The sequence below is a fragment of the Schistocerca serialis genome, unplaced genomic scaffold (assembly GCF_023864345.2).
Source record: "Schistocerca serialis cubense isolate TAMUIC-IGC-003099 unplaced genomic scaffold, iqSchSeri2.2 HiC_scaffold_1351, whole genome shotgun sequence".
Lineage (NCBI taxonomy): Eukaryota > Metazoa > Arthropoda > Insecta > Orthoptera > Acrididae > Schistocerca > Schistocerca serialis.
Genome location: NW_026047571.1, coordinates 1,447,012 through 1,519,100, shown reverse-complemented (window position 1 = coordinate 1,519,100; position 72,089 = coordinate 1,447,012).

Below are 72,089 nucleotides of genomic sequence, written 5' to 3'. Positions count from 1 at the left end.
CCGAACTCTGGGAGCCACATTACACGAGAAAAAGCGAGAACTGGTAATTCGTAGTAAAAACAGCAGAAAACATAACGTTTTCTACATTGTTTTCGTATCGACGTAACTGAAAATCTTCACATTGGACGCATTACTCTCAGAAACGTTTACATTTATCGTCTGGCAACTAATGCAGCGTGATGACGTTTGCGGTCGCACCACTCTGTACGAAGGAGAAGCTTCTAGGTTGTTGCAGTCACCAAGAAAGAGGCACAGAAATTCAAGTTTTAGTTTTTGAAAATTCAGTTTTTGGCTGCTTTTGCTGCCTTGTAGTTGACCTAGGACCTTAGGATTTTGCGTGAACAGAACTCTGGCAGCCACATTACACGAGAAAAAGCGAGAAGTGGTAATTCGTAGTAAAAACAGCAGAAAACATAACGTTTTCTACATTGTTTTCGTATCGACGTAACTGAAAATCTTCACATTGGACGCATTACTCTCAGAAACGTTTACATTTATCGTCTGGCAACTAATGCCGCGTGATGACGTTTGCGGTCGCACCACTCTGTACGAAGTAGAAGCTTCTAAGTTGTTGCGGTCACCAAGAAAGAGGCACAGAAATTCAAGTTTTAGTTTTTGAAAATTCAGTTTTTGGCTGCTTTTGCTGCCTTGTAGTTGACCTAGGACCTTAAGATTTTGCATGAACCGAACTCTGGCAGCCACATTACACGAGAAAAAGCGAGAAGTGGTAAATCGTAGTAAAAACCGCAGAAAACATAACGTTTTCAACATTTGTTTTCGAAATGACGTAACTGAAAATCTTCACATTGGACGCATTACTCTCAGAAACGTTTACGTTTATCGTCTGGCAACTAATGCAGCGTTATGACGTTTGCGGTCGCACCACTCTGTACGAAGTAGAAGCTTCTAAGTTGTTGCAGTCACCAAGAAAGAGGCACAGAAATTCAAGTTTTAGTTTTTGAATATTCAGTTTTTGGCTGCTTTTGCTGCCTTGTAGTTGACCTAGGACCTTAAGATTTTGCATGAACCGAACTCTGGCAGCCACATTACACGAGAAAAAGCGAGAAGTGGTAATTCGTAGTAAAAACCGCAGAAAACATAACGTTTTCTACATTGTTTTCGTATCGACGTAACTGAAAATCTTCACATTGGACGCATTACTCTCAGAAACGTTTACATTTATCGTCTGGCAACTAATGCAGCGTGATGTCGTTTGCGGTCGCACCACTCTGTACGAAGTAGAAGCTTCTAAGTTGTTGCCGTCACCAAGAAAGAGGCACAGAAATTCAAGTTTTAGTTTTTGAAAATTCAGTTTTTGGCTGCTTTTGCTGCCTTGTAGTTGACCTAGGACCTTTAGATTTTGCATGAACCGAACTCTGGCAGCCACATTACACGAGAAAAAGCGAGAAGTGGTAATTCGTAGTAAAAACCGCAGAAAACATAACGTTTTCAACATTTGTTTTCGTATCTACGTAACTGAAAATCTTCACATTGGACGCATTACTCTCAGAAACGTTTACATTTATCGTCTGGCAACTAATGCAGCGTGATGACGTTTGCGGTCGCACCACTCTGTACGAAGTAGAAGCTTCTAAGTTGTTGCAGTCACTAAGAAAGAGGCACAGAAATTCAAGTTTTAGTTTTTGAAAATTCAGTTTTTGGCTGCTTTTGCTGCCTTGTAGTTGACCTAGGATCTTAAGATTTTGCATGAACCGAACTCTGGCAGCCACATTACACGAGAAAAAGCGAGAAGTGGTAATTCGTAGTAAAAACCGCAGAAAACGTAACGTTTTCAACATTTGTTTTCGTATCGACGTAACTGAAAATCTTCACATTGGACGCATTACTCTCAGAAACGTTTCCTTTTTTCGTCTGGCAACTAATGCCGCGTGATGAGGTTTGCGGTCGCACCACTCTGTACGAAGTAGAAGCTTCTAAGTTGTTGCAGTCGCCAAGAAAGAGGCACAGAAATTCAAGTTTTAGTTTTTGAAAATTCAGTTTTTGGCTGCTTTTACTGCCTTGTAGTTGACCTAGGACCTTAAGATTTTGCATGAACCGAACTCTGGCAGCCACATTACACGAGAAAAAGCGAGAAGTGGTAATTCGTAGTAAAAACCGCAGAAAACATAACGTTTTCTACATTTGTTTTCGAAATGACGTAACTGAAAATCTTCACATTGGACGCATTACTCACAGAAACGTTTACATTTATCGACTGGCAACTAATGCAGCGTGATGACGTTTGCGGTCGCACCACTCTGTACGAAGTAGAAGCTTCTAAGTTGTTGCAGTCACCAAGAAAGAGGCACAGAAATTCAAGTTTTAGTTTATGAAAATTCAGTTTTTGGCTGCTTTAGCTGCCTTGTAGTTGACCTAGGACCTTAAGACTTTGCATGAACCGAACTCTGGCAGCCACATTACACGAGAAAAAGCGAGAAGTGGTAATTCCTAGTAAAAACCGCAGAAAACATAACGTTTTCAACATTTGTTTACGAAATGACGTAACTGAAAATCTTCACATTGGACGCATTACTCTCAGAAACGTTTACATTTATCGTCTGGCAACTAATGCCGCGTGATGACGTTTGCGGTCGCACCACTCTGTACGAAGTAGAAGCTTCTAAGTTGTTGCCGTCACCAAGAAAGAGGCACAGAAATTCAAGTTTTAGTTTTTGAAAATTCAGTTTTTGGCTGCTTTTGCTGCCTTGTAGTTGACCTAGGACCTTAAGATTTTGCATGAACCGAACTCTGGCAGCCACATTACACGAGAAAAATCGAGAAGTGGTAATTCGTAGTAAAAACCGCAGAAAACATAACGTTTTCTACGTTGTTTTCGTATCGACGTAACTGAAAATCTTCACATTGGACGCATTACTCTCAGAAACGTTTCCTTTTTTCGTCTGGCAACTAATGCCGCGTGATGACGTTTGCGGTCGCACCACTCTGTACGAAGTAGAAGCTTCTAAGTTGTTGCAGTCGCCAAGAAAGAGGCACAGAAATTCAAGTTTTAGTTTTTGAAAATTCAGTTTTTGGCTGCTTTTACTGCCTTGTAGTTGACCTAGGACCTTAAGATTTTGCATGAACCGAACTCTGGCAGCCACATTACACGAGAAAAAGCGAGAAGTGGTAATTCGTAGTAAAAACCGCAGAAAACATAACGTTTTCTACATTTGTTTTCGAAATGACGTAACTGAAAATCTTCACATTGGACGCATTACTCACAGAAACGTTTACATTTATCGACTGGCAACTAATGCAGCGTGATGACGTTTGCGGTCGCACCACTCTGTACGAAGTAGAAGCTTCTAAGTTGTTGCAGTCACCAAGAAAGAGGCACAGAAATTCAAGTTTTAGTTTTTGAAAATTCAGTTTTTGGCTGCTTTAGCTGCCTTGTAGTTGACCTAGGACCTTAAGACTTTGCATGAACCGAACTCTGGCAGCCACATTACACGAGAAAAAGCGAGAAGTGGTAATTCCTAGTAAAAACCGCAGAAAACATAACGTTTTCAACATTTGTTTTCGAAATGACGTAACTGAAAATCTTCACATTGGACGCATTACTCTCAGAAACGTTTACATTTACCGTCTGGCAACGAATTCAGCGTGATGACGTTTGCGGTCGCACCACTCTGTACGAAGTAGAAGCTTCTATGTTGTTGCGGTCACCAAGAAAGAGGCACATAAATTCAAGTTTTAGTTTTTGAAAATTCAGTTTTTGGCTGCTTTTGCTGCCTTGTAGTTGACCTAGGACCTTTGATTTTGCATGAACCGAACTCTGGCAGCCACATTACACGAGAAAAAGCGAGAAGTGGTAATTCGTAGTAAGAACCGCAGAGAACGTAACGTTTTCTACATTGTTTTCGAAATGACGTAACTGAAAATCTTCACATTGGACGCATTACTCTCAGAAACGTTTACATTTATCGTCTGGCAACTAATGCCGCGTGATGACGTTTGCGGTCGCACCACTCTGTACGAAGTAGAAGCTTCTAAGTTGTTGCCGTCACCAAGAAAGAGGCACAGAAATTCAAGTTTTAGTTTTTGAAAATTCAGTTTTTGGCTGCTTTTGCTGCCTTGTAGTTGACCTAGGACCTTAAGATTTTGCATGAACCGAACTCTGGCAGCCACATTACACGAGAAAAATCGAGAAGTGGTAATTCGTAGTAAAAACCGCAGAAAACATAACGTTTTCTACGTTGTTTTCGTATCGACGTAACTGAAAATCTTCACATTGGACGCATTACTCTCAGAAACGATTACATTTATCGTCTGGCAAATAATGCAGCGTGATGGCGTTTGCGGTCGCACCACTCTGTACGAAGTAGAAGCTTCTAAGTTGTTGCAGTCACCAAGAAAGAGGCACAGAAATTCAAGTTTTAGTTTTTGAAAATTCAGTTTTTGGCTGCTTTTGCTGCCTTGTAGTTGACCTAGGACCGTAAGATTTTGCATGAACCGAACTCTGGGAGCCACATTACACGAGAAAAAGCGAGAAGTGGTAATTCGTAGTAAAAACAGCAGAAAACATAACGTTTTCTACATTGTTTTCGTATCGACGTAACTGAAAATCTTCACATTGGACGCATTACTCTCAGAAACGTTTACATTTATCGTCTGGCAACTAATGCAGCGTGATGACGTTTGCGGTCGCACCACTCTGTACGAAGGAGAAGCTTCTAGGTTGTTGCAGTCACCAAGAAAGAGGCACAGAAATTCAAGTTTTAGTTTTTGAAAATTCAGTTTTTGGCTGCTTTTGCTGCCTTGTAGTTGACCTAGGACCTTAGGATTTTGCGTGAACAGAACTCTGGCAGCCACATTACACGAGAAAAAGCGAGAAGTGGTAATTCGTAGTAAAAACAGCAGAAAACATAACGTTTTCTACATTGTTTTCGTATCGACGTAACTGAAAATCTTCACATTGGACGCATTACTCTCAGAAACGTTTACATTTATCGTCTGGCAACTAATGCCGCGTTATGACGTTTGCGGTCGCACCACTCTGTACGAAGTAGAAGCTTCTAAGTTGTTGCGGTCACCAAGAAAGAGGCACAGAAATTCAAGTTTTAGTTTTTGAAAATTCAGTTTTTGGCTGCTTTTGCTGCCTTGTAGTTGACCTAGGACCTTAAGATTTTGCATGAACCGAACTCTGGCAGCCACATTACACGAGAAAAAGCGAGAAGTGGTAATTCGTAGTAAAAACCGCAGAAAACATAACGTTTTCAACATTTGTTTTCGAAATGACGTAACTGAAAATCTTCACATTGGACGCATTACTCTCAGAAACGTTTACGTTTATCTTCTGGCAACTAATGCAGCGTTATGACGTTTGCGGTCGCACCACTCTGTACGAAGTAGAAGCTTCTAAGTTGTTGCAGTCACCAAGAAAGAGGCACAGAAATTCAAGTTTTAGTTTTTGAATATTCAGTTTTTGGCTGCTTTTGCTGCCTTGTAGTTGACCTAGGACCTTAAGATTTTGCATGAACCGAACTCTGGCAGCCACATTACACGAGAAAAAGCGAGAAGTGGTAATTCGTAGTAAAAACCGCAGAAAACATAACGTTTTCTACATTGTTTTCGTATCGACGTAACTGAAAATCTTCACATTGGACGCATTACTCTCAGAAACGTTTACATTTATCGTCTGGCAACTAATGCAGCGTGATGTCGTTTGCGGTCGCACCACTCTGTACGAAGTAGAAGCTTCTAAGTTGTTGCCGTCACCAAGAAAGAGGCACAGAAATTCAAGTTTTAGTTTTTGAAAATTCAGTTTTTGGCTGCTTTTGCTGCCTTGTAGTTGACCTAGGACCTTTAGATTTTGCATGAACCGAACTCTGGCAGCCACATTACACGAGAAAAAGCGAGAAGTGGTAATTCGTAGTAAAAACCGCAGAAAACATAACGTTTTCAACATTTGTTTTCGTATCTACGTAACTGAAAATCTTCACATTGGACGCATTACTCTCAGAAACGTTTACAATTATCGTCTGGCAACTAATGCAGCGTGATGACGTTTGCGGTCGCACCACTCTGTACGAAGTAGAAGCTTCTAAGTTGTTGCAGTCACTAAGAAAGAGGCACAGAAATTCAAGTTTTAGTTTTTGAAAATTCAGTTTTTGGCTGCTTTTGCTGCCTTGTAGTTGACCTAGGTTCTTACGATTTTGCATGAACCGAACTCTGGCAGCCACATTACACGAGAAAAAGCGAGAAGTGGTAATTCGTAGTAAAAACCGCAGAAAACGTAACGTTTTCAACATTTGTTTTCGTATCGACGTAACTGAAAATCTTCACATTGGACGCATTACTCTCAGAAACGTTTCCTTTTTTCGTCTGGCAACTAATGCCGCGTGATGACGTTTGCGGTCGCACCACTCTGTACGAAGTAGAAGCTTCTAAGTTGTTGCAGTCGCCAAGAAAGAGGCACAGAAATTCAAGTTTTAGTTTTTGAAAATTCAGTTTTTGGCTGCTTTTACTGCCCTGTAGTTGACCTAGGACCTTAAGATTTTGCATGAACCGAACTCTGGCAGCCACATTACACGAGAAAAAGCGAGAAGTGGTAATTCGTAGTAAAAACCGCAGAAAACATAACGTTTTCTACATTTGTTTTCGAAATGACGTAACTGAAAATCTTCACATTGGACGCATTACTCACAGAAACGTTTACATTTATCGACTGGCAACTAATGCAGCGTGATGACGTTTGCGGTCGCACCACTCTGTACGAAGTAGAAGCTTCTAAGTTGTTGCAGTCACCAAGAAAGAGGCACAGAAATTCAAGTTTTAGTTTTTGAAAATTCAGTTTTTGGCTGCTTTAGCTGCCTTGTAGTTGACCTAGGACCTTAAGACTTTGCATGAACCGAACTCTGGCAGCCACATTACACGAGAAAAAGCGAGAAGTGGTAATTCCTAGTAAAAACCGCAGAAAACATAACGTTTTCAACATTTGTTTTCGAAATGACGTAACTGAAAATCTTCACATTGGACGCATTACTCTCAGAAACGTTTACATTTACCGTCTGGCAACGAATGCAGCGTGATGACGTTTGCGGTCGCACCACTCTGTACGAAGTAGAAGCTTCTATGTTGTTGCAGTCACCAAGAAAGAGGCACATAAATTCAAGTTATAGTTTTTGAAAATTCAGTTTTTGGCTGCTTTTGCTGCCTTGTAGTTGACCTAGGACCTTTGATTTTGCATGAACCGAACTCTGGCAGCCACATTACACGAGAAAAAGCGAGAAGTGGTAATTCGTAGTAAGAACCGCAGAGAACGTAACGTTTTCTACATTGTTTTCGAAATGACGTAACTGAAAATCTTCACATTGGACGCATTACTCTCAGAAACGTTTACATTTATCGTCTGGCAACTAATGCCGCGTGATGACGTTTGCGGTCGCACCACTCTGTACGAAGTAGAAGCTTCTAAGTTGTTGCCGTCACCAAGAAAGAGGCACAGAAATTCAAGTTTTAGTTTTTGAAAATTCAGTTTTTGGCTGCTTTTGCTGCCTTGTAGTTGACCTAGGACCTTAAGATTTTGCATGAACCGAACTCTGGCAGCCACATTACACGAGAAAAATCGAGAAGTGGTAATTCGTAGTAAAAACCGCAGAAAACATAACGTTTTCTACGTTGTTTTCGTATCGACGTAACTGAAAATCTTCACATTGGACGCATTACTCTCAGAAACGATTACATTTATCGTCTGGCAAATAATGCAGCGTGATGGCGTTTGCGGTCGCACCACTCTGTACGAAGTAGAAGCTTCTAAGTTGTTGCAGTCACCAAGAAAGAGGCACAGAAATTCAAGTTTTAGTTTTTGAAAATTCAGTTTTTGGCTGCTATTGCTGCCTTGTAGTTGACCTAGAACCTTACGATTTTGCATGAACCGAACTCTGGCAGCCACATTACACGAGAAAAAGCGAGAAGTTGTAATTCGTAGTAAAAACAGCAGAAAACATAACGTTTTCTACATTGTTTTCGAAATGACGTAACAGAAAATCTTCTCATTGGACGCATTACTCTCAGAAACGTTTACATTTATCGTCTGGCAACTAATGCAGCGTGATGACGTTTCCGGTCGCAACACTCTGTACGAAGTAGAAGCTTCTAAGTTGTTGCAGTCACCAAGAAAGAGGCACAGAAATTCAAGTTTTAGTTTTTGATAATTCAGTTTTTGGCTGCTTTTGCTGCCTTGTAGTTGACCTACGAGCTTAAGATTTTGCATGAACCGAACTTTGGCAGCCACATTACACGAGAAAAAGCGAGAAGTGGTAATTCGTAGTAAAAACAGCAGAAAACATAACGTTTTCTACATTGTTTTCGTATCGACGTAACTGAAAATCTTCACATTGGACGCATTACTCTCAGAAACGTTTCCTTTTTTCGTCTGGCAACTAATGCCGCGTGATGACGTTTGCGGTCGCACCACTCTGTACGAAGTAGAAGCTTCTAAGTTGTTGCAGTTACCAAGAAAGAGGCACAGAAATTCAAGTTTTAGTTTTTGAAAATTCAGTTTTTGGCTGCTTTTGCTGCCTTGTAGTTGACCTAGGACCTTAAGATTTTGCATGAACCGAACTCTGGCAGCCACATTACACGAGAAAAAGCGAGAAGTGGTAATTCGTAGTAAAAACCGCAGAAAACATAACGTTTTCTACATTTGTTTTCGAAATGACGTAACTGAAAATCTTCACATTGGACGCATTACTCACAGAAACGTTTACATTTATCGACTGGCAACTAATGCAGCGTGATGACGTTTGCGGTCGCACCCCTCTGTACGAAGTGAAGCTTCTAAGTTGTTGCAGTCACCAAGAAAGAGGCACAGAAATTCAAGTTTTAGTTTTTGAAAAGTCAGTTTTTGGCTGCTTTAGCTGCCTTGTAGTTGACCTAGGACCTTAAGACTTTGCATGAACCGAACTCTGGAAGCCACATTACACGAGAAAAAGCGAGAAGTGGTAATTCCTAGTAAAAACCGCAGAAAACATAACGTTTTCAACATTTGTTTTCGAAATGACGTAACTGAAAATCTTCACATTGGACGCATTACTCTCAGAAACGTTTACATTTACCGTCTGGCAACTAATGCAGCGTGATGACGTTTGCGGTCGCACCACTCTGTACGAAGTAGAAGCTTCTATGTTGTTGCAGTCACCAAGAAAGAGGCACAGAAATTCAAGTTATAGTTTTTGAAAATCCAGTTTTTGGCTGCTTTTGCTGCCTTGTAGTTGACCTAGGACCTTTGATTTTGCATGAACCGAACTCTGGCAGCCACATTACACGAGAAAAAGCGAGAAGTGGTAATTCGTAGTAAGAACCGCAGAGAACGTAACGTTTTCTACATTGTTTTCGAAATGACGTAACTGAAAATCTTCACATTGGACGCATTACTCTCAGAAACGTTTACATTTATCGTCTGGCAACTAATGCCGCGTGATGACGTTTGCGGTCGCACCACTCTGTACGAAGTAGAAGCTTCTAAGTTGTTGCCGTCACCAAGAAAGAGGCACAGAAATTCAAGTTTTAGTTTTTGAAAATTCAGTTTTTGGCTGCTTTTGCTGCCTTGTAGTTGACCTAGGACCTTAAGATTTCGCATGAACCGAACTCTGGCAGCCACATTACACGAGAAAAATCGAGAAGTGGTAATTCGTAGTAAAAACCGCAGAAAACATAACGTTTTCTACGTTGTTTTCGTATCGACGTAACTGAAAATCTTCACATTGGACGCATTACTCTCAGAAACGATTACATTTATCGTCTGGCAAATAATGCAGCGTGATGGCGTTTGCGGTCGCACCACTCTGTACGAAGTAGAAGCTTCTAAGTTGTTGCAGTCACCAAGAAAGAGGCACAGAAATTCAAGTTTTAGTTTTTGAAAATTCAGTTTTTGGCTGCTATTGCTGCCTTGTAGTTGACCTAGAACCTTACGATTTTGCATGAACCGAACTCTGGCAGCCACATTACACGAGAAAAAGCGAGAAGTTGTAATTCGTAGTAAAAACAGCAGAAAACATAACGTTTTCTACATTGTTTTCGAAATGACGTAACAGAAAATCTTCTCATTGGACGCATTACTCTCAGAAACGTTTACATTTATCGTCTGGCAACTAATGCAGCGTGATGACGTTTCCGGTCGCAACACTCTGTACGAAGTAGAAGCTTCTAAGTTGTTGCAGTCACCAAGAAAGAGGCACAGAAATTCAAGTTTTAGTTTTTGATAATTCAGTTTTTGGCTGCTTTTGCTGCCTTGTAGTTGACCTACGAGCTTAAGATTTTGCATGAACCGAACTTTGGCAGCCACATTACACGAGAAAAAGCGAGAAGTGGTAATTCGTAGTAAAAACAGCAGAAAACATAACATTTTCTACATTGTTTTCGTATCGACGTAACTGAAAATCTTCACATTGGACGCATTACTCTCAGAAACGTTTCCTTTTTTCGTCTGGCAACTAATGCCGCGTGATGACGTGTGCGGTCGCACCACTCTGTACGAAGTAGAAGCTTCTAAGTTGTTGCAGTTACCAAGAAAGAGGCACAGAAATTCAAGTTTTAGTTTTTGAAAATTCAGTTTTTGGCTGCTTTTGCTGCCTTGTAGTTGACCTAGGACCTTAAGATTTTGCATGAACCGAACTCTGGCAGCCACATTACACGAGATAAAGCGAGAAGTGGTAATTCGTAGTAAAAACAGCAGAAAAAATAACGTTTTCTACATTGTTTTCGTATCGACGTAACTGAATATCTTCACATTGGACGCATTACTCTCAGAAACGTTTACATTTATCGTCTGGCAAGTAATGCCGCGTGATGACGTTTGCGGTCGCACCACTCTGTACGAAGTAGAAGCTTCTAAGTTGTTGCAGTCACCAAGAAAGAGGCACAGAAATTCAAGTTTTAGTTTTTGAAAATCCAGTTTTTGGCTGCTTTTGCTGCCTTGTAGTTGACCTAGGACCTTAAGATTTTGCATGAACCGAACTCTGGCAGCCACATTACTCGAGAAAAAGCGAGAAGTGGTAATTCGTAGTAAAAACCGCAGAAAACATAACGTTTTCAACATTTGTTTTCGAAATGACGTAACTGAAAATCTTCACATTGGACGCATTACTCTCAGAAACGTTTACATTTATCGTCTGGCAACTAATGCAGCGTTATGACGTTTGCGGTCGCACCACTCTGTACGAAGTAGAAGCTTCTAAGTTGTTGCAGTCACCAAGAAAGAGGCACAGAAATTCAAGTTTCAGTTTTTGAACATTCAGTTTTTGGCTGCTTTTGCTGCCTTGTAGTTGACCTAGGACCTTAAGATTTTGCATGAACCGAACTCTGGCAGCCACATTACACGAGAAAAAGCGAGAAGTGGTAATTCGTAGTAAGAACCGCAGAAAACATAACGTTTTCTACATTGTTTTCGTATCGACGTAACTGAAAATCTTCACATTGGACGCATTACTCTCAGAAACGTTTACATTTATCGTCTGGCAACTAATGCAGCGTGATGACGTTTGCGGTCGCACCACTCTGTACGAAGTAGATGCTTCTAAGTTGTTGCAGTCACCAAGAGAGAGGCACAGAAATTCAAGTTTTAGTTTTTGAAAATTCAGTTTTTGGCTGCTTTTGCTGCCTTGTAGTTGACCTAGGATCTTAAGATTTTGCATGAACCGAACTCTGGCAGCCACATTACACGAGAAAAAGCGAGAAGTGGTAATTCGTAGTAAAAACCGCAGAAAACATAACGTTTTCAACATTTGTTTTCGTATCGACGTAACTGAAAATCTTCACATTTTACGCATTACTCTCAGAAACGTTTACATTTTTCGTCTGGCAACTAATGCAGCGTGATGACGTTTGCGGTCGCACCACTCTGTACGAAGTAGAAGCTTCTAAGTTGTTGCAGTCACCAAGAAAGAGGCACAGAAATTCAAGTTTTAGTTTTTGAAAATTCAGTTTTGGCTGCTTTTGCTGCCTTGTAGTTGACCTAGGACTTTAAGATTTTGCATGAACCGAACTCTGGCAACCACATTACACGAGAAAAAGCGAGAAGTGGTAATTCGTAGTAAAAACCGCAGAAAACATAACGTTTTCTACATTGTTTTCGAAATGACGTAACAGAAAATCTTCTCATTGGACGCATTACTCTCAGAAACGTTTACATTTATCGTCTGGCAACTAATGCAGCGTGACGACGTTTCCGGTCGCAACACTCTGTACGAAGTAGAAGCTTCTAAGTTGTTGCAGTCACCAAGAAAGAGGCACAGAAATTCAAGTTTTAGTTTTTGAAAATTCAGTTTTTGGCTGCTTTTGCTGCCTTGTAGTTGACCTACGAGCTTAAGATTTTGCATGAACCGAACTCTGGCAGCCACATTACACGAGATAAAGCGAGAAGTGGTAATTCGTAGTAAAAACAGCAGAAAACATAACGTTTTCTACATTGTTTTCGTATCGACGTAACTGAAAATCTTCACATTGGACGCATTACTCTCAGAAACGTTTCCTTTTTTCGTCTGGCAACTAATGCCGCGTGATGACGTTTGCGGTCGCACCACTCTGTACGAAGTAGAAGCTTCTAAGTTGTTGCAGTCACCAAGAAAGAGGCACAGAAATTCAAGTTTTAGTTTTTGAAAATTCAGTTTTTGGCTGCTTTTGCTGCCTTGTAGTTGACCTAGGACCTTAAGATTTTGCATGAACCGAACTCTGGCAGCCACATTACACGAGAAAAAGCGAGAAGTGGTAATTCGTAGTAAAAACCGCAGAAAACATAACGTTTTCTACATTGTTTTCGTATCGACGTAACTGAAAATCTTCACATTGGACGCATTACTCTCAGAAACGTTTACATTTATCGTCTGGCAACTAATGCAGCGTGATGACGTTTGCGGTCGCACCACTCTGTACGAAGTAGAAGCTTCTAAGTTGTTGCAGTCACCAAGAAAGAGGCACAGAAATTCAAGTTTTAGTTTTTGAAAATTCAGTTTTTGGCTGCTTTTGCTGCATTGTAGTTGACCTAGGACCTTAGGATTTTGCATGAACAGAACTCTGGCAGCCACATTACACGAGAAAAAGCGAGAAGTGGTAATTCGTAGTAAAAACAGCAGAAAACATAACGTTTTCTACATTGTTTTCGTATCGACGTAACTGAAAATCTTCACATTGGACGCATTACTCTCAGAAACGTTTACATTTATCGTCTGGCAACTAATGCCGCGTGATGACGTTTGCGGTCGCACCACTCTGTACGAAGTAGAAGCTTCTAAGTTGTTGCAGTCACCAAGAAAGAGGCACAGAAGTTCAAGTTTTAGTTTTTGAAAATTCAGTTTTGGGCTGCTTTTGCTGCCTTGTAGTTGACCTAGGACCTTAAGATTTTGCATGAACCGAACTCTGGCAGCCACATTACACGAGAAAAAGCGAGAAGTGGTAATTCGTAGTAAAAACCGCAGAAAACATAACGTTTTCAACACTTGTTTTCGAAATGACGTAACTGAAAATCTTCACATTGGACGCATTACTCTCAGAAACGTTAACATTTATCGTCTGGCAACTAATGCAGCGTGATGACGTTTGCGGTCGCACCACTCTGTACGAAGTAGAAGCTTCTAAGTTGTTGCAGTCACCAAGAAAGAGGCACAGAAATTCAAGTTTTAGTTTTTGAAAATTCAGTTTTTGGCTGCTATTGCTGCCTTGTAGTTGACCTAGAGCCTTAAGATTTTGCATGAACCGAACTCTGGCAGCCACATTACACGAGAAAAAGCGAGAAGTGGTAATTCGTAGTAAAAACAGCAGAAAACATAACGTTTTCTACATTGTTTTCGTATCGATGTAACTGAAAATCTTCACATTGGACGCATTACTCTCAGAAACGTTTCCTTTTTTCGTCTGGCAACTAATGCCGCGTGATGACGTTTGCGGTCGCACCACTCTGTACGAAGTAGAAGCTTCTAAGTTGTTGCAGTCACCAAGAAAGAGGCACAGAAATTCAAGTGTTAGTTTTTGAAAATTCAGTTTTTGGCTGCTTTTGCTGCCTTGTAGTTGACCTAGGACCTTAAGATTTTGCATGAACCGAACTCTGGCAGCCACATTACACGAGAAAAAGCGAGATGTGGTAATTCGTAGTAAAAACCGCAGAAAACATAACGTTTTCTACATTGTTTTCGTATCGACGTAACTGAAAATCTTCACATTGGACGCATTACTCTCAGAAACGTTTACATTTATCGTCTGGCAACTAATGCAGCGTGATGACGTTTGCGGTCGCACCACTCTGTACGAGGTAGAAACTTCTAAGTTGTTGCAGTCACCAAGAAAGAGGCACAGAAATTCAAGTTTTAGTTTTTGAAAATTCAGTTTTTGGCTGCTTTTGCTGCCTTGTAGTTGACCTAGGACCTTAGGATTTTGCATGAACAGAACTCTGGCAGCCACATTACACGAGAAAAAGCGAGAAGTGGTAATTCGTAGTAAAAACAGCAGAAAACATAACGTTTTCTACATTGTTTTCGTATCGACGTAACTGAAAATCTTCACATTGGACGCATTACTCTCAGAAACGTTTACATTTATCGTCTGGCAACTAATGCCGCGTGATGACGTTTGCGGTCGCACCACTCTGTACGAAGCAGAAGCTTCTAAGTTGTTGCAGTCACCAAGAAAGAGGCACAGAAATTCAAGTTTTAGTTTTTGAAAATTCAGTTTTTGGCTGCTTTTGCTGCCTTGTAGTTGACCTAGGACCTTAAGATTTTGCATGAACCGAACTCTGGCAGCCACATTACACGAGAAAAAGCGAGAAGTGGTATTTCGTAGTAAAAACCGCAGAAAACATAACTTTTTCAACATTTGTTTTCGAAATGACGTAACTGAAAATCTTCACATTGGACGCATTACTCTCAGAAACGTTAACATTTATCGTCTGGCAACTAATGCAGCGTGATGACGTTTGCGGTCGCACCACTCTGTACGAAGTAGAAGCTTCTAAGTTGTTGCAGTCACCAAGAAAGAGGCACAGAAATTCAAGTTTTAGTTTTTGAAAATTCAGTTTTTGGCTGCTTTTGCTGCCTTGTAGTTGACCTAGGACCTTAAGATTTTGCATCAACCGAACTCTTGCAGCCACATTACACGAGAAAAAGCGAGAAGTGGTAATTCGTAGTAAAAACCGCAGAAAACATAACGTTTTCAACATTTGCTTACGAAATGACGTAACTGAAAATCTTCACATTGGACGCATTACTCTCAGAAACGTTTACATTTATCGTCTGGCAACTAATGCAGCGTGATGACGTTTGCGGTCGCAGCACTCTGTACGAAGTAGAAGCTTCTAAGTTGTTGCAGTCACCAAGAAAGAGGCACAGAAATTCAAGTTTTAGTTTTTGAAAATTCAGTTTTTGGCTGCTTTTGCTGCCTTGTAGTTGACCTAGGACCTTAAGATTTTGCATGAACCGAACTCTGGCAGCCACATTACACGAGAAAAAGCGAGAAGTGGTAATTCGTGGTAAAAACCGCAGAAAACATAACGTTTTCTACATTTGTTTTCGAAATGACGTAACTGCAAATCTTCACATTGGACGCATTACTCTCAGAAACGTTTACATTTATCGTCTGGCAACTAATGCAGCGTGATGACGTTTGCGGTCGCACCACTCTGTACGAAGTAGAAGCTTCTAAGTTGTTGCAGTCACCAAGAAAGAGGCACAGAAATTCAAGTTTTAGTTTTTGAAAATTCAGTTTTTGGCTGCTTTAGCTGCCTTGTAGTTGACCTAGGACCTTAAGATTTTGCATCAACCGAACTCTGGCAGCCACATTACACGAGAAAAAGCGAGAAGTGGTAATTCCTAGTAAAAACCGCAGAAAACATAACGTTTTCAACATTTGTTTTCGAAATGACGTAACTGAAAATCTTCACATTGGACGCATTACTCTCAGAAACGTTTACATTTATCGTCTGGCAACTAATGCAGCGTGATGACGTTTGCGGTCGCACCACTCTGTACGAAGTAGAAGCTTCTATGTTGTTGCAGTCACCAAGAAAGAGGCACAGAAATTCAAGTTTTAGTTTTTGAAAATTCAGTTATTGGCCGCTTTTGCTGCCTTGTAGTTGACCTAGGACCTTAAGATTTTGCATGAACCGAACTCTGGCAGCCACATTACACGAGAAAAAGCGAGAAGTGGTAATTCGTAGTAAGAACCGCAGAAAACATAACGTTTTCTACATTGTTTTCGTATCGACGTAACTGAAAATCTTCACATTGGACGCATTACTCTCAGAAACGTTTACATTTATCGTCTGGCAACTAATGCCGCGTGATGACGTTTGCGGTCGCACCGCTCTGTACGAAGTAGAAGCTTCTAAGTTGTTGCCGTCACCAAGAAAGAGGCACAGAAATTCAAGTTTTAGTTTTTGAAAATTCAGTTTTTGGCTGCTTTTGCTGCCTTGTAGTTGACCTAGGACCTTAAGATTTTGCATGAACCGAACTCTGGCAGCCACATTACACGAGAAAAAGCGAGAAGTGGTAATTCGGAGTAAAAACCACAGAAAACATAACGTTTTCTACATTGTTTTCGTATCGACGTAACTGAAAATCTTCACATTGGACCCATTACTCTCAGAAACGTTTACATTTATCGTCTGGCAACTAATGCAGCGTGATGACGTTTGCGGTCGCACCACTCTGTACGAAGTAGAAGCTTCTAAGTTGTTGCAGTCACCAAGAAAGAGGCACAGAAATTCAAGTTTTAGTTTTTGAAAATTCGGTTTCTGGCTGCTATTGCTGCCTTGTAGTTGACCTAGAACCTTAAGATTTTGCATGAACCGAACTCTGGCAGCCACATTACACGAGAAAAAGCGAGAAGTGGTAATTCGTAGTAAAAACAGCAGAAAACATAACGTTTTCTACATTGTTTTCGTATCGACGTAACTGAAAATCTTCACATTGGACGCATTACTGTCAGAAACGTTTACATTTATCGTCTGGCAACTAATGCAGCGTGATGACGTTTGCGGTCGCACCACTCTGTACGAAGTAGAAGCTTCTAAGTTGTTGCAGTCACCAAGAAAGAGGCACAGAAATTCAAGTTTTAGTTTTTGAAAATTCAGTTTCTGGCTGCTATTGCTGCCTTGTAGTTGACCTAGAACCTTAAGATTTTGCATGAACCGAACTCTGGCAGCCACATTACACGAGAAAAAGCGAGAAGTGGTAATTCGTAGTAAAAACAGCAGAAAACATAACGTTTTCTACATTGTTTTCGTATCGACGTAACTGAAAATCTTCACATTGGACCCATTACTCTCAGAAACGTTTACATTTATCGTCTGGCAACTAATGCAGCGTGATGACGTTTGCGGTCGCACCACTCTGTACGAAGTAGAGGCTTCTAAGTTGTTGCAGTCACCAAGAAAGAGGCACAGAAATTCAAGTTTTAGTTTTTGAAAATTCAGTTTTTGGCTGCTTTTGCTGCCTTGTAGTTGACCTAGGACCTTAAGACTTTGCATGAACCGAACTCTGGCAGCCACATTACACGAGAAAAAGCGAGAAGTGGTAATTCGTAGTAAAAACCGCAGAAAACATAACGTTTTCTACATTGTATTCGTATCGACGTAACTGAAAATCTTCACATTGGACGCATTACTCTCAGAAACGTTTACATTTATCGTCTGGCAACTAATGCAGCGTGATGACGTTTGCGGTCGCACCACTCTGTACGAAGTAGAAGCTTCTAAGTTGTTGCCGTCACCAAGAAAGAGGCACAGAAATTCAAGTTTTAGTTTTTGAAAATTCAGTTTTTGGCTGCTTTTGCTGCCTTGTAGTTGACCTAGGACCTTTAGATTTTGCATGAACCGAACTCTGGCAGCTACATTACACGAGAAAAAGCGAGAAGTGGTAATTCGTAGTAAAAACCGCAGAAAACATAACGTTTTCAACATTTGTTTTCGTATCTACGTAACTGAAAATCTTCACATTGGACGCATTACTCTCAGACACGTTTACATTTATCGTCTGGAAACTAATGCAGCGTGATGACGTTTGCGGTCGCACCACTCTGTACGAAGTAGAAGCTTCTAAGTTGTTGCAGTCACCAAGAAAGAGGCACAGAAATTCAAGTTTTAGTTTTTGAAAATTCAGTTTTTGGCTGCTTTTGCTGCCTTGTAGTTGACCTAGGATCTTAAGATTTTGCATGAACCGAACTCTGGCAGCCACATTACACGAGAAAAAGCGAGAAGTGGTAATTCGCAGTAAAAACCGCAGAAAACATAACATTTTCAACATTTGTTTTCGAAATGACGTAACAGAAAATCTGCTCATTGGACGCATTACTCTCAGAAACGTTTACATTTATCGTCTGGCAACTAATGCAGCGTGATGACGTTTCCGGTCGCAACACTCTGTACGAAGTAGAAGCTTCTAAGTTGTTGCAGTCACCAAGAAAGAGGCACAGAAATTCAAGTTTTAGTTTTTGAAAATTCAGTTTTTGGCTGCTTTTGCTGCCTTGTAGTTGAGCTACGAGCTTAAGATTTTGCATGAACCGAACTCTGGCAGCCACATTACACGAGAAAAAGCGAGAAGTGGTAATTCGTAGTAAAAAAAGCAGAAAACATAACGTTTTCTACATTGTTTTCGTATCGACGTAACTGAAAATCTTCAAATTGGACGCATTACTCTCAGAAACGTTTACATTTATCGTCTGGCAACTAATGCAGCGTGATGACGTTTGCGGTCGCACCACTCTGTACGAAGTAGAAGCTTCTAAGTTGTTGCAGTCACCAAGAAAGAGGCACAGAAATTCAAGTTTTAGTTTTTGAAAATTCAGTTTTTGGCTGCTTTTGCTGCCTTGTAGTTGACCTAGGACCTTAGGATTTTGCATGAACCGAACTCTGGCAGCCACATTACACGAGAAAAAGCGAGAAGTTGTAATTCGTAGTAAAAACCGCAGAAAACATAACGTTTTCAACATTTGTTTTCGAAATGACGTAACTGAAAATCTTCACATTGGACGCATTACTCTCAGAAACGTTAACATTTATCGTCTGGCAACTAATGCAGCGTGATGACGTTTGCGGTCGCACCACTCTGTACGAAGTAGAGGCTTCTAAGTTGTTGCAGTCACCAAGAAAGAGGCACAGAAATTCAAGTTTTAGTTTTTGAAAATTCAGTTTTTGGCTGCTTTTGCTGCCTTGTAGTTGACCTAGGACCTTAAGATTTTGCATGAACCGAACTCTGGCAGCCACATTACACGAGAAAAAGCGAGAAGTGGTAATTCGTAGTAAAAACCGCAGAAAACATAACGTTTTCTACATTGTTTTCGAAATGACGTAACTGAAAATCTTCACATTGGACGCATTACTCTCAGAAACGTTTACATTTATCGTCTGGCAACTAATGCAGCGTGATGACGTTTGCGGTCGCACCACTCTGTACGAAGTAGAAGCTTCTAAGTTGTTGCAGTCACCAAGAAAGAGGCACAGAAATTCAAGTTTTAGTTTTTGAAAATTCAGTTTTTGGCTGCTATTGCTGCCTTGTAGTTGACCTAGAACCTTAAGATTTTGCATGAACCGAACTCTGGCAGCCACATTACACGAGAAAAAGCGATAAGTGGTATTTCGTAGTAAAAACAGCAGAAAACATAACCTTTTCTACATTGTTTTCGTATCGACGTAACTGAAAATCTTCACATTGGACGCATTACTGTCAGAAACGTTTACATTTATCGTCTGGCAACTAATGCCGCGTGATGACGTTTGCGGTCGCACCACTCTGTACGAAGTAGAAGCTTCTAAGTTGTTGCAGTCACCAAGAAAGAGGCACAGAAATTCAAGTTTTAGTTTTTGAAAATTCAGTTTTTGGCTGCTTTTGCTGCCTTGTAGTTGACCTAGGACCTTAAGATTTTGCATGAACCGAACTCTGGCAGCCACATTACACGAGAAAAAGCGAGAAGTGGTAATTCGTAGTAAAAACTGCAGAAAACATAACGTTTTCTACACTGTTTTCGTATCGACGTAACTGAAAATCTTCACATTGGACGCATTACTCTCAGAAACGTTAACATTTATCGTCTGGCAACTAATGCCGCGTGATGACGTTTGCGGTCGCACCACTCTGTACGAAGTAGATGCTTCTAAGTTGTTGCAGTCACCAAGAAAGAGGCACAGAAATTCAAGTTATAGTTTATGAAAATTCAGTTTTTGGCTGCTTTTGCTGCCTTGTAGTTGACCTAGGACCTTAAGATTTTGCATGAACCGAACTCTGGCAGCCACATTACACGAGAAAAAGCGAGAAGTGGTAATTCGTAGTAAAAACCGCAGAAAACATAACGTTTTCTACATTGTTTTCGAAATGACGTAACTGAAAATCTTCACATTGGACGCATTACTCTCAGAAACGTTTACATTTATCGTCTGGCAACTAATGCAGTGTGATGACGTTTGCGGTCGCACCACTCTGTACGAAGTAGAAGCTTCTAAGTTGTTGCAGTCACCAAGAAAGAGGCACAGAAATTCAAGTTTTAGTTTTTGAAAATTCAGTTTTTGGCTGCTTTAGCTGCCTTGTAGTTGACCTAGGACCTTAAGATTTTGCATGAACCGAACTCTGGCAGCCGCATTGCACGAGAAAAAGCGAGAAGTGGTAATTCGTAGTAAAAACCGCAGAAAACATAACGTTTTCTACATTGTTTTCGTATCGACGTAACTGAAAAACTTCACATTGGACGCATTACTCTCAGAAACGTTTACATATATCTTCTGGCAACTAATGCAGCATGATGACGTTTGCGGTCGCACCACTCTGTACGAAGTAGAAGCTTCTAAGTTGTTGCAGTCACCAAGAAAGAGGCACAGAAATTCAAGTTTTAGTTTTTGAAAATTCAGTTTTTGGCTGCTTTTGCTGCCTTGTAGTTGACCTAGGACCTTAAGATTTTGCATGAACCGAACTCTGGCAGCCACATTAGACGAGAAAAAGCGAGAAGTGGTAATTCGTAGTAAAAACCGCAGAAAACATAACGTTTTCTACATTGTTTTCGTATCGACGTAACTGAAAATCTTCACATTGGACGCATTACTCTCAGAAACGTTTACATTTATCGTCTGGCAACTAATGCAGTGTGATGACGTTGCGGTCGCACCACTCTGTACGAAGTAGAAGCTTCTAAGTTGTTGCAGTCACCAAGAAAGAGGCACAGAAATTCAAAGTTTATTTTTTGAAAATTGAGTTTTTGTCTGCTTTTGCTGCCTTGTAGTTGACCTAGGACCTTAAGATTTTGCATGAACCGAACTCTGGCAGCCACATTACACGAGAAAAAGCGAGAAGTGGTAATTCGTAGTAAAAACCGCAGAAAGCATAACGTTTTCTACATTGTTTTCGTATCGACGTAACTGAAAATCTTCACATTGGACGCATTACTCTCAGAAACGTTTACATTTATCGTCTGGCAACTAATGCAGCGTGATGACGTTTGCGGTCGCACCACTCTGTACGAAGTAGAAGCTTCTAAGTTGTTGCAGTCACCAAGAAAGAGGCACAGAAATTCAAGTTTTAGTTTTTGAAAATTCAGTTTTTGGCTGCTTTAGCTGCCTTGTAGTTGACCTAGGACCTTAAGATTTTGCATCAACCGAACTCTGGCAGCCACATTACACGAGAAAAAGCGAGAAGTGGTAATTCCTAGTAAAAACCGCAGAAAACATAACGTTTTCAACATTTGTTTTCGAAATGACGTAACTGAAAATCTTCACATTGGACGCATTACTCTCAGAAACGTTTACATTTATCGTCTGGCAACTAATGCAGCGTGATGACGTTTGCGGTCGCACCACTCTGTACGAAGTAGAAGCTTCTATGTTGTTGCAGTCACCAAGAAAGAGGCACAGAAATTCAAGTTTTAGTTTTTGAAAATTCAGTTATTGGCCGCTTTTGCTGCCTTGTAGTTGACCTAGGACCTTAAGATTTTGCATGAACCGAACTCTGGCAGCCACATTACACGAGAAAAAGCGAGAAGTGGTAATTCGTAGTAAGAACCGCAGAAAACATAACGTTTTCTACATTGTTTTCGTATCGACGTAACTGAAAATCTTCACATTGGACGCATTACTCTCAGAAACGTTTACATTTATCGTCTGGCAACTAATGCCGCGTGATGACGTTTGCGGTCGCACCGCTCTGTACGAAGTAGAAGCTTCTAAGTTGTTGCCGTCACCAAGAAAGAGGCACAGAAATTCAAGTTTTAGTTTTTGAAAATTCAGTTTTTGGCTGCTTTTGCTGCCTTGTAGTTGACCTAGGACCTTAAGATTTTGCATGAACCGGACTCTGGCAGCCACATTACACGAGAAAAAGCGAGAAGTGGTAATTCGGAGTAAAAACCACAGAAAACATAACGTTTTCTACATTGTTTTCGTATCGACGTAACTGAAAATCTTCACATTGGACCCATTACTCTCAGAAACGTTTACATTTATCGTCTGGCAACTAATGCAGCGTGATGACGTTTGCGGTCGCACCACTCTGTACGAAGTAGAAGCTTCTAAGTTGTTGCAGTCACCAAGAAAGAGGCACAGAAATTCAAGTTTTAGTTTTTGAAAATTCAGTTTCTGGCTGCTATTGCTGCCTTGTAGTTGACCTAGAACCTTAAGATTTTGCATGAACCGAACTCTGGCAGCCACATTACACGAGAAAAAGCGAGAAGTGGTAATTCGTAGTAAAAACAGCAGAAAACATAACGTTTTCTACATTGTTTTCATATCGACGTAACTGAAAATCTTCACATTGGACGCATTACTGTCAGAAACGTTTACATTTATCGTCTGGCAACTAATGCAGCGTGATGACGTTTGCGGTCGCACCACTCTGTACGAAGTAGAAGCTTCTAAGTTGTTGCAGTCACCAAGAAAGAGGCACAGAAATTCAAGTTTTAGTTTTTGAAAATTCAGTTTCTGGCTGCTATTGCTGCCTTGTAGTTGACCTAGAACCTTAAGATTTTGCATGAACCGAACTCTGGCAGCCACATTACACGAGAAAAAGCGAGAAGTGGTAATTCGTAGTAAAAACAGCAGAAAACATAACGTTTTCTACATTGTTTTCGTATCGACGTAACTGAAAATCTTCACATTGGACCCATTACTCTCAGAAACGTTTACATTTATCGTCTGGCAACTAATGCAGCGTGATGACATTTGCGGTCGCACCACTCTGTACGAAGTAGAGGCTTCTAAGTTGTTGCAGTCACCAAGAAAGAGGCACAGAAATTCAAGTTTTAGTTTTTGAAAATTCAGTTTTTGGCTGCTTTTGCTGCCTTGTAGTTGACCTAGGACCTTAAGACTTTGCATGAACCGAACTCTGGCAGCCACATTACACGAGAAAAAGCGAGAAGTGGTAATTCGTAGTAAAAACCGCAGAAAACATAACGTTTTCTACATTGTATTCGTATCGACGTAACTGAAAATCTTCACATTGGACGCATTACTCTCAGAAACGTTTACATTTATCGTCTTGCAACTAATGCAGCGTGATGACGTTTGCGGTCGCACCACTCTGTACGAAGTAGAAGCTTCTAAGTTGTTGCCGTCACCAAGAAAGAGGCACAGAAATTCAAGTTTTAGTTTTTGAAAATTCAGTTTTTGGCTGCTTTTGCTGCCTTGTAGTTGACCTAGGACCTTTAGATTTTGCATGAACCGAACTCTGGCAGCTACATTACACGAGAAAAAGCGAGAAGTGGTAATTCGTAGTAAAAACCGCAGAAAACATAACGTTTTCAACATTTGTTTTCGTATCTACGTAACTGAAAATCTTCACATTGGACGCATTACTCTCAGACACGTTTACATTTATCGTCTGGAAACTAATGCAGCGTGATGACGTTTGCGGTCGCACCACTCTGTACGAAGTAGAAGCTTCTAAGTTGTTGCAGTCACCAAGAAAGAGGCACAGAAATTCAAGTTTTAGTTTTTGAAAATTCAGTTTTTGGCTGCTTTTGCTGCCTTGTAGTTGACCTAGGATCTTAAGATTTTGCATGAGCCGAACTCTGGCAGCCACATTACACGAGAAAAAGCGAGAAGTGGTAATTCGCAGTAAAAACCGCAGAAAACATAACATTTTCAACATTTGATTTCGAAATGACGTAACAGAAAATCTGCTCATTGGACGCATTACTCTCAGAAACGTTTACATTTATCGTCTGGCAACTAATGCAGCGTGATGACGTTTCCGGTCGCAACACTCTGTACGAAGTAGAAGCTTCTAAGTTGTTGCAGTCACCAAGAAAGAGGCACAGAAATTCAAGTTTTAGTTTTTGAAAATTCAGTTTTTGGCTGCTTTTGCTGCCTTGTAGTTGAGCTACGAGCTTAAGATTTTGCATGAACCGAACTCTGGCAGCCACATTACACGAGAAAAAGCGAGAAGTGGTAATTCGTAGTAAAAAAAGCAGAAAACATAACGTTTTCTACATTGTTTTTGTATCGACGTAACTGAAAATATTCAAATTGGACGCATTACTCTCAGAAACGTTTACATTTATCGTCTGGCAACTAATGCAGCGTGATGACTTTTGCGGTCGCACCACTCTGTACGAAGTAGAAGCTTCTAAGTTGTTGCAGTCACCAAGAAAGAGGCACAGAAATTCAAGTTTTAGTTTTTGAAAATTCAGTTTTTGGCTGCTTTTGCTGCCTTGTAGTTGACCTAGGACCTTAGGATTTTGCATGAACCGAACTCTGGCAGCCACATTACACGAGAAAAAGCGAGAAGTTGTAATTCGTAGTAAAAACCGCAGAAAACATAACGTTTTCAACATTTGTTTTCGAAATGACGTAACTGAAAATCTTCACATTGGACGCATTACTCTCAGAAACGTTAACATTTATCGTCTGGCAACTAATGCAGCGTGATGACGTTTGCGGTCGCACCACTCTGTACGAAGTAGAGGCTTCTAAGTTGTTGCAGTCACCAAGAAAGAGGCACAGAAATTCAAGTTTTAGTTTTTGAAAATTCAGTTTTTGGCTGCTTTTGCTGCCTTGTAGTTGACCTAGGACCTTAAGATTTTGCATGAACCGAACTCTGGCAGCCACATTACACGAGAAAAAGCGAGAAGTGGTAATTCGTAGTAAAAACCGCAGAAAACATAACGTTTTCTACATTGTTTTCGAAATGACGTAACTGAAAATCTTCACATTGGACGCATTACTCTCAGAAACGTTTACATTTATCGTCTGGCAACTAATGCAGCGTGATGACGTTTGCGGTCGCACCACTCTGTACGAAGTAGAAGCTTCTAAGTTGTTGCAGTCACCAAGAAAGAGGCACAGAAATTCAAGTTTTAGTTTTTGAAAATTCAGTTTTTGGCTGCTATTGCTGCCTTGTAGTTGACCTAGAACCTTAAGATTTTGCATGAACCGAACTCTGGCAGCCACATTACACGAGAAAAAGCGATAAGTGGTATTTCGTAGTAAAAACAGCAGAAAACATAACCTTTTCTACATAGTTTTCGTATCGACGTAACTGAAAATCTTCACATTGGACGCATTACTGTCAGAAACGTTTACATTTATCGTCTGGCAACTAATGCCGCGTGATGACGTTTGCGGTCGCACCACTCTGTACGAAGTAGAAGCTTCTAAGTTGTTGCAGTCACCAAGAAAGAGGCACAGAAATTCAAGTTTTAGTTTTTGAAAATTCAGTTTTTGGCTGCTTTTGCTGCCTTGTAGTTGACCTAGGACCTTAAGATTTTGCATGAACCGAACTCTGGCAGCCACATTACACGAGAAAAAGCGAGAAGTGGTAATTCGTAGTAAAAACCGCAGAAAACATAACGTTTTCTACATTGTTTTCGTATCGACGTAACTGAAAAACTTCACATTGGACGCATTACTCTCAGAAACGTTTACATATATCTTCTGGCAACTAATGCAGCATGATGACGTTTGCGGTCGCACCACTCTGTACGAAGTAGAAGCTTCTAAGTTGTTGCAGTCACCAAGAAAGAGGCACAGAAATTCAAGTTTTAGTTTTTGAAAATTCAGTTTTTGGCTGCTTTTGCTGCCTTGTAGTTGACCTAGGACCTTAAGATTTTGCATGAACCGAACTCTGGCAGCCACATTAGACGAGAAAAAGCGAGAAGTGGTAATTCGTAGTAAAAACCGCAGAAAACATAACGTTTTCTACATTGTTTTCGTATCGACGTAACTGAAAATCTTCACATTGGACGCATTACTCTCAGAAACGTTTACATTTATCGTCTGGCAACTAATGCAGTGTGATGACGTTGCGGTCGCACCACTCTGTACGAAGTAGAAGCTTCTAAGTTGTTGCAGTCACCAAGAAAGAGGCACAGAAATTCAAAGTTTATTTTTTGAAAATTGAGTTTTTGTCTGCTTTTGCTGCCTTGTAGTTGACCTAGGACCTTAAGATTTTGCATGAACCGAACTCTGGCAGCCACATTACACGAGAAAAAGCGAGAAGTGGTAATTCGTAGTAAAAACCGCAGAAAGCATAACGTTTTCTACATTGTTTTCGTATCGACGTAACTGAAAATCTTCACATTGGACGCATTACTCTCAGAAACGTTTACATTTATCGTCTGGCAACTAATGCCGCGTGATGACGTTTGCGGTCGCACCACTCTGTACGAAGTAGAAGCTTCTAAGTTGTTGCAGTCACCAAGAAAGAGGCACAGAAATTCAAGTTTTAGTTTTTGAAAATTCAGTTTTTGGCTGCTTTTGGTGCCTTGTAGTTGACCTAGGACCCTAAGATTTTGCATGAACCGAACTCTTGCAGCCACATTGCGCGAGAAAAAGCGAGAAGTGGTAATTCGTAGTAAAAACCGCAGAAAACATGACGTTTTCTACATTGTTTTCGTATCGACGTAACTGAAAATCTTCACATTGGACGCATTACTCTCAGAAACGTTTACATTTATCTTCTGGCAACTAATGCAGCGTGATGACGTTTGCGGTCGCACCACTCTGTACGAAGTAGAAGCTTCTAAGTTGTTGCAGTCACCAAGAAAGAGGCACAGAAATTCAAGTTTTAGTTTTTGGAAATTCAGTTTTTGGCTGCTTTTGCTGCCTTGTAGTTGACCTAGGACCTTAAGATTTTGCATGAACCGAACTCTGGCAGCCACATTGCACGAGAAAAAGCGAGAAGTGGTAATTCGTAGTAAAAACCGCAGAAAACATAACGTTTTCTACATTGTTTTCGTATCGACGTAACTGAAAATCTTCACATTGGACGCATTACTCTCAGAAACGTTTACATTTATCGTCTGGCAACTAATGCAGCGTGATGACGTTTGCGGTCGCACCACTCTGCACGAAGTAGAAGCCTCTAAGTTGTTGCAGTCACCAAGAAAGAGGCACAGAAATTCAAGTTTTAGTTTTTGAAAATTCAGTTTTTGGCTGCTTTTGCTGCCTTGTAGTTGACCTAGGACCTTAAGATTTTGCATGAACCGAACTCTTGCAGCCACATTACACGAGAAAAAGCGAGAAGTGGTAATTCGTAGTAAAAACCGCAGAAAACATAACGTTTTCAACATTTGTTTTCGAAATGACATAACTGAAAATCTTCACATTGGACGCATTACTCTCAGAAACGTTTACATTTATCGTCTGGCAACTAATGCAGCGTGATGACGTTTGCGGTCGCACCACTCTGTACGAAGTAGAAGCTTCTAAGTTGTTGCAGTCACCAAGAAAGAGGCACAGAAATTCAAGTTTTAGTTTTTGAAAATTCAGTTTTTGGCTGCTTTTGCTGCCTTGTAGTTGACCTAGGACCTCAAGATTTTGCATGAACCGAACTCTGGCAGCCACATTACACGAGAAAAAGCGAGAAGTGGTAATTCGTAGTAAAAACCGCAGAAAACATAACGTTTTCTACATTTGTTTTCGAAATGACGTAACTGAAAATCTTCACATTGGACGCATTACTCTCAGAAACGTTTACATTTATCGTCTGGCAACTAATGCAGCGTGATGACGTTTGCGGTCGCACCACTCTGTACGAAGTAGAAGCTTCTAAGTTGTTGCAGTCACCAAGAAAGAGGCACAGAAATTCAAGTTTTAGTTTTTGAAAATTCAGTTTTTGGCTGCTTTTGCTGCCTTGTAGTTGACCTAGGACCTTAAGATTTTGCATGAACCGAACTCAGGCAGCCACATTACACGAGAAAAAGCGAGAAGTGGTAATTCGTAGTAAAAACCGCAGAAAACATAACGTTTTCAACATTTGTTTTCGAAATGACGTAACTGAAAATCTTCACATTGGACGCATTACTCTCAGAAACGTTTACATTTATCGTCTGGCAACTAATGCAGCGTGATGACGTTTGCGGTCGCACCACTCTGTACGAAGTAGAAGCTTCTATGTTGTTGCAGTCACCAAGAAAGAGGCACAGAAATTCAAGTTTTAGTTTTTGAAAATTTAGTTTTTGGCTGCTTTTGCTGCCTTGTAGTTGACCTAGGACCTTAAGATTTTGCATGAACCGAACTCAGGCAGCCACATTACACGAGAAAAAGCGAGAAGTGGTAATTCGTAGTAAGAACCGCAGAAAACATAACGTTTTCTACATTGTTTTCGTATCGACGTAACTGAAAATCTTCACATTGGACGCATTACTCTCAGAAACGTTTACATTTATCGTCTGGCAACTAATGCCGCGTGATGACGTTTGCGGTCGCACCACTCTGTACGAAGTAGAAGCTTCTAAGTTGTTGCCGTCACCAAGAAAGAGGCACAGAAATTCAAGTTTTAGTTTTTGAAAATTCAGTTTTTGGCTGCTCTTGCTGCCTTGTAATTGACCTAGGACCTCAAGATTTTGCATGAACCGAACTCTGGCAGCCACATTACACGAGAAAAAGGGAGAAGTGGTAATTCGTAGTAAAAACCGCAGAAAATATAACGTTTTCTGCATTGTTTTCGTATCGACGTAACTGAAAATCTTCACATTGGACGCATTACTCTCAGAAACGTTTACATTTATCGTCTGGCAACTAATGCAGCGTGATGACGTTTGCGGTCGCACCACTCTGTACGAAGTAGAAGCTTCTAAGTTGTTGCAGTCACCAAGAAAGAGGCACAGAAATTCAAGTTTTAGTTTTTGAAAATTCAGTTTTTGGCTGCTATTGCTGCCTTGTAGTTGACCTAGAACCTTAAGATTTTGCATGAACCGAACTCTGGCAGCCACATTACACGAGAAAAAGCGAGAAGTGGTATTTCGTAGTAAAAACAGCAGAAAACATAACGTTTTCTACATTGTTTTCGTATCGACGTAACTGAAAATCTTCACATTGGACGCATTACTGTCAGAAACGTTTACATTTATCGTCTGGCAACTAATGCCGCGTGATGACGTTTGCGGTCGCACCACTCTGTACGAAGTTGAAGCTTCTAAGTTGTTGCAGTCACCAAGAAAGAGGCAGAGAAATTCAAGTTTTAGTTTTTGAAAATTCAGTTTTTGGCTGCTTTTGCTGCCTTGTAGTTGACCTAGGACCTTAAGATTTTGCATGAACCGAACTCTGGCAGCCACATTACACGAGAAAAAGCGAGAAGTGGTAATTCGTAGTAAAAACCGCAGAAAACATAACGTTTTCTACACTGTTTTCGTATCGACGTAACTGAAAATCTTCACATTGGACGCATTACTCTCAGAAACGTTTACATTTATCGTCTGGCAACTAATGCCGCGTGATGACGTTTGCGGTCGCACCACTCTGTACGAAGTAGAGGCTTCTAAGTTGTTGCAGTCACCAAGAAAGAGGCACAGAAATTCAAGTTTTAGTTTTTGAAAATTCAGTTTTTGGCTGCTTTTGCTGCCTTGTAGTTGACCTAGGACCTTAAGATTTTGCATGAACCGAACTCTGGCAGCCACATTACACGAGAAAAAGCGAGAAGTGGTAATTCGTAGTAAAAACCGCAGAAAACGTAACGTTTTCAACATTTGTTTTCGAAATGACGTAACTGAAAATCTTCACATTGGACGCATTACTCTCAGAAACGTTAACATTTATCGTCTGGCAACTAATGCAGCGTGATGACGTTTGCGGTCGCACCACTCTGTACGAAGTAGAAGCTTCTAAGTTGTTGCAGTCACCAAGAAAGAGGCACAGAAATTCAAGTTTTAGTTTTTGAAAATTCAGTTTTTGGCTGCTTTTGCTGCCTTGTAGTTGACGTAGGACCTTAAGATTTTGCATGAACCGAACTCTGGCAGCCACATTACACGAGAAAAAGCGAGAAGTGGTAATTCGTAGTAAAAACCGCAGAAAACATAACGTTTTCAACATTTGTTTTCGAAATGACGTAACTGAAAATCCTCACATTGGACGCATTACTCTCAGAAACGTTTACATTTATCGTCTGGCAGCTAATGCAGCGTGATGACGTTTGCGGTCGCACCACTCTGTACGAAGTAGAAGCTTCTATGTTGTTGCAGTCACGAAGAAAGAGGCACAGAAATTCAAGTTTTAGTTTTTGAAAATTCAGTTTTTGGCTGCTTTTGCTGCCTTGTAGTTGACGTAGGACCTTAAGATTTTGCATGAACCGAACTCTGGCAGCCACATTACACGAGAAAAAGCGAGAAGTGGTAATTCGTAGTAAGAACCGCAGAAAACATAACGTTTTCTACATTGTTTTCGTATCGACGTAACTGAAAATCTTCACATTGGACGCATTACTCTCAGAAACGTGTACATTTATCGTCTGGCAACTAATGCCGCGTGATGACGTTTGCGGTCGCACCACTCTGTACGAAGTAGAAGCTTCTAAGTTGTTGCAGTCACCAAGAAAGAGGCACAGAAATTCAAGTTTTAGTTTTTGAAAATTCAGTTTTTGGCTGCTTTTGGTGCCTTGTAGTTGACCTAGGACCCTAAGATTTTGCATGAACCGAACTCTTGCAGCCACATTGCGCGAGAAAAAGCGAGAAGTGGTAATTCGTAGTAAAAACCGCAGAAAACATGACGTTTTCTACATTGTTTTCGTATCGACGTAACTGAAAATCTTAACATTGGACGCATTACTCTCAGAAACGTTTACATTTATCTTCTGGCAACTAATGCAGCGTGATGACGTTTGCGGTCGCACCACTCTGTACGAAGTAGAAGCTTCTAAGTTGTTGCAGTCACCAAGAAAGAGGCACAGAAATTCAAGTTTTAGTTTTTGGAAATTCAGTTTTTGGCTGCTTTTGCTGCCTTGTAGTTGACCTAGGACCTTAAGATTTTGCATGAACCGAACTCTGGCAGCCACATTGCACGAGAAAAAGCGAGAAGTGGTAATTCGTAGTAAAAACCGCAGAAAACATAACGTTTTCTACATTGTTTTCGTATCGACGTAACTGAAAATCTTCACATTGGACGCATTACTCTCAGAAACGTTTACATTTATCGTCTGGCAACTAATGCAGCGTGATGACGTTTGCGGTCGCACCACTCTGCACGAAGTAGAAGCTTCTAAGTTGTTGCAGTCACCAAGAAAGAGGCACAGAAATTCAAGTTTTAGTTTTTGAAAATTCAGTTTTTGGCTGCTTTTGCTGCCTTGTAGTTGACCTAGGACCTTAAGATTTTGCATGTTCCGAACTCTTGCAGCCACATTACACGAGAAAAAGCGAGAAGTGGTAATTCGTAGTAAAAACCGCAGAAAACATAACGTTTTCAACATTTGTTTTCGAAATGACATAACTGAAAATCTTCACATTGGACGCATTACTCTCAGAAACGTTTACATTTATCGTCTGGCAACTAATGCAGCGTGATGACGTTTGCGGTCGCACCACTCTGTACGAAGTAGAAGCTTCTAAGTTGTTGCAGTCACCAAGAAAGAGGCACAGAAATTCAAGTTTTAGTTTTTGAAAATTCAGTTTTTGGCTGCTTTTGCTGCCTTGTAGTTGACCTAGGACCTCAAGATTTTGCATGAACCGAACTCTGGCAGCCACATTACACGAGAAAAAGCGAGAAGTGGTAATTCGTAGTAAAAACCGCAGAAAACATAACGTTTTCTACATTTGTTTTCGAAATGACGTAACTGAAAATCTTCACATTGGACGCATTACTCTCAGAAACGTTTACATTTATCGTCTGGCAACTAATGCAGCGTGATGACGTTTGCGGTCGCACCACTCTGTACGAAGTAGAAGCTTCTAAGTTGTTGCAGTCACCAAGAAAGAGGCACAGAAATTCAAGTTTTAGTTTTTGAAAATTCAGTTTTTGGCTGCTTTTGCTGCCTTGTAGTTGACCTAGGACCTTAAGATTTTGCATGAACCGAACTCTGGCAGCCACATTACACGAGAAAAAGCGAGAAGTGGTAATTCGTAGTAAAAACCGCAGAAAACATAACGTTTTCAACATTTGTTTTCGAAATGACGTAACTGAAAATCCTCACATTGGACGCATTACTCTCAGAAACGTTTACATTTATCGTCTGGCAGCTAATGCAGCGTGATGACGTTTGCGGTCGCACCACTCTGTACGAAGTAGAAGCTTCTATGTTGTTGCAGTCACGAAGAAAGAGGCACAGAAATTCAAGTTTTAGTTTTTGAAAATTCAGTTTTTGGCTGCTTTTGCTGCCTTGTAGTTGACGTAGGACCTTAAGATTTTGCATGAACCGAACTCTGGCAGCCACATTACACGAGAAAAAGCGAGAAGTGGTAATTCTTAGTAAGAACCGCAGAAAACATAACGTTTTCTACATTGTTTTCGTATCGACGTAACTGAAAATCTTCACATTGGACGCATTACTCTCAGAAACGTTTACATTTATCGTCTGGCAACTAATGCCGCGTGATGACGTTTGCGGTCGCACCACTCTGTACGAAGTAGAAGCTTCTAAGTTGTTGCAGTCACCAAGAAAGAGGCACAGAAATTCAAGTTTTAGTTTTTGAAAATTCAGTTTTTGGCTGCTTTTGGTGCCTTGTAGTTGACCTAGGACCCTAAGATTTTGCATGAACCGAACTCTTGCAGCCACATTGCGCGAGAAAAAGCGAGAAGTGGTAATTCGTAGTAAAAACCGCAGAAAACATGACGTTTTCTACATTGTTTTCGTATCGACGTAACTGAAAATCTTCACATTGGACGCATTACTCTCAGAAACGTTTACATTTATCTTCTGGCAACTAATGCAGCGTGATGACGTTTGCGGTCGCACCACTCTGTACGAAGTAGAAGCTTCTAAGTTGTTGCAGTCACCAAGAAAGAGGCACAGAAATTCAAGTTTTAGTTTTTGGAAATTCAGTTTTTGGCTGCTTTTGCTGCCTTGTAGTTGACCTAGGACCTTAAGATTTTGCATGAACCGAACTCTGGCAGCCACATTGCACGAGAAAAAGCGAGAAGTGGTAATTCGTAGTAAAAACCGCAGAAAACATAACGTTTTCTACATTGTTTTCGTATCGACGTAACTGAAAATCTTCACATTGGACGCATTACTCTCAGAAACGTTTACATTTATCGTCTGGCAACTAATGCAGCGTGATGACGTTTGCGGTCGCACCACTCTGCACGAAGTAGAAGCTTCTAAGTTGTTGCAGTCACCAAGAAAGAGGCACAGAAATTCAAGTTTTAGTTTTTGAAAATTCAGTTTTTGGCTGCTTTTGCTGCCTTGTAGTTGACCTAGGACCTTAAGATTTTGCATGAACCGAACTCTTGCAGCCACATTACACGATAAAAAGCGAGAAGTGGTAATTCGTAGTAAAAACCGCAGAAAACATAACGTTTTCAACGTTTGTTTTCGAAATGACATAACTGAAAATCTTCACATTGGACGCATTACTCTCAGAAACGTTTACATTTATCGTCTGGCAACTAATGCAGCGTGATGACGTTTGCGGTCGCACCACTCTGTACGAAGTAGAAGCTTCTAAGTTGTTGCAGTCACCAAGAAAGAGGCACAGAAATTCAAGTTTTAGTTTTTGAAAATTCAGTTTTTGGCTGCTTTTGCTGCCTTGTAGTTGACCTAGGACCTCAAGATTTTGCATGAACCGAACTCTGGCAGCCACATTACACGAGAAAAAGCGAGAAGTGGTAATTCGTAGTAAAAACCGCAGAAAACATAACGTTTTCTACATTTGTTTTCGAAATGACGTAACTGAAAATCTTCACATTGGACGCATTACTCTCAGAAACGTTTACATTTATCGTCTGGCAACTAATGCAGCGTGATGACGTTTGCGGTCGCACCACTCTGTACGAAGTAGAAGCTTCTAAGTTGTTGCAGTCACCAAGAAAGAGGCACAGAAATTCAAGTTTTAGTTTTTGAAAATTCAGTTTTTGGCTGCTTTTGCTGCCTTGTAGTTGACCTAGGACCTTAAGATTTTGCATGAACCGAACTCTGGCAGCCACATTACACGAGAAAAAGCGAGAAGTGGTAATTCGTAGTAAAAACCGCAGAAAACATAACGTTTTCAACATTTGTTTTCGAAATGACGTAACTGAAAATCTTCACATTGGACGCATTACTCTCAGAAACGTTTACATTTATCGTCTGGCAACTAATGCAGCGTGATGACGTTTGCGGTCGCACCACTCTGTACGAAGTAGAAGCTTCTATGTTGTTGCAGTCACCAAGAAAGAGGCACAGAAATTCAAGTTTTAGTTTTTGAAAATTTAGTTTTTGGCTGCTTTTGCTGCCTTGTAGTTGACCTAGGACCTTAAGATTTTGCATGAACCGAACTCAGGCAGCCACATTACACGAGAAAAAGCGAGAAGTGGTAATTCGTAGTAAGAACCGCAGAAAACATAACGTTTTCTACATTGTTTTCGTATCGACGTAACTGAAAATCTTCACATTGGACGCATTACTCTCAGAAACGTTTACATTTATAGTCTGGCAACTAATGCCGCGTGATGACGTTTGCGGTCGCACCACTCTGTACGAAGTAGAAGCTTCTAAGTTGTTGCCGTCACCAAGAAAGAGGCACAGAAATTCAAGTTTTAGTTTTTGAAAATTCAGTTTTTGGCTGCTTTTGCTGCCTTGTAGTTGACCTAGGACCTTAAGATTTTGCATGAACCGAACTCTGGCAGCCACATTACACGAGAAAAAGCGAGAAGTGGTAATTCGTAGTAAAAACCGCAGAAAACATAACGTTTTCTACACTGTTTTCGTATCGACGTAACTGAAAATCCTCACATTGGACGCATTACTCTCAGAAACGTTTACATTTATCGTCTGGCAACTAATGCCGCGTGATGACGTTTGCGGTCGCACCACTCTGTACGAAGTAGAGGCTTCTAAGTTGTTGCAGTCACCAAGAAAGAGGCACAGAAATTCAAGTTTTAGTTTTTGAAAATTCAGTTTTTGGCTGCTTTTGCTGCCTTGTAGTTGACCTAGGACCTTAAGATTTTGCATGAACCGAACTCTGGCAGCCACATTACACGAGAAAAAGCGAGAAGTGGTAATTCGTAGTAAAAACCGCAGAAAACATAACGTTTTCTACATTGTTTTCGAAATGACGTAACTGAAAATCTTCACATTGGTCGCATTACTCTCAGAAACGTTTACATTTATCGTCTGGCAACTAATGCAGCGTGATGACGTTTGCGGTCGCACCACTCTGTACGAAGTAGAAGCTTCTAAGTTGTTGCAGTCACCAAGAAAGAGGCACAGAAATTCAAGTTTTACTTTTTGAAAATTCAGTTTTTGGCTGTTTTTGCTGCCTTGTAGTTGACCTAGGACCTTAAGATTTTGCATGAACCGAACTCTGGTAGCCACATTGCGCGAGAAAAAGCGAGAAGTGGTAATTCGTAGTAAAAACCGAAGAAAACATAACGTTTTCTACATTGTTTTCGTATCGACGTAACTGAAAATCTTCACATTGGACGCATTACTCTCAGAAACGTTTACATTTATCGTCTGGCAACTAATGCAGCGTGATGACGTTTGCGGTCGCACCACTCTGTACGAAGTAGAAGCTTCTAAGTTGTTGCAGTCACCAAGAAAGAGGCACAGAAATTCAAGTTTTAGTTTTTGAAAATTAAGTTTTTGGCTGCTTTTGCTGCCTTGTAAGTGACCTAGGACCTTAAGATTTTGCATGAACCGAACTCTGGCAGCCACATTACACGAGAAAAAGCGAGAAGTGGTAATTCGTAGTAAAAACCGCAGAAAACGTAACGTTTTCAACATTTGTTTTCGAAATGACGTAACTGAAAATCTTCACATTGGACGCATTACTCTCAGAAACGTTAACATTTATCGTCTGGCAACTAATGCAGCGTGATGACGTTTGCGGTCGCACCACTCTGTACGAAGTAGAAGCTTCTAAGTTGTTGCAGTCACCAAGAAAGAGGCACAGAAATTCAAGTTTTAGTTTTTGAAAATTCAGTTTTTGGCTGCTTTTGCTGCCTTGTAGTTGACCTAGGACCTTAAGATTTTGCATGAACCGAACTCTGGCAGCCACATTACACGAGAAAAAGCGAGAAGTGGTAATTCGTAGTAAAAACCGCAGAAAACATAACGTTTTCAACATTTGTTTTCGAAATGACGTAACTGAAAATCTTCACATTGGACGCATTACTCTCAGAAACGTTTACATTTATCGTCTGGCAGCTAATGCAGCGTGATGACGTTTGCGGTCGAACCACTCTGTACGAAGTAGAAGCTTCTATGTTGTTGCAGTCACCAAGAAAGAGGCACAGAAATTCAAGTTTTAGTTTTTGAAAATTCAGTTTTTGGCTGCTTTTGCTGCCTTGTAGTTGACGTAGGACCTTAAGATTTTGCATGAACCGAACTCTGGCAGCCACATTACACGAGAAAAAGCGAGAAGTGGTAATTCGTAGTAAAAACCGCAGAAAACATAACGTTTTCAACATTTGTTTTCGAAATGACGTAACTGAAAATCCTCACATTGGACGCATTACTCTCAGAAACGTTTACATTTATCGTCTGGCAGCTAATGCAGCGTGATGACGTTTGCGGTCGCACCACTCTGTATGAAGTAGAAGCTTCTATGTTGTTGCAGTCACGAAGAAAGAGGCACAGAAATTCAAGTTTTAGTTTTTGAAAATTCAGTTTTTGGCTGCTTTTGCTGCCTTGTAGTTGACGTAGGACCTTAAGATTTTGCATGAACCGAACTCTGGCAGCCACATTACACGAGAAAAAGCGAGAAGTGGTAATTCGTAGTAAGAACCGCAGAAAACATAACTTTTTCTACATTGTTTTCGTATCGACGTAACTGAAAACCTTCACATTGGACGCATTACTCTCAGAAACGTTTACATTTATCGTCTGGCAACTAATGCCGCGTGATGACGTTTGCGGTCGCCCCATTCTGTACGAAGTAGAAGCTTCTAAGTTGTTGCCGTCACCAAGAAAGAGGCACAGAAATTCAAGTTTTAGTTTTTGAAAATTCAGTTTTTGGCTGCTTTTGCTGCCTTGTAGTTGACCTAGTACCTTATGATTTTGCATGAAGCGAACTCTGGCAGCCACATTACACGAGAAAAAGCGAGAAGTGGTAATTCGTAGTATAAACCGCAGAAAACATAACGTTTTCTACATTGTTTTCGTATCGACGTAACTGAAACTCTTCACATTGGACGCATTACTCTCAGAAACGTTTACATTTATCGTCTGGCTACTAATGCAGCGTGATGACGTTTGCGGTCGCACCACTCTGTACGAAGTAGAAGCTTCTAAGTTGTTGCAGTCACCAAGAAAGAGGCACAGAAATTCAAGTTTTAGTTTTTGAAAATTCAGTTTTTGGCTGCTATTGCTGCCTTGTAGTTGACCTAGAACCTTAAGATTTTGCATGAACCGAACTCTGGCAGCCACATTACACGAGAAAAAGCGAGAAGTGGTATTTCGTAGTAAAAACAGCAGAAAACATAACCTTTTCTACATTGTTTTCGTATCGACGTAACTGAAAATCTTCACATTGGACGCATTACTGTCAGAAACGTTTACATTTATCGTCTGGCAACTAATGCCGCGTGATGACGTTTGCGGTCGCACCACTCTGCACGAAGTACAGGCTTCTAAGCTGTTGCAGTCACCAGGAAAGAGGCACAGAAATTCAAGTTTTAGTTTTTGAAAATTCAGTTTTTGGCTGCTTTTGCTGCCTTGTAGTTGACCTAGGACCTTAAGATTTTGCATGAACCGAACTCTGGCAGCCACATTACACGAGAAAAAGCGAGAAGTGGTAATTCGTAGTAAAAACCGCAGAAAACATAACGTTATCCACACTGTTTTCGTATCGACGTAACTGAAAATCTTCACATTGGACGCATTACTCTCAGAAACGTTAACATTTATCGTCTGGCAACTAATGCCGCGTGATGACGTTTGCGGTCGCACCACTCTGTACGAAGTAGAGGCTTCTAAGTTGTTACAGTCACCAAGAAAGAGGCACAGAAATTCAAGTTTTAGTTTTTGAAAATTCAGTTTTTGGCTGCTTTTGCTGCCTTGTAGTTGACCTAGGACCTTAAGATTTTGCATGAACCGAACTCTGGCAGCCACATTACACGAGAAAAAGCGAGAAGTGGTAATTCGTAGTAAAAACCGCAGAAAACATAACGTTTTCTACATTGTTTTCGAAATGACGTAACTGAAAATCTTCGCATTGGACGCATTACTCTCAGAAACGTTTACATTTATCGTCTGGCAACTAATGCTGCGTGATGAGGTTTGCGGTCGCACCACTCTGTACGAAGTAGAAGCTTCTAAGTTGTTGCAGTCACCAAGAAAGAGGCAAAGAAATTCAAGTTTTAGTTTTTGAAAATTCAGTTTTTGGCTGCTTTTGGTGCCTTGTAGTTGACCTAGGACCTTAAGATTTTGCATGAACCGAACTCTGGCAGCCACATTGCGCGAGAAAAAGCGAGAAGTGGTAATTCGTAGTAAAAACCGCAGAAAACATAACGTTTTCTACATTGTTTTCGTATCGACGTAACTGAAAATCTTCACATTGGACGCATTACTCTCAGAAACGTTTACATTTATCGTCTGGCAACTAATGCAGCGTGATGACGTTTGCGGTCGCACCACTCTCTACGAAGTAGAAGCTTCTAAGTTGTTGCAGTCACCAAGAAAGAGGCACAGAAATTCAAGTTTTAGTTTTTGAAAATTCAGTTTTTGGCTGCTTTTGCTGCCTTGTAGTTGACCTAGGACCTTAAGATTTTGCATGAACCGAACTCTGGCAGCCACATTGCACGAGAAAAAGCGAGAAGTGGTAATTCGTAGTAAAAACCGCAGAAAACATAACGTTTTCTACATTACTTTTCATATCGACGTAACTGAAAATCTTCACATTGGACGCATTACTCTCAGAAACGTTTACATTTATCTTCTGGCAACTAATGCAGCATGATGACGTTTGCGGTCGCACCACTCTGTACGAAGTAGAAGCTTCTAAGTTGTTGCAGTCACCAAGAAAGAGGCACAGAAATTCAAGTTTTAGTTTTTGAAAATTCAGTTTTTGGCTGCTTTTGCTGCCTTGTAGCTGACCTAGGACCTTAAGATTTTGCATGAACCGAACTCTGGCAGCCACATTACACGAGAAAAAGCGAGAAGTGGTAATTCGTAGTAAAAACCGCAGAAAACATAACGTTTTCTACATTGTTTTCGTATCGACGTAACTGAAAATCTTCACATTGGACGCATTACTCTCAGAAACGTTTACATTTATCGTCTGGCAACTAATGCAGCGTGATGACGATTGCGGTCGCACCACTCTGTACGAAGTAGAAGCTTCTAAGTTGTTGCAGTCACCAAGAAAGAGGCACAGAAATTCAAAGTTTATTTTTTGAAAATTGAATTTTTGTCTGCTTTTGCTGCCTTGTAGTTGACCTAGGACCTTAAGATTTTGCATGAACCGAACTCTGGCAGCCACATTACACGAGAAAAAGCGAGAAGTGGTAATTCGTAGTAAAAACCGCAGAAAGCATAACGTTTTCTACATTGTTTTCGTATCGACGTAACTGAAAATCTTCACATTGGACGCATTACTCTCAGAAACGTTTACATTTATCGTCTGGCAACTAATGCCGCGTGATGACGTTTGCGGTCGCACCACTCTGTACGAAGTAGAAGCTTCTAAGTTGTTGCAGTCACCAAGAAAGAGGCACAGAAATTCAAGTTTTAGTTTTTGAAAATTCAGTTTTTGGCTGCTTTTGCTGCCTTGTAGTTGACCTAGGACCTTAAGATTTTGCATGAACCGAACTCTGGCAGCCACATTACACGGGAAAAGCGAGAAGTGGTAATTCGTAGTAAAAACCGCAGAAAACATAACGTTTTCTACATTGTTTTCGTATCGACGTAACTGAAAATCTTCACATTGGACGCATTACTCTCAGAAACGTTTACATTTATCGTCTGGCAACTAATGCAGCGTGATGACGTTTGCGGTCGCACCACTCTGTACGAAGTAGAAGCTTCTAAGTTGTTGCAGTCACCATGAAAACCGAGCGAGGTGGCATAGTGGTTAAACACTGGACTCGCATTCGGGAGGACGACGGTTCAAACCCGCGTCCGGCCATCCTGATTTAGGTTTTCCGTGATTTCCCTAAATCGCTCCAGGCAAATGCCGGGATGGTTCCTTTGAAAGGGCACGGCCGACTTCCTTCCCAGTCCTTCCCTAATCCGATGAGACCGATGACCTCGCTGTCTGGTCTCCTTCCCAAACAACACAACCCCCCCCCTCACCATGAAAGAGGCACAGAAATTCAAGTTTTAGTTTTTGAAAATTCAGTTTTTGGCTGCTTTTGCTGCCTTGTAGTTGACCTAGGACCTTAAGATTTGGCATGAACCGAACTCTGGCAGCCACATTACACGAGAAAAAGCGAGAAGTGGTAATTCGTAGTAAAAACCGCAGAAAACAACGTTTTCTACACTGTTTTCGTATCGACGTAACTGAAAATCTTCACATTAGACGCATTACTCTCAGAAACGTTTACATTTATCGTCTGGCAACTAATGCCGCGTGATGACGTTTGCGGTCGCACCACTCTGTACGAAGTAGAGGCTTCTAAGTTGTTGCAGTCACCAAGAAAGAGGCACAGAAATTCAAGTTTTAGTTTTTGAAAATTCAGTTTTTGGCTGCTTTTGCTGCCTTGTAGGTGACCTAGGACCTTAAGATTTTGCATGAACCGAACTCTGGCAGCCACATTACACGAGAAAAAGCGAGAAGTGGTAATTCGTAGTAAAAACCGCAGAAAACATAACGTTTTCTACATTGTTTTCGTATCGACGTAACTGAAAATCTTCACATTGGACGCATGACTCTCAGAAACGTTTACATTTATCGTCTGGCAACTAATGCAGCGTGATGACGTTTGCGGTCGCACCACTCTGTACGAAGTAGAAGCTTCTAAGTTGTTGCAGTCACCAAGAAAGAGGCACAGAAATTCAAGTTTTAGTTTTTGAAAATTCAGTTTTTGGCTGCTTTTGCTGCCTTGTAGTTGACCTAGGACCTTAAGATTTTGCATGAACCGAACTCTGGCAGCCACATTGCACGAGAAAAAGCGAGAAGTGGTAATTCGTAGTAAAAACAGCAGAAAACATAACGTTTTCTACATTGTTTTCGTATCGACGTAACTGAAAATCTTCACATTGGACGCATTACTCTCAGAAACGTTTACATTTATCGTCTGGCAACTAATGCAGCGTGATGAAGTTTGCGGTCGCACCACTCTGTACGAAGTAGAAGCTTCTAAGTTGTTGCAGTCACCAAGAAAGAGGCACAGAAATTCAAGTTTTAGTTTTTGAAAATTCAGTTTTTGGTTGCTTTTGCTGCCTTGTAGTTGATCTAGGACCTTAAGATTTTGCATTAACCGAACTCTGGCAGCCACATTACACGAGAAAAAGCGAAAAGTGGTAATTCGTAGTAAAAACCGCAGAAAACATAACGTTTTCAACATTTGTTTTCAAAATGACGTAACTGAAAATCTTCACATTGGACGCATTACTCTCAGAAACGTTTACATTTATCGTCTGGCAACTAATGCAGCGTGATGACGTTTGCGGTCGCACCACTCTGTACGAAGTAGATGCTTCTAAGTTGTTGCAGTCACCAAGAAAGAGGCACAGAAATTCAAGTTTTAGTTTTTGAAAATTCAGCTTTTGGTTGCTTTTGCTGCCTTGTAGTTGACCTAGGACCTTAAGATTTTGCATGGACTGAACTCTGGCAGCCACATAACACGAGAAAAAGCGAGAAGTGGTAATTCGTAGTAAAAACCGCAGAAAACATAACGTTTTCTACATTGTTTTCGTATCGACGTAACTGAAAATCTTCACATTGGGCGCATTACTCTCAGAAACGTTTACATTTATCGTCTGGCAACTAATGCAGCGTGATGACGTTTGCGGTCGCACCACTCTGTACGAAGTAGAAGCTTCTAAGTTGTTGCAGTCACCAAGAAAGAGGCACAGAAATTCAAGTTTTAGTTTTTGAAAATTCAGTTTTTGGCTGCTTTTGCTGCCTTGGAGTTGACCTAGGACCTTAAGATTTTGCAAGAACCGAAGTCTGGCAGCCACATTACACGAGAAAAAGCGAGAAGTGATAATTCGTAGTAAAAACCGCAGAAAACATAACGTTTTCTACATTGTTTTCGAAATGACGTAACTGAAAATCTTCACATTGGACGCATTACTCTCAGAAACGTTAACATTTATCGTCTGGCAACTAATGCAGCATGATGACGTTTGCGGTCGCACCACTCTGTACGAAGTAGAAGCTTCTAAGTTGTTGCAGTCACCAAGAAAGAGGCACAGAAATTCAAGTTTTAGTTTTTGAAAATTCAGTTTTTGGCTGCTTTTGCTGCCTTGTAGTTGACCTAGGACCTTATGATTTTGCATGAACCGAACTCTGGCAGCCACATTACACGAGAAAAAGCGAGAAGTGGTAATTCGTAGTAAAAACCGCAGAAAACATAACGTTTTCTACATTGTTTTCGTATCGACGTAACTGAAAATCTTCACATTGGACGCATTACTGTCAGAAACGTTTACATTTATCGTCTGGCAACTAATGCAGCGTATTGACGTTTGCGGTCGCACCACTCTGTACGAAGTACAAGCTTCTAAGTTGTTGCAGTCACCAAGAAAGAGGCACAGAAATTCAAGTTTTAGTTTTTGAAAATTGAGTTTTTGGCTGCTTTTGCTGCCTTGTAGTTGACCTAGGACATTAAGATTTTGCATGAACCGAACTCTGGCAGCCACATTACACGAGAAAAAGCGAGAAGTGGTAATTCGTAGTAAAAACCGCAGAAAACATAACGTTTTCTACATTGTTTTCGTATCGACGTAACTGAAAATCTTCGCATTGGACGCATTACTCTCAGAAACGTTTACATTTATCGTCTGGCAACTAATGCAGCGTGATGACGTTTGCGGTCGCACCACTCTGTACGAAGTAGAAGCTTCTAAGTTGTTGCAGTCACCAAGAAAGAGGCACAGAAATTCAAGTTTTAGTTTTTGAAAATTCAGTTTTTGGCTGCTTTTGCTGCCTTGTAGTTGACCTAGGACCTTATGATTTTGCATGAACCGAACTCTGGCAGCCACATTACACGAGAAAAAGCGAGAAGTGGTAATTCGTAGTAAAAACCGCAGAAAACATAACGTTTTCAACATTTGTTTTCAAAATGACGTAACTGAAAATCTTCACATTGGACGCATTACTCTCAGAAACGTTTACATTTATCGTCTGGCAACTAATGCAGCGTGATGGCGTTTGCGGTCGCACCACTCTGTACGAAGTAGAAGCTTCTAAGTTGTTGCAGTCACCAAGAAAGAGGCACAGAAATTCAAGTTTTAGTTTTTGAAAATTCAGTTTTTAGCTGCTTTTGCTGCCTTGTAGTTGACCTAGGACCTTAAGATTTTGCATGAACCGAAATCTGGCAGCCACATTACACGAGAAAAAGCGAGAAGTGGTAATTCGTAGTAAAAACCGCAGAAAACATAACGTTTTCTACATTGTTTTCGTATCGACGTAACTGAAAATCTTCACATTGGACGCATTACTCTCAGAAACGTTTACATTTATCGTCTGGCAACTAATGCCGCGTGATGACGTTTGCGGTCGCACCACTCTGTACGAAGTAGAAGCTTCTAAGTTGTTGCAGTCACCAAGAAAGAGGCACAGAAATTCAAGTTTTAGTTTTTGAAAATTCAGTTTTTGGCTGCTTTTGCTGCCTTGTAGTTGACCTAGGACCTTAAGATTTTGCATGAACCGAACTCTGGCAGCCACATTACACGAGAAAAAGCGAGAAGTGGTAATTCGTAGTAAAAACCGCAGAAAACATAACGTTTTCAACATTTGTTTTCGAAATGACGTAGCTGAAAGTCTTCACATGGGACGCATTACTCTAAGAAACGTTTACATTTATCGTCTGGCAACTAATGCCGCGTGATGACGTTTGCGGTCGCACCACTCTGTACGAAGTAGAAGCTTCTAAGTTGTTGCAGAAAGGGGCACAGAAATTCAAGTTTTAGTTTTTGAAAATTCAGTTTTTGGCTGCTTTTGCTGCCTTGTAGTTGACCTAGGACCTTAAGATTTTGCATGAACCGAACTCTGGCAGCCACATTACACGAGAAAAAGCGAGAAGTGGTAATTCGTAGTAAAAACCGCAGAAAACATAACGTTTTCAACATTTGTTTTCGAAATGACGTAACTGAAAATCTTCACATTGGACGCATTACTCTCAGAAACGTTTACATTTATCGTCTGGCAACTAATGCTGCGTGATGACGTTTCCGGTCGCACCACTCTGTACGAAGTAGAAGCTTCTAAGCTGTTGCAGTCACCAAGAAAGAGGCACAGAAATTCAAGTTTTAGATTTTGAAAATTCAGTTTTTGGCTGCTTTTGCTGCCTTGTAGTTGACCTAGGACCTTAAGATTTTGCATGAACCGAACTCTGGCAGCCACATTACACGAGAAAAAGCGAGAAGTGGTAATTCGTAGTAAAAACCGCAGAAAACATAACGTTTTCTACATTTGTTTTCGAAATGACGTAACTGAAAATCTTCACATTGGACGCATTACTCTCAGAAACGTTTACATTTATCGTCTGGCAACTAATGCAGCGTGATGACGTTTGCGGTCGCACCACTCTGTACGAAGTAGAAGCTTCTAAGTTGTTGCAGTCACCAAGAAAGAGGCACCAAAGTTCAAGTTTTAGTTTTTGAAAATTCAGTTTTTGACTGCTTTTGCTGCCTTGTAGTTGACCTAGGACCTTAAGATTTTGCATGAACCGAACTCTGGCAGCCACATTACACGAGGAAAAGCGAGAAGTGGTAATTCGTAGTAAAAACCGCAGAAAACATAACGTTTTCAACATTTGTTTTCGAAATGACGTAACTGAAAATCTTCACATTGGACGCATTACTCTCAGAAACGTTTACATTTATCGTCTGGCAGCTAATGCAGCGTGATGACGTTTGCGGTCGAACCACTCTGTACGAAGTAGAAGCTTCTATGTTGTTGCAGTCACCAAGAAAGAGGCACAGAAATTCAAGTTTTAGTTTTTGAAAATTCAGTTTTTGGCTGCTTTTGCTGCCTTGTAGTTGACGTAGGACCTTAAGATTTTGCATGAACCGAACTCTGGCAGCCACATTACACGAGAAAAAGCGAGAAGTGGTAATTCGTAGTAAAAACCGCAGAAAACATAACGTTTTCAACATTTGTTTTCGAAATGACGTAACTGAAAATCCTCCCATTGGACGCATTACTCTCAGAAACGTTTACATTTATCGTCTGGCAGCTAATGCAGCGTGATGACGTTTGCGGTCGCACCACTCTGTATGAAGTAGAAGCTTCTATGTTGTTGCAGTCACGAAGAAAGAGGCACAGAAATTCAAGTTTTAGTTTTTGAAAATTCAGTTTTTGGCTGCTTTTGCTGCCTTGTAGTTGACGTAGGACCTTAAGATTTTGCATGAACCGAACTCTGGCAGCCACATTACACGAGAAAAAGCGAGAAGTGGTAATTCGTAGTAAGAACCGCAGAAAACATAACGTTTTCTACATTGTTTTCGTATCGACGTAACTGAAAATCTTCACATTGGACGCATTACTCTCAGAAACGTTTACATTTATCGTCTGGCAACTAATGCCGCGTGATGACGTTTGCGGTCGCCCCATTCTGTACGAAGTAGAAGCTTCTAAGTTGTTGCCGTCACCAAGAAAGAGGCACAGAAATTCAAGTTTTAGTTTTTGAAAATTCAGTTTTTGGCTGCTTTTGCTGCCTTGTAGTTGACCTAGGACCTTATGATTTTGCATGAAGCGAACTCTGGCAGCCACATTACACGAGAAAAAGCGAGAAGTGGTAATTCGTAGTATAAACCGCAGAAAACATAACGTTTTCTACATTGTTTTCGTATCGACGTAACTGAAACTCTTCACATTGGACGCATTACTCTCAGAAACGTTTACATTTATCGTCTGGCTACTAATGCAGCGTGATGACGTTTGCGGTCGCACCACTCTGTACGAAGTAGAAGCTTCTAAGTTGTTGCAGTCACCAAGAAAGAGGCACAGAAATTCAAGTTTTAGTTTTTGAAAATTCAGTTTTTGGCTGCTATTGCTGCCTTGTAGTTGACCTAGAACCTTAAGATTTTGCATGAACCGAACTCTGGCAGCCACATTACACGAGAAAAAGCGAGAAGTGGTATTTCGTAGTAAAAACAGCAGAAAACATAACCTTTTCTACATTGTTTTCGTATCGACGTAACTGAAAATCTTCACATTGGACGCATTACTGTCAGAAACGTTTACATTTATCGTCTGGCAACTAATGCCGCGTGATGACGTTTGCGGTCGCACCACTCTGCACGAAGTAGAGGCTTCTAAGCTGTTGCAGTCACCAGGAAAGAGGCACAGAAATTCAAGTTTTAGTTTTTGAAAATTCAGTTTTTGGCTGCTTTTGCTGCCTTGTAGTTGACCTAGGACCTTAAGATTTTGCATGAACCGAACTCTGGCAGCCACATTACACGAGAAAAAGCGAGAAGTGGTAATTCGTAGTAAAAACCGCAGAAAACATAACGTTATCCACACTGTTTTCGTATCGACGTAACTGAAAATCTTCACATTGGACGCATTACTCTCAGAAACGTTAACATTTATCGTCTGGCAACTAATGCCGCGTGATGACGTTTGCGGTCGCACCACTCTGTACGAAGTAGAGGCTTCTAAGTTGTTACAGTCACCAAGAAAGAGGCACAGAAATTCAAGTTTTAGTTTTTGAAAATTCAGTTTTTGGCTGCTTTTGCTGCCTTGTAGTTGACCTAGGACCTTAAGATTTTGCATGAACCGAACTCTGGCAGCCACATTACACGAGAAAAAGCGAGAAGTGGTAATTCGTAGTAAAAACCGCAGAAAACATAACGTTTTCTACATTGTTTTCGAAATGACGTAACTGAAAATCTTCGCATTGGACGCATTACTCTCAGAAACGTTTACATTTATCGTCTGGCAACTAATGCTGCGTGATGAGGTTTGCGGTCGCACCACTCTGTACGAAGTAGAAGCTTCTAAGTTGTTGCAGTCACCAAGAAAGAGGCAAAGAAATTCAAGTTTTAGTTTTTGAAAATTCAGTTTTTGGCTGCTTTTGGTGCCTTGTAGTTGACCTAGGACCTTAAGATTTTGCATGAACCGAACTCTGGCAGCCACATTGCGCGAGAAAAAGCGAGAAGTGGTAATTCGTAGTAAAAACCGCAGAAAACATAACGTTTTCTACATTGTTTTCGTATCGACGTAACTGAAAATCTTCACATTGGACGCATTACTCTCAGAAACGTTTACATTTATCGTCTGGCAACTAATGCAGCGTGATGACGTTTGCGGTCGCACCACTCTCTACGAAGTAGAAGCTTCTAAGTTGTTGCAGTCACCAAGAAAGAGGCACAGAAATTCAAGTTTTAGTTTTTGAAAATTCAGTTTTTGGCTGCTTTTGCTGCCTTGTAGTTGACCTAGGACCTTAAGATTTTGCATGAACCGAACTCTGGCAGCCACATTGCACGAGAAAAAGCGAGAAGTGGTAATTCGTAGTAAAAACCGCAGAAAACATAACGTTTTCTACATTGTTTTCATATCGACGTAACTGAAAATCTTCACATTGGACGCATTACTCTCAGAAACGTTTACATTTATCTTCTGGCAACTAATGCAGCATGATGACGTTTGCGGTCGCACCACTCTGTACGAAGTAGAAGCTTCTAAGTTGTTGCAGTCACCAAGAAAGAGGCACAGAAATTCAAGTTTTAGTTTTTGAAAATTCAGTTTTTGGCTGCTTTTGCTGCCTTGTAGCTGACCTAGGACCTTAAGATTTTGCATGAACCGAACTCTGGCAGCCACATTACACGAGAAAAAGCGAGAAGTGGTAATTCGTTGTAAAAACCGCACAAAACATAACGTTTTCTACATTGTTTTCGTATCGACGTAACTGAAAATCTTCACATTGGACGCATTACTCTCAGAAACGTTTACATTTATCGTCTGGCAACTAATGCAGTGTGATGACGTTTGCGGTCGCACCACTCTGTACGAAGTAGAAGCTTCTAAGTTGTTGCAGTCACCAAGAAAGAGGCACAGAAATTCAAAGTTTATTTTTTGAAAATTGAATTTTTGTCTGCTTTTGCTGCCTTGTAGTTGACCTAGGACCTTAAGATTTTGCATGAACCGAACTCTGGCAGCCACATTACACGAGAAAAAGCGAGAAGTGGTAATTCGTAGTAAAAACCGCAGAAAGCATAACGTTTTCTACATTGTTTTCGTATCGACGTAACTGAAAATCTTCACATTGGACGCATTACTCTCAGAAACGTTTACATTTATCGTCTGGCAACTAATGCCGCGTGATGACGTTTGCGGTCGCACCACTCTGTACGAAGTAGAAGCTTCTAAGTTGTTGCAGTCACCAAGAAAGAGGCACAGAAATTCAAGTTTTAGTTTTTGAAAATTCAGTTTTTGGCTGCTTTTGCTGCCTTGTAGTTGACCTAGGACCTTAAGATTTTGCATGAACCGAACTCTGGCAGCCACATTACACGGGAAAAGCGAGAAGTGGTAATTCGTAGTAAAAACCGCAGAAAACATAACGTTTTCTACATTGTTTTCGTATCGACGTAACTGAAAATCTTCACATTGGACGCATTACTCTCAGAAACGTTTACATTTATCGTCTGGCAACTAATGCAGCGTGATGACGTTTGCGGTCGCACCACTCTGTACGAAGTAGAAGCTTCTAAGTTGTTGCAGTCACCATGAAAACCGAGCGAGGTGGCATAGTGGTTAAACACTGGACTCGCATTCGGGAGGACGACGGTTCAAACCCGCGTCCGGCCATCCTGATTTAGGTTTTCCGTGATTTCCCTAAATCGCTCCAGGCAAATGCCGGGATGGTTCCTTTGAAAGGGCACGGCCGACTTCCTTCCCAGTCCTTCCCTAATCCGATGAGACCGATGACCTCGCTGTCTGGTCTCCTTCCCAAACAACACAACCCCCCCCCTCACCATGAAAGAGGCACAGAAATTCAAGTTTTAGTTTTTGAAAATTCAGTTTTTGGCTGCTTTTGCTGCCTTGTAGTTGACCTAGGACCTTAAGATTTGGCATGAACCGAACTCTGGCAGCCACATTACACGAGAAAAAGCGAGAAGTGGTAATTCGTAGTAAAAACCGCAGAAAACAACGTTTTCTACACTGTTTTCGTATCGACGTAACTGAAAATCTTCACATTGGACGCATTACTCTCAGAAACGTTTACATTTATCGTCTGGCAACTAATGCCGCGTGATGACGTTTGCGGTCGCACCACTCTGTACGAAGTAGAGGCTTCTAAGTTGTTGCAGTCACCAAGAAAGAGGCACAGAAATTCAAGTTTTAGTTTTTGAAAATTCAGTTTTTGGCTGCTTTTGCTGCCTTGTAGGTGACCTAGGACCTTAAGATTTTGCATGAACCGAACTCTGGCAGCCACATTACACGAGAAAAAGCGAGAAGTGGTAATTCGTAGTAAAAACCGCAGAAAACATAACGTTTTCTACATTGTTTTCGTATCGACGTAACTGAAAATCTTCACATTGGACGCATGACTCTCAGAAACGTTTACATTTATCGTCTGGCAACTAATGCAGCGTGATGACGTTTGCGGTCGCACCACTCTGTACGAAGTAGAAGCTTCTAAGTTGTTGCAGTCACCAAGAAAGAGGCACAGAAATTCAAGTTTTAGTTTTTGAAAATTCAGTTTTTGGCTGCTTTTGCTGCCTTGTAGTTGACCTAGGACCTTAAGATTTTGCATGAACCGAACTCTGGCAGCCACATTGCACGAGAAAAAGCGAGAAGTGGTAATTCGTAGTAAAAACCGCAGAAAACATAACGTTTTCTACATTGTTTTCGTATCGACGTAACTGAAAATCTTCACATTGGACGCATTACTCTCAGAAACGTTAACATTTATCGTCTGGCAACTAATGCAGCGTGATGACGTTTGCGGTCGCACCACTCTGTACGAAGTACAAGCTTCTAAGTTGTTGCAGTCACCAAGAAAGAGGCACAGAAATTCAAGTTTTAGTTTTTGAAAATTCAGTTTTTGGCTGCTTTTGCTGCCTTGTAGTTGACCTAGGACATTAAGATTTTGCATGAACCGAACTCTGGCAGCCACATTACACGAGGAAAAGCGAGAAGTGGTAATTCGTAGTAGAAACAGCAGAAAACATAACGTTTTCTACATTGTTTTCGTATCGACGTAACTGAAAATCTTCACATTGGACGCATTACTCTCAGAAACGTTTACATTTATCGTCTGGCAACTAATGCAGCGTGATGAAGTTTGCGGTCGCACCACTCTGTACGAAGTAGAAGCTTCTAAGTTGTTGCAGTCACCAAGAAAGAGGCACAGAAATTCAAGTTTTAGTTTTTGAAAATTCAGTTTTTGGTTGCTTTTGCTGCCTTGTAGTTGATCTAGGACCTTAAGATTTTGCATTAACCGAACTCTGGCAGCCACATTACACGAGAAAAAGCGAAAAGTGGTAATTCGTAGTAAAAACCGCAGAAAACATAACGTTTTCAACATTTGTTTTCAAAATGACGTAACTGAAAATCTTCACATTGGACGCATTACTCTCAGAAACGTTTACATTTATCGTCTGGCAACTAATGCAGCGTGATGACGTTTGCGGTCGCACCACTCTGTACGAAGTAGATGCTTCTAAGTTGTTGCAGTCACCAAGAAAGAGGCACAGAAATTCAAGTTTTAGTTTTTGAAAATTCAGCTTTTGGCTGCTTTTGCTGCCTTGTAGTTGACCTAGGACCTTAAGATTTTGCATGGACTGAACTCTGGCAGCCACATAACACGAGAAAAAGCGAGAAGTGGTAATTCGTAGTAAAAACCGCAGAAAACATAACGTTTTCTACATTGTTTTCGTATCGACGTAACTGAAAATCTTCACATTGGGCGCATTACTCTCAGAAACGTTTACATTTATCGTCTGGCAACTAATGCAGCGTGATGACGTTTGCGGTCGCACCACTCTGTACGAAGTAGAAGCTTCTAAGTTGTTGCAGTCACCAAGAAAGAGGCACAGAAATTCAAGTTTTAGTTTTTGAAAATTCAGTTTTTGGCTGCTTTTGCTGCCTTGGAGTTGACCTAGGACCTTAAGATTTTGCAAGAACCGAAGTCTGGCAGCCACATTACACGAGAAAAAGCGAGAAGTGATAATTCGTAGTAAAAACCGCAGAAAACATAACGTTTTCTACATTGTTTTCGAAATGACGTAACTGAAAATCTTCACATTGGACGCATTACTCTCAGAAACGTTAACATTTATCGTCTGGCAACTAATGCAGCATGATGACGTTTGCGGTCGCACCACTCTGTACGAAGTAGAAGCTTCTAAGTTGTTGCAGTCACCAAGAAAGAGGCACAGAAATTCAAGTTTTAGTTTTTGAAAATTCAGTTTTTGGCTGCTTTTGCTGCCTTGTAGTTGACCTAGGACCTTATGATTTTGCATGAACCGAACTCTGGCAGACACATTACACGAGAAAAAGCGAGAAGTGGTAATTCGTAGTAAAAACCGCAGAAAACATAACGTTTTCTACATTGTTTTCGTATCGACGTAACTGAAAATCTTCACATTGGACGCATTACTGTCAGAAACGTTTACATTTATCGTCTGGCAACTAATGCAGCGTATTGACGTTTGCGGTCGCACCACTCTGTACGAAGTACAAGCTTCTAAGTTGTTGCAGTCACCAAGAAAGAGGCACAGAAATTCAAGTTTTAGTTTTTGAAAATTGAGTTTTTGGCTGCTTTTGCTGCCTTGTAGTTGACCTAGGACATTAAGATTTTGCATGAACCGAACTCTGGCAGCCACATTACACGAGAAAAAGCGAGAAGTGGTAATTCGTAGTAAAAACCGCAGAAAACATAACGTTTTCTACATTGTTTTCGTATCGACGTAACTGAAAATCTTCGCATTGGACGCATTACTCTCAGAAACGTTTACATTTATCGTCTGGCAACTAATGCAGCGTGATGACGTTTGCGGTCGCACCACTCTGTACGAAGTAGAAGCTTCTAAGTTGTTGCAGTCACCAAGAAAGAGGCACAGAAATTCAAGTTTTAGTTTTTGAAAATTCAGTTTTTGGCTGCTTTTGCTGCCTTGTAGTTGACCTAGGACCTTATGATTTTGCATGAACCGAACTCTGGCAGCCACATTACACGAGAAAAAGCGAGAAGTGGTAATTCGTAGTAAAAACCGCAGAAAACATAACGTTTTCAACATTTGTTTTCGAAATGACGTAACTGAAAATCTTCACATTGGACGCATTACTCTCAGAAACGTTTACATTTATCGTCTGGCAACTAATGCCGCGTGATGACGTTTGCGGTCGCACCACTCTGTACGAAGTAGAAGCTTCTAAGTTGTTGCAGTCACCAAGAAAGAGGCACAGAAATTCAAGTTTTAGTTTTTGAAAATTCAGTTTTTGGCTGCTTTTGCTGCCTTGTAGTTGACCTAGGACCTTAAGATTTTGCATGAACCGAACTCTGGCAGCCACATTACACGAGAAAAAGCGAGAAGTGGTAATTCGTAGTAAAAACCGCAGAAAACATAACGTTTTCTACATTGTTTTCGATGTGACGTAACTGAAAATCTTCACATTGGACACATTACTCTCAGAAACGTTTACATTTATCGTCTGGCAACTAATGCAGCGTGATGACGTTTGCGGTTGCACCACTCTGTACGAAGTAGAAGCTTCTAAGTTGTTGCAGTCACCAAGAAAGAGGCACAGAAATTCAAGTTTTAGTTTTTGAAAATTCAGTTTTTGGCTGCTTTTGCTGCCTTGTAGTTGACCTAGGACCTTAAGATTTTGCATGAACCGAACTCTGGCAGCCACATTGCACGAGAAAAAGCGAGAAGTGGTAATTCGTAGTAAAAACCGCAGAAAACATAACGTTTTCTACATTGTTTTCGTATCGACGTAACTGAAAATCTTCACATTGGACGCATTACTCTCACAAACGTTTACATTTATCGTCTGGCAACTAATGCAGCGTGATGACGTTTGCGGTCGCACCACTCTGTACGAAGTAGAAGCTTCTAAGTTGTTGCAGTCACCAAGAAAGAGGCACAGAAATTCAAGTTTTAGTTTTGGAAAATTCAGTTTTTGGCTGCTTTTGCTGCCTTGTAGTTGACCTAGGACCTTAAGATTTTGCATGAACCGAACTCTGGCAGCCACATTACACGAGAAAAAGCGAGAAGTGGTAATTCGTAGTAAAAACCGCAGAAAACATAACGTTTTCTACATTTGTTTTCGAAATGACGTAACTGAAAATCTTCACATTGGACGCATTACTCTCAGAAACATTTACATTTATCGTCTGGCAACTAATGCAGCGTGATGACGTTTGCGGTCGCACCACTCTGTACGAAGTAGAAGCTTCTAAGTTGTTGCAGTCACCAAGAAAGAGGCACAAAAGTTCAAGTTTTAGTTTTTGAAAATTCAGTTTTTGGCTGCTTTTGCTGCCTTGTAGTTGACCTAGGACCTTAAGATTTTGCATGAACCGAACTCTGGCAGCCACATTACACGAGGAAAAGCGAGAAGTGGTAATTCGTAGTAAAAACCGCAGAAAACATAACGTTTTCTACATTGTTTTCGTATCGACGTAACTGAAAATCTTCACATTGGACGCATTACTCTCACAAACGTTTACATTTATCGTCTGGCAAATAATGCAGCGTGATGACGTTTGCGGTCGCACCACTCTGTACGAAGTAGAAGCTTCTAAGTTGTTGCAGTCACCAAGACAGAGGCACAGAAATTCAAGTTTTAGTTTTTGAAAATTCAGTTTTTGGCTGCTTTTGCTGCCTTGTAGTTGACCTAGGACCTTAAGATTTTGCATGAACCGAACTCTGGCAGCCACATTACACGAGAAAAAGAGAGAAGTGGTAATTCGTAGTAAAAACCGCAGAAAACATAACGTTTTCCACATTTGTTTTCGAAATGACGTAACTGAAAATCTTCACATTGGACGCATTACTCTCAGAAACGTTTACATTTATCGTCTGGCAACTAATGCAGCGTGATGACGTTTGCGGTCGCACCACTCTGTACGAAGTAGAAGCTTCTAAGTTGTTGCAGTCACCAAGAAAGAGGCACAAAAGTTCAAGTTTTAGTTTTTGAAAATTCAGTTTTTGGCTGCTTTTGCTGCCTTGTAGTTGACCTAGGACCTTAAGATTTTGCATGAACCGAACTCTGGCAGCCACATTACACGAGGAAAAGCGAGAAGTGGTAATTCGTAGTAAAAACCGCAGAAAACATAACGTTTTCTACATTGTTTTCGTATCGACGTAACTGAAAATCTTCACATTGGACGCATTACTCTCAGAAACGTTTACATTTATCGTCTGGCAACTAATGCAGCGTGATGACGTTTGCGGTCGCACCACTCTGTACGAAGTAGAAGCTTCTAAGTTGTTGCAGTCACCAAGAAAGAGGCACAGAAATTCAAGTTTTAGTTTTTGAAAATTTAGTTTTTGGCTGCTTTTGCTGCCTTGTAGTTGACCTAGGACCTTAAGATTTTGCATGAACCGAACTCTGGCAGCCACATTACACGAGAAAAAGCGAGAAGTGGTAATTCGTAGTAAAAACCTCAGAAAACATAACGTTTTCAACATTTGTTTTCGAAATGACGTAACAGAAAATCTTCACATTGGACGCATTACTCTCAGAAACGTTTACATTTATCGTCTTGCAACTAATGCAGCGTGATGACGTTAGCGGTCGCACCACTGTGTACGAAGTAGAAGCTTCTACGTTGCTGCAGTCACCAAGAAAGAGGCACAGAAATTCAAGTTTTAGTTTTTGAAAATTCAGTTTTTGGCTGCTTTTGCTGCCTTGTAGTTGACCTAAGACCTTACGATTTTGCATGAACCGAACTCTGGCAGCCACATTACACGAGAAAAAACGAGAAGTGGTAATGCGTAGTAAAAACCGCAGAAAACATAACGTCTTCAACATTTGTTTTCGAAATGACGTAACTGAAAATCTTCACATTGGACGCATTACTCTCAGAAACTTTTACATTTATCGTCTGGCAACTAATGCCGCGTGATGACGTTTGCGGTCGCACCACTCTGTACGAAGTAGAAGCTTCTAAGTTGTTGCAGTCACCAAGAAAGAGGCACAGAAATTCAAGTTTTAGTTTTTGAAAATTCAGTTTTTGGCTGCTTTTGCTGCCTTGTAGTTGACCTAGGACCTTAAGATTTTGCATGAACCGAACTCTGGCAGCCACATTACACGAGAAAAAGCGAGAAGTGGTAATTCGTAGTAAAAACCGCAGAAAACATAACGTTTTCAACATTTGTTTTCGAAATGACGTAACTGAAAATCTTCACATTGGTCGCATTACTCTCAGAAACGTTTACATTTATCGTCTGGCAACTAATGCCGCGTGATGACGTTTCCGGTCGCACCACTCTGTACGAAGTAGAAGCTTCTAAGCTGTTGCAGTCACCAAGAAAGAGGCACAGAAATTCAAGTTTTAGTTTTTGAAAATTCAGTTTTTGGCTGCTTTTGCTGCTTTGTAGTTGACCTAGGACCTTAAGATTTTGCATGAACCGAACTCTGGCAGCAACATTACACGAGAAAAAGCGAGAAGTGGTAATTCGTAGTAAAAACCGCAGAAAACATAACGTTTTCAACATTTGTTTTCGAAATGACGTAACTGAAAATCTTCACATTGGACGCATTACTCTCAGAAACGTTTACATTTATCGTCTGGCAACTAATGCAGCGTGATGACGTTAGCGGTCGCACCACTGTGTACGAAGTAGAAGCTTCTACGTTGCTGCAGTCACCAAGAAAGAGGCACAGAAATTCAAGTTTTAGTTTTTGAAAATTCAGTTTTTGGCTGCTTTTGCTGCCTTGTAGTTGACCTAAGACCTTACGATTTTGCATGAACCGAACTCTGGCAGCCACATTGCACGAGAAAAAACGAGAAGTGGTAATGCGTAGTAAAAACCGCAGAAAACATAACGTTTTCAACATTTGTTTTCGAAATGACGTAACTGAAAATCTTCACATTGGACGCATTACTCTCAGAAACGTTTACATTTATCGTCTGGCAACTAATGCCGCGTGATGACGTTTCCGGTCGCACCACTCTGTACGAAGTAGAAGCTTCTAAGCTGTTGCAGTCACCAAGAAAGAGGCACAGAAATTCAAGTTTTAGTTTTTGAAAATTCAGTTTTTGGCTGCTTTTGCTGCCTTGTAGTTGACCTAGGACCTTAAGATTTTGCATGAACCGAACTCTGGCAGCCACATTACACGAGAAAAAGCGAGAAGTGATAATTCGTGGTAAAAACCGCAGAAAACATAACGTTTTCAACATTTGTTTTCGAAATGACGTAACTGAAAATCTTCACATTGGACGCATGACTCTCAGAAACGTTTACATTTATCGTCTGGCAACTAATGCCGCGTGATGACGTTTGCGGTCGCACCACTCTGTACGAAGTAGAAGCTTCTAAGTTGTTGCAGTCACCAAGAAAGAGGCACAGAAATTCAAGTTTTAGTTTTTAAAAATTCAGTTTTTGGCTGCTTTTGCTGCCTTGTAGTTGACCTAGGACCTTAAGATTTTGCATGAACCGAACTCTGGCAGCCACATTACACGAGAAAAAGCGAGAAGTGGTAATTCGTAGTAAAAACCGCAGAAAACATAACGTTTTCAACATTTGTTTTCGAAATGACGTAACTGAAAATCTTCACATTGGACGCATTACTCTCAGAAACGTTTACATTTATCGTCTGGCAACTAATGCAGCGTGATGACGTTTGCGGTCGCGCCACTCTGTACGAAGTAGAAGCTTCTAAGTTGTTGCAGTCACCAAGAAAGAGGCACAAAAATTCAAGTTTTAGTTTTTGAAAATTCAGTTTTTGGCTGCTTTTGCTGCCTTGTAGTTGACCTAGGACCTTAAGATTTTGCATGAACCGAACTCTGGCAGCCACATTACACGAGAAAAAGCGAGAAGTGGTAAATCGTAGTAAAAACCGCAGAAAACATAACGTTTTCTACATTGTTTTCGTATCGACGTAACTGAAAATCTTCACATTGGACGCATTACTCTCAGAAACGTTTACATTTATCGTCTGGCAACTAATGCAGCGTGATGACGTTTGCGGTCGCACCACTCTGTACGAAGTAGAAGCTTCTAAGTTGTTGCAGTCACCAAGAAAGTGGCACAGAAATTCAAGTTTTAGTTTTTGAAAATTCAGTTTTTGGTTGCTTTCGCTGCCTTGTAATTGACCTAGGACCTTAAGATTATGCATGAACCGAACTCTGGCAGCCACATTACACGAGAAAAAGCGAGAAGTGGTAATTCGTAGTAAAAACCGCAGAAAACATAACGTTTTCTACATTGTTTTCGTATCGACGTAACTGAAAATCTTCACATTGGACGCATTACTCTCAGAAACGTTTACATTTATTGTCTGGCAACTAATGCCGCGTGCTGAGGTTTGAGGTCGCACCACTCTGTACGAAGTAGAAGCTTCTAAGTTGTTGCAGTCACCAAGAAAGAGGCACAGAAATTCAAGTTTTAGTTTTTGAAAATTAAGTTTTTGGCTGCTTTTGCTGCCTTGTAGTTGACCTAGGACCTCAAAATTTTGCATGAACCGAACTCTGGCAGCCACATTACACGAGAAAAAGCGAGAAGTGGTAATTCGTAGTAAAAACCGCAGAAAACATAACGTTTTCAACATTTGTTTTCGAAATGACGTAACTGAAAATCTTCACATTGGACGCATCACTCTCAGAAACGTTAATATTTACCGTATGGCAACTAATGCAGCGTGATGACGTTTGCGGTCGCATCACTCTGTTCGAAGTAGAAGCTTCTAAGTTGTTGCAGTCACCAAGAAAGAGGCACAGAAATTCAAGTTTTAGTTTTTGAAAATTCAGTTTTTGGCTGCTTTTGCTGCCTTGTAGTTGACCTAGGACCTTAAGATTTTGCATTAACCGAACTCTGGCAGCCACATTACACGAGAAAAAGCGAGAAGTGGTAATTCGTAGTAAAAACCGCAGAAAACTTAACGTTTTCAACATTTGTATTCGAAATGACGTAACTGAAAATCTTCACATTGGACGCATTACTCTCAGAAACGTTTACATTTATCGTCTGGCAACTAATGCGGCGTGATGACGTTTAGCGGTCGCACCACTCTGTACGAAGTAGAAGCTTCTAAGTTGTTGCAGTCACCAAGAAAGAGGCACAGAAATTCAAGTTTTAGTTTTTGAAAATTCAGTTTTTGGCTGCTTTTGCTGCCTTGTAGTTGACCTAGGACCTTAAGATTTTGCATGAACCGAACTCTGGCAGCCACATTACACGAGAAAAAGCGAGAAGTGGTAATTCGTAGTAAAAACCGCAGAAAACATAGCGTTTTCAACGTTTGTTTTCGAAATGACGTAACTCAAAATCTTCACATTGGAAGCATTACTCTCAGAAACGTTTACATTTATCGTCTGGCAACTAATGCCCCGTGATGACGTTTGCGGTCGCATCACTCTGTACGAAGTAGAAGCTTCTAAGTTGTTGCAGTCACCAAGAAAGAGGCACAGAAATTCAAGTTTTAGTTTTTGAAAATTCAGTTTTTGGCTGCTTTTGCTGCCTTGTAGTTGACCTACGACCTTAAGATTTTGCATGAACCGAACTCTGGCAGCCACATTACACGAGAAAAAGCGAGTAGTGGTAATTCATAGTAAAAACCGCAGAAAACATAACGTTTTCTACATTGTTTTCGAAATGACGTAACTGAAAATCTTCACATTGGACACATTACTCTCAGAAACGTTTACAATTATCGTGTGGCAACTAATCCAGCGTGATGACGTTTGCGGTCGCACCACTCTGTACGAAGTAGAAGCTTCTAAGTTGTTGCAGTCACCAAGAAAGAGGCACAGAAATTCAAGTTTTAGTTTTTGAAAATTCAGTTTTTGTCTGCTTTTGCTGCCTTGTAGTTAACCTAGGACCTTAAGATTTTGCATGAACCGAACTCTGGCAGCCACATTGCACGAGAAAAAGCGAGAAGTGGTAATTCGTAGTAAAAACCGCAGAAAACATAACGTTTTCTACATTTGTTTTCGAAATGACGTAACTGAAAATCTTCACATTGGACGCATTACTCTCAGAAACGTTTACGTTTATCGTCTGGCAACTAATGCAGCGTGATGACGTTTGCGGTCGCACCACTCTGTACGAAGTAGAAGCTTCTAAGTTGTTGCAGTCACCAAGAAAGAGGCACAGAAATTCAAGTTTTAGTTTTTTAAAATTCAGTTTTTGGCTGCTTTGGCTGCCTTGTAGTTGACCTAGGACCTTAAGATTTTGCATGAACCGAACTCTGGCAGCCACATTACACGAGAAAAAGCGAGAAGTGGTAATTCGTAGTAATAACCGCAGAAAACATAACGTTTTCTACATTGTTTTCTTATCGACGTAACTGAAAATCTTCACATTGGACGCATTACTCTCAGAAACGTTTAAATTTATTGTCTGGCAACTAATGCCGCGTTCTGAGATTTGAGGTCGCACCACTCTGTACGAAGTAGAAGCTTCTAAGTTGTTGCAGTCACCAAGAAAGAGGCACAGAAATTCAAGTTTTAGTTTTTGAAAATTCAGTTTTTGGCTGCTTTTGCTGCCTTGTAGTTGACCTAGGACCTCAAGATTTTGCGTGAACCGAACTCTGGCAGCCACATTACACGAGAAAAAGCGAGAAGTGGTAATTCGTAGTAAAAACCGCAGAAAACATAACGTTTTCTACATTGTTTTCGAAATGAAGTAACTGAAAATCTTCACATTGGACGCATTACTCTCAGAAACGTTTACATTTATTGTCTGGCAACTAATGCCGCGTGCTGAGGTTTGCGGTCGCACCACTCTGTACGAAGTTGAAGCTTCTAAATTGTTGCAGTCGCCAAGAAAGAGGCACAGAAATTCAAGTTTTAGTTTTTGAAAATTCAGTTTTTGGCTGCTTTTGCTGCCTTGTAGTTGACCTAGGACCTTAAGATTTTGCATGAACCGATCTCTGGCAGCCACATTACACGCGAAAAAGCGAGAAGTGGTAATTCGTAGTAAAAACCGCAGAAAACATAACGTTTTCAACATTTGTTTTCGAAATGACGTAACTGAAAATCTTCACATTGGACGCATTACTCTCAGAAACGTTAACATTTGTCGTCTGGCAACTAATGCAGCGTGATGACGTTTGCGGTCGCACCACTCTGTTCGAAGTAGAAGCTTCTAAGTTGTTGCAGTCACCAAGAAAGAGGCACAGAAATTCAAGTTTTAGTTTTGAAAATTCAGTTTTTGGCTGCTTTTGCTGCCTTGTAGTTGACCTAGGACCTTAAGATTTTGCATGAACCGATCTCTGGCAGCCACATTACACGAGAAAAAGCGAGAAGTTGTAATTCGTAGTAAAAACCGCAGAAAACATAACGTTTTCAACATTTGTTTTCGAAATGACGTAACTGAAAATCTTCACATTGGACGCATGACTCTCAGAAACGTTTACATTTATCGTCTGGCAACTAATGCAGCGTGATGACGTTTGCGGTCGCACCACTCTGTACGAAGTAGAAGCTTCTAAGTTGTTGCAGTCACCAAGAAAGTGGCACAGAAATTCAAGTTTTAGTTTTTGAAAATTCAGTTTTTGGTTGCTTTCGCTGCCTTGTAGTTGACCTAGGACCTTAAGATTTTGCATGAACCGAACTCTGGCAGCCACATTACACGAGAAAAAGCGAGAAGTGGTAATTCGTAGTAAAAACTGCAGAAAACATAACGTTTTCTACATTGTTTTCGTATCGACGTAACTGAAAATCTTCACATTGGACGCATGACTCTCAGAAACGTTTACATTTATTGTCTGGCAACTAATGCCGCGTGCTGAGGTTTGAGGTCGCACCACTCTGTACGAAGTAGAAGCTTCTAAGTTGTTGCAGTCACCAAGAAAGAGGCACAGAAATTCAAGTTTTAGTTTTTGAAAATTAAGTTTTTGGCTGCTTTTGCTGGCTTGTAGTTGACCTAGGACCTCAAGATTTTGCATGAACCGAACTCTGGCAGCCACATTACACGAGAAAAAGCGAGAAGTGGTAATTCGTAGTAAAAACCGCAGAAAACATAACGTTTTCAACATTTGTTTTCGAAATGACGTAACTGAAAATCTTCACATTGGACGCATCACTCTCAGAAACGTTAACATTTATCGTCTGGCAACTAATGCAGCGTGATGACGTTTGCGGTCGCATCACTCTGTTCGAAGTAGAAGCTTCTAAGTTGTTGCAGTCACCAAGAAAGAGGCACAGAAATTCAAGTTTTAGTTTTTGAAAATTCAGTTTTTGGCTGCTTTTGCTGCCTTGTAGTTGACCTAGGACCTTAAGATTTTGCATTAACCGAACTCTGGCAGCACCATTACACGAGAAAAAGCGAGAAGTGGTAATTCGTAGTAAAAACCGCAGAAAACTTAACGTTTTCAACATTTGTATTCGAAATGACGTGACTGAAAATCTTCACATTGGACGCATTACTCTCAGAAACGTTTACATTTATCGTCTGGCAACTAATGCGGCGTGATGACGTTTGCGGTCGCACCACTCTGTACGAAGTAGAAGCTTCTAAGTTGTTGCAGTCACCAAGAAAGAGGCACAGAAATTCAAGTTTTAGTTTTTGAAAATTCAGTTTTTGGCTGCTTTTGCTGCCTTGTAGTTGACCTAGGACCTTAAGATTTTGCATGAACCGAACTCTGGCAGCCACATTACACGAGAAAAAGCGAGAAGTGGTAATTCGTAGTAAAAACCGCAGAAAACATAACGTTTTCAACGTTTGTTTTCGAAATGACGTAACTCAAAATCTTCACATTGGAAGCATTACTCTCAGAAACGTTTACATTTATCGTCTGGCAACTAATGCCCCGTGATGACGTTTGCGGTCGCATCACTCTGTACGAAGTAGAAGCTTCTAAGTTGTTGCAGTCACCAAGAAAGAGGCACAGAAATTCAAGTTTTAGTTTTTGAAAATTCAGTTTTTGGCTGCTTTTGCTGCCTTGTAGTTGACCTACGACCTTAAGATTTTGCATGAACCGAACTCTGGCAGCCACATTACACGAGAAAAAGCGAGTAGTGGAAATTCATAGTAAAAACCGCAGAAAACATAACGTTGTCTACATTGTTTTCGAAATGACGTAACTCAAAATCTTCACATTGGACACATTACTCTCAGAAACGTTTACAATTATCGTGTGGCTACTAATCCAGCGTGATGACGTTTGCGGTCGCACCACTCTGTACGAAGTAGAAGCTTCTAAGTTGTTGCAGTCACCAAGAAAGAGGCACAGAAATTCAAGTTTTAGTTTTTGAAAATTCAGTTTTTGGCTGCTTTTGCTGCCTTGTAGTTAACCTAGGACCTTAAGATTTTGCATGAACCGAACTCTGGCAGCCACATTGCACGAGAAAAAGCGAGAAGTGGTAATTCGTAGTAAAAACCGCAGAAAACATAACGTTTTCTACATTGTTTTCTTATCGACGTAACTGAAAATCTTCACATTGGACGCATTACTCTCAGAAACGTTTAAATTTATTGTCTGGCAACTATTGCCGCGTGCTGAGATTTGAGGTCGCACCACTCTGTACAAAGTAGAAGCTTCTAAGTTGTTGCAGTCACCAAGAAAGAGGCACAGAAATTCAAGTTTTAGTTTTTGAAAATTCAGTTTTTGGCTGCTTTTGCTGCCTTGTAGTTGACCTAGGACATCAAGATTTTGCGTGAACCGAACTCTGGCAGCCACATTACACGAGAAAAAGCGAGAAGTGGTAATTCGTAGTAAAAACCGCAGAAAACATAACGTTTTCTACATTGTTTTCGAAATGAAGTAACTGAAAATCTTCACATTGGACGCATTACTCTCAGAAACGTTTACATTTATTGTCTGGCAACTAATGCCGCGTGCTGAGGTTTGCGGTCGCACCACTCTGTACGAAGTAGAAGCTTCTAAATTGTTGCAGTCGCCAAGAAAGAGGCACAGAAATTCAAGTTTTAGTTTTTGAAAATTCAGTTTTTGGCTGCTTTTGCTGCCTTGTAGTTGACCTAGGACATTAAGATTTTGCATGAACCGAACTCTGGCAGCCACATTACACGAGAAAAAGCGAGAAGTGGTAATTCGTAGTAAAAACCGCAGAAAACATAACGTTTTCAACATTTGTTTTCGAAATGACGTAACTGAAAATCTTCACATTGGACGCATTACTCTCAGAAACGTTAACATTTGTCGTCTGGCAACTAATGCAGCGTGATGACGTTTGCGGTCGCACCACTCTGTTCGAAGTAGAAGCTTCTAAGTTGTTGCAGTCACCAAGAAAGAGGCACAGAAATTCAAGTTTTAGTTTTTAAAAATTCAGTTTTTGGCTGCTTTTGCTACCTTGTAGTTGACCTAGGACCTTAAGATTTTGCATGAACCGATCTCTGGCAGCCACATTACACGAGAAAAAGCGAGAAGTTGTAATTCGTAGTAAAAACCGCAGAAAACATAACGTTTTCAACATTTGTTTTCGAAATGACGTAACTGAAAATCTTCACATTGGACGCATGACTCTCAGAAACGTTTACATTTATCGTCTGGCAACTAATGCAGCGTGATCACGTTTGCGGTCGCACCTCTCTGTACGAAGTAGAAGCTTCTAAGTTGTTGCAGTCACCAAGAAAGAGGCACAGAAATTCAAGTTTTAGTTTTTGAAAATTCAGTTTTTGGCTGCTTTTGCTGCCTTGTAGTTGACCTAGGACCTTACGATTTTGCATCAACCGAACTCTGGCAGCCACATTACACGAGAAAAAGCGAGAAGTGGTAATTCGTAGTAAAAACCGCAGAAAACATAACGTTTTCAACATTTGTTTTCGAAATGACGTAACCGAAAATCTTCACATTGGACGCATGACTCTCAGAAACGTTTACATTTATCGTCTGGCAACTAATGCAGCGTGATGACGTTTGCGGTCGCACCACTCTGTACGAAGTAGAAGCTTCTAAGTTGTTGCAGTCACCAAGAAAGAGGCACAGAAATTCAAGTTTTAGTTTCTGAAAAATCAGTTTTTGGCTGCTTTTGCTGCCTTGTAGTTGACCTAGGACCTTAAGATTTTCCATGAACCGAACTCTGGCAGCCACATTACACGAGAAAAAGCGAGAAGTGGTAATTCGTAGTAAAAACCGCAGAAAACATAACGTTTTCAACATTTGTTTTCGAAATGACGTAACTGAAAATCTTCACATTGGACGCATTACTCTCAGAAACGTTAACATTTATCGTCTGGCAACTAATGCAGCGTGATGACGTTTGCGGTCGCACCACTCTGTTCGAAGTAGAAGCTTCTAAGTTGTTGCAGTCACCAAGAAAAAGGCACAGAAATTCAAGTTTTAGTTTTTGAAAATTCAGTTTTTGGCTGCTTTTGCTGCCTTGTAGTTGACCTAGGACCTTAAGATTTTGCATGAACCGATCACTGGCAGCCACATTACACGAGAAAAAGCGAGAAGTTGTAATTCGTAGTAAAAACCGCAGAAAACATAACGTTTTCAACATTTGTTTTCGAAATGACGTAACTGAAAATCTTCACATTGGACGCATGACTCTCAGAAACGTTTACATTTATCGTCTGGCAACTAATGCAGCGTGATGACGTTTGCGGTCGCACCACTCTGTTCGAAGTAGAAGCTTCTAAGTTGTTGCAGTCACCAAGAAAGAGGCACAGAAGTTCAAGTTTTAGTTTTTGAAAATTCAGTTTTTGGCTGCTTTTGCTGCCTTGTAGTTGACCTAGGACCTTAAGATTTTGCATGAACCGATCTTTGGCAGCCACATTACACGAGAAAAAGCGAGAAGTGGTAATTCGTAGTAAAAACCGCAGAAAACATAATGTTTTCAACATTTGTTTTCGAAATGACGTAACTGAAAATCTTCACATTGGACGCATGACTCTCAGAAACGTTTACATTTATCGTCTGGCAACTAATGCAGCGTGATGACGTTTGCGGTCGCACCACTCTGTACGAAGTAGAAGCTTCTAAGTTGTTGCAGTCACCAAGAAAGAGGCACAGAAATTCAAGTTTTAGTTTTTGAAAATTCAGTTTTTGGCTGCTTTTGCTGCCTTGTAGTTGACCTAGGACCTTAAGATTTTGCATGAACCGATCTCTGGCAGCCACATTACACGAGAAAAAGCGAGAAGTGGTAATTCGTAGTAAAAACCGCAGAAAACATAACGTTTTCAACATTTGTTTTCGAAATGACGTAACTGAAAATCTTCACAGTGGATGCATGACTCTCAGAAACGTTTACATTTATCGTCTGGCAACTAATGCAGCGTGATGACGTTTGCGGTCGCACCACTCTGTACGAAGTAGAAGCTTCTAAGTTGTTGCAGTCACCAAGAAAGAGACACAGAAATTCAATTTTTAGTTTTTGAAAATTGAGTTTTTTGGCTGCTTTTGCTGCCTTGTAGTTGACCTAGGACCTTAAGATTTTGCATGAACCGATCTCTGGCAGCCACATTACACGAGAAAAAGCGAGAAGTGGTAATTCGTAGTAAAAACCGCAGAAAACATAACGTTTTCAACATTTGTTTTCGAAATGACGTAACTGAAAATCTTCACATTGGACGCATGACTCTCAGAAACGTTTACATTTATCGTCTGGCAACTAATGCAGCGTGATGACGTTTGCGGTCGCACCACTCTGTACGAGGTAGAAGCTTCTAAGTTGTTGCAGTCACCAAGAAAGAGGCACAGAAATTCAAGTTTTAGTTTTTGAAAATTCAGTTTTTGGCTGCTTTTGCTGCCTTGTAGTTGACCTAGGACCTTAAGATTTTGCATGAACTGAACTCTGGCAGCCACATTACACGAGAAAAAGCGAGAAGTGGTAATTCAAAGTAAAAACCGCAGAAAACATAACGTTTTCAACATTTGTTTTCGAAATGACGTAACTGAAAATCTTCACATTGGACGCATGACTCTCAGAAACGTTTACATTTATCGTCTGGCAACTAATGCAGCGTGATGACGTTTGCGGTCGCACCACTCTGTTCGAAGTAGAATCTTCTAAGTTGTTGCAGTCAGCAAGAAAGAGACACAGAAATTCAAGTTTTAGTTTTTGAAAATTCAGTTTTTGGCTGCTTTTGCTGCCTTGTAGTTGACCTAGGACCTTAAGATTTTGCATGAACCGAACTCTGGCAGCCACATTACACGAGAAAAAGCGAGAAGTGGTAATTCAAAGTAAAAACCGCAGAAAACATAACGTTTTCAACATTTGTTTTCGAAATGACGTAACTGAAAATCTTCACATTGGACGCATGACTCTCAGAAACGTTTACATTTATCGTCTGGCAACTAATGCAGCGTGATGACGTTTGCGGTCGCACCACTCTGTTCGAAGTAGAATATTCTAAGTTGTTGCAGTCACCAAGAAAGAGACACAGAAATTCAAGTTTTAGTTTTTGAAAATTCAGTTTTTGGCTGCTTTTGCTGCCTTGTAGTTGACCTAGGACCTTAAGATTTTGCATGAACCGAACTCTGGCAGCCACATTACACGAGAAAAAGCGAGAAGTGGTAATTCAAAGTAAAAACCGCAGAAAACATAACGTTTTCTACATTTGTTTTCGAAATGACGTAACTGAAAATCTTCACATTGGACGCATGACTCTCAGAAACGTTTACATTTATCGTCTGGCAACTAATGCAGCGTGATGACGTTTGCGGTCGCACCACTCTGTACGAAGTAGAAGCTTCTAAGTTGTTGCAGTCACCAAGAAAGAGGCACAGAAATTCAAGTTTTAGTTTTTGAAAATTCAGTTTTTGGCTGCTTTTGCTGCCTTGTAGTTGACCTAGGACCTTAAGATTGTGCATGAACCGATCTCTGGCAGCCACATTACACGAGAAAAAGCGAGAAGTTGTAATTCGTAGTAAAAACCGCAGAAAACATAACGTTTTCAACATTTGTTTTCGAAATGACGTAACTGAAAATCTTCACAGTGGACGCATGACTCTCAGAAACGTTTACATTTATCGTCTGGCAACTAATGCAGCGTGATGACGTTTGCGGTCGCACCACTCTGTACGAGGTAGAAGCTTCTAAGTTGTTGCAGTCACCAAGAAAGAGGCACAGAAATTCAAGTTTTAGTTTTTGAAAATTCAGTTTTTGGCTGCTTTTGCTGCCTTGTAGTTGACCTAGGACCTTAAGATTGTGCATGAACCGATCTCTGGCAGCCACATTACACGAGAAAAAGCGAGAAGTGGTAATTCGTAGTAAAAACCGCAGAAAACATAACGTTTTCAACATTTGTTTTCGAAATGACGTAACTGAAAATCTTCACATTGGACGCATGACTCTCAGAAACTTTTACATTTATCGTCTGGCAACTAATGCAGCGTGATGACGTTTGCGGTCGCACCACTCTGTTCGAAGTAGAATCTTCTAAGTTGTTGCAGTCACCAAGAAAGAGACACAGAAATTCAAGTTTTAGTTTTTGAAAATTCAGTTTTTGGCTGCTTTTGCTGCCTTGTAGTTGACCTAGGACCTTAAGATTTTGCATGAACCGAACTCTGGCAGCCACATTACACGAGAAAAAGCGAGAAGTGGTAATTCAAAGTAAAAACCGCAGAAAACATAACGTTTTCAACATTTGTTTTCGAAATGACGTAACTGAAAATCTTCACACTGGACGCATGACTCTCAGAAACGTTTACATTTATCGTCTGGCAACTAATGCAGCGTGATGACGTTTGCGGTCGCACCACTCTGTACGAAGTAGAAGCTTCTAAGTTGTTGCAGTCACCAAGAAAGAGGCACAGAAATTCAAGTTTTAGTTTTTGAAAATTCAGTTTTTGGCTGCTTTTGCTGCCTTGTAGTTGACCTAGGACCTTAAGATTTTGCATGAACCGAACTCTGGCAGCCACATTACACGAGAAAAAGCGAGAAGTGGTAATTCGTAGTAAAAACCGCAGAAAACATAACGTTTTCAACATTTGTTTTCGAAATGACGTAACTGAAAATCTTCACATTGGACGCATGACTCTCAGAAACGTTTACATTTATCGTCTGGCAACTAATGCAGCGTGATGACGTTTGCGGTCGCACCACTCTGCACGAAGTAGAAGCTTCTAAGTTGTTGCAGTCACCAAGAAAGAGGCACAGAAATTCAAGTTTTAGTTTTTGAAAATTCAGTTTTTGGCTGCTTTTGCTGCCTTGTAGTTGACCTAGGACCTTAAGATTTTGCATGAACCGATCTCTGGCAGCCACATTACACGAGAAAAAGCGAGAAGTGGTAATTCGTAGTAAAAACCGCAGAAAACATAACGTTTTCAACATTTGTTTTCGAAATGACGTAACTGAAAATCCTCACATTGGACGCATGACTCTCAGAAACGTTTACATTTATCGTCTGGCAACTAATGCAGCGTGATGACGTTTGCGGTCGCACCACTCTGTACGAAGTAGAAGCTTCTAAGTTGTTGCAGTCACCAAGAAAGAGGCACAGAAATTCAAGTTTTTGGGCGCTAATGACCATAGAAGTTTTGCGCCCTACAACCACAAACAAAAAAAAAAAAAAAAAAATTCAAGTTTTAGTTTTTGAAAATTCAGTTTCTGGCTGCTTTTGCTGCCTTGTAGTTGACCTAGGACCTTAAGATTTTGCATGAACCGAACTCTGGCAGCCACATTACACGAGAAAAAGCGAGAAGTGGTAATTCGTAGTAAAAACCGCAGAAAACATAACGTTTTCAACATTTGTTTTCGAAATGACGTAACTGAAAATCTTCACATTGGACGCATGACTCTCAGAAACGTTTACATTTATCGTCTGGCAACTAATGCAGCGTGATGACGTTTGCGGTCGCACCACTCTGTACGAGGTAGAAGCTTCTAAGTTGTTGCAGTCACCAAGAAAGAGGCACAGAAATTCAAGTTTTAGTTTTTGAAAATTCGGTTTTTGGCTGCTTTTGCTGCCTTGTAGTTGACCTAGGACCTTAAGATTTTGCATGAACTGAACTCTGGCAGCCACATTACACGAGAAAAAGCGAGAAGTGGTAATTCAAAGTAAAAACCGCAGAAAACATAACGTTTTCAACATTTGTTTTCGAAATGACGTAACTGAAAATCTTCACATTGGACGCATGACTCTCAGAAACGTTTACATTTATCGTCTGGCAACTAATGCAGCGTGATGACGTTTGCGGTCGCACCACTCTGTTCGAAGTAGAATCTTCTAAGTTGTTGCAGTCAGCAAGAAAGAGACACAGAAATTCAAGTTTTAGTTTTTGAAAATTCAGTTTTTGGCTGCTTTTGCTGCCTTGTAGTTGACCTAGGACCTTAAGATTTTGCATGAACCGAACTCTGGCAGCCACATTACACGAGAAAAAGCGAGAAGTGGTAATTCAAAGTAAAAACCGCAGAAAACATAACGTTTTCAACATTTGTTTTCGAAATGACGTAACTGAAAATCTTCACATTGGACGCATGACTCTCAGAAACGTTTACATTTATCGTCTGGCAACTAATGCAGCGTGATGACGTTTGCGGTCGCACCACTCTGTTCGAAGTAGAATATTCTAAGTTGTTGCAGTCACCAAGAAAGAGACACAGAAATTCAAGTTTTAGTTTTTGAAAATTCAGTTTTTGGCTGCTTTTGCTGCCTTGTAGTTGACCTAGGACCTTAAGATTTTGCATGAACCGAACTCTGGCAGCCACATTACACGAGAAAAAGCGAGAAGTGGTAATTCAAAGTAAAAACCGCAGAAAACATAACGTTTTCTACATTTGTTTTCGAAATGACGTAACTGAAAATCTTCACATTGGACGCATGACTCTCAGAAACGTTTACATTTATCGTCTGGCAACTAATGCAGCGTGATGACGTTTGCGGTCGCACCACTCTGTACGAAGTAGAAGCTTCTAAGTTGTTGCAGTCACCAAGAAAGAGGCACAGAAATTCAAGTTTTAGTTTTTGAAAATTCAGTTTTTGGCTGCTTTTGCTGCCTTGTAGTTGACCTAGGACCTTAAGATTGTGCATGAACCGATCTCTGGCAGCCACATTACACGAGAAAAAGCGAGAAGTTGTAATTCGTAGTAAAAACCGCAGAAAACATAACGTTTTCAACATTTGTTTTCGAAATGACGTAACTGAAAATCTTCACAGTGGACGCATGACTCTCAGAAACGTTTACATTTATCGTCTGGCAACTAATGCAGCGTGATGACGTTTGCGGTCGCACCACTCTGTACGAGGTAGAAGCTTCTAAGTTGTTGCAGTCACCAAGAAAGAGGCACAGAAATTCAAGTTTTAGTTTTTGAAAATTCAGTTTTTGGCTGCTTTTGCTGCCTTGTAGTTGACCTAGGACCTTAAGATTGTGCATGAACCGATCTCTGGCAGCCACATTACACGAGAAAAAGCGAGAAGTGGTAATTCGTAGTAAAAACCGCAGAAAACATAACGTTTTCAACATTTGTTTTCGAAATGACGTAACTGAAAATCTTCACATTGGACGCATGACTCTCAGAAACTTTTACATTTATCGTCTGGCAACTAATGCAGCGTGATGACGTTTGCGGTCGCACCACTCTGTTCGAAGTAGAATCTTCTAAGTTGTTGCAGTCACCAAGAAAGAGACACAGAAATTCAAGTTTTAGTTTTTGAAAATTCAGTTTTTGGCTGCTTTTGCTGCCTTGTAGTTGACCTAGGACCTTAAGATTTTGCATGAACCGAACTCTGGCAGCCACATTACACGAGAAAAAGCGAGAAGTGGTAATTCAAAGTAAAAACCGCAGAAAACATAACGTTTCCAACATTTGTTTTCGAAATGACGTAACTGAAAATCTTCACACTGGACGCATGACTCTCAGAAACGTTTACATTTATCGTCTGGCAACTAATGCAGCGTGATGACGTTTGCGGTCGCACCACTCTGTACGAAGTAGAAGCTTCTAAGTTGTTGCAGTCACCAAGAAAGAGGCACAGAAATTCAAGTTTTAGTTTTTGAAAATTCAGTTTTTGGCTGCTTTTGCTGCCTTGTAGTTGACCTAGGACCTTAAGATTTTGCATGAACCGAACTCTGGCAGCCACATTACACGAGAAAAAGCGAGAAGTGGTAATTCGTAGTAAAAACCGCAGAAAACATAACGTTTTCAACATTTGTTTTCGAAATGACGTAACTGAAAATCTTCACATTGGACGCATGACTCTCAGAAACGTTTACATTTATCGTCTGGCAACTAATGCAGCGTGATGACGTTTGCGGTCGCACCACTCTGCACGAAGTAGAAGCTTCTAAGTTGTTGCAGTCACCAAGAAAGAGGCACAGAAATTCAAGTTTTAGTTTTTGAAAATTCAGTTTTTGGCTGCTTTTGCTGCCTTGTAGTTGACCTAGGACCTTAAGATTTTGCATGAACCGATCTCTGGCAGCCACATTACACGAGAAAAAGCGAGAAGTGGTAATTCGTAGTAAAAACCGCAGAAAACATAACGTTTTCAACATTTGTTTTCGAAATGACGTAACTGAAAATCCTCACATTGGACGCATGACTCTCAGAAACGTTTACATTTATCGTCTGGCAACTAATGCAGCGTGATGACGTTTGCGGTCGCACCACTCTGTACGAAGTAGAAGCTTCTAAGTTGTTGCAGTCACCAAGAAAGAGGCACAGAAATTCAAGTTTTTGGGCGCTAATGACCATAGAAGTTTTGCGCCCTACA